Below are 72089 nucleotides of genomic sequence, written 5' to 3'. Positions count from 1 at the left end.
ATCCGCAAGGAGAATCAGTTCGGCTTGAAGCCAAAAGGGCTGACCTTTTCGTATAAATGCCCATATCTAGAGTGGTATGATTTAGTCGTTCTTTCTACAAATTACAGGCTTCCGGAATTCGCTAAGTTCACTAGTCAAGACGGTACAAGCACAATAGAACATGTCAGACGGTATCTTACACAATTGGACAAAGCATCAGTTGAGGATGCCCATCGAGTTCGTTTCTTCTCTTTGTCCCTGTAAGGGCCAGCCTTCACTTGGTTCTCATCACTACCAGTCAACTCCATTGCCAATTGGGCTGACCTAGAGAAAAAGTTCCATACATATTTTTACACTAGAACTGGAGAGAAGAAAATAACCGATTTGACAACCATGAGACAGAGGACTAATGAATCGGGCACTAAGTTTCTTTAGAGATTCCGAGAGACTAAGAATCTGTGTTTCTCATTGAGCTTGGCCGATGATCAATTAGCTGCTTTAACCGTCCAAGGAATGCTACCGATATGGAAAGAGAAACTGCTGGGATAGGAATTTGACAACTTGGGTCAATTGGCTCAACGGGTGGCAGCACTTAATAGCCAATTCTAGAGCATACGCAGAGACACCCAATTCTAGAAGAGTACCTCAATGGCCAAAGCTTACGATCCATATTCAGTCAATGACGGCTATGAAGATGAAGAAGAAGAGGTTGCTGCAGCTGAATAGAATTGGGGCAAGAAGACAGTGATGGTGCCAAATCCTTGGAGAAGAGGAGTTGAGGAGAGTTATGACTTTGATGTTACCAAATCGGACAAGCTCTTTGATTTCTTGCTTGAGAAGGGGCAGATCAAGTTGTCCGATGGTCATGTCATGTTGCCCCCTGATCAGTTGAAGAACAAGAAGTTCTGCAAATTCCATAATGCTACTTCTCATTCCACTAATGAATGCAGAATCTTCATACAGCATATACAGAGATCTATTCAGCAAGGGAGGCTCAAATTCGATATACCTCGGAAGATGAAAGTCGATGATAATCCTTTCCCAGGAGATCAGAACATGATTGATGCTGGTCTGTTCAAAGAAAAAACTAAGGTTCTAACATCGGCCAAATCAAAAGAAGCTAGAATAGTTGATCCCAAGATGCAAATATCGGCTGATGAGTACAGAGAGATTAGAAGATGTCGTGCCAAATAAAAGAGCCGATACGAGCAGGGGAAAACGTCGAAAGTAGAGACATCAAAGCCGTGGGTCACATCTCGAATTCTGTTGAATAAATGGCAGCGGTAGAAGGAAAAGGATTATCAGCGTTGGTTAAAAGATCAAACATATCAGCATCAATTAGAAGAAGAGAAGTATGAAAGGGAACAAATTGAATTACATTGGAATTGTTCCTTCTTTAGACATTGCTAGAATAAAGGTTTGAAGTTGCCTACCAGACATGACTGTCTAGAATGTAGCAATCAATATCTGGGGTATAGGCAATCTTGAACCCACCGCCGGTCTATCTATGCTCAAGATGCGTATCATTATAACAACATAGATCGGCGCTTAAAAAACAAAAGTGTTCATGACCGGTTGGGGAAAAGAATCATTGGACAGAACTGGGCTGATCATGAAGAGGAAGGTGCTGAAAGAATATACACATGGCAGGAAGGCCAGTGGTGCTCAGGAGATTTGACGAGAAGCAAAAAAAGAAGGGTGCAGCGCCTAAGGAATAAAGAGTTGGAACAGGCTCAAGTATCCGGTAAAACTCAAGTAGGGCGTACCAAGCAGATAGCTGATAAGAGGCAACCATCGGCTAATATCCAAATGGCTTTTTGTTGCCATCAGAGTTCAGAGCTCTGGCAAATCAAGAAGTTTATTCGGATTTCGATGAATCAGAGTATGAAGAGATGGTTGCCAAGTTGATAGTCGTGCAGCAAGCGATATTTGACAGACTAGTCAAACATTGACACTTGAAGGCATTGTATATGAAAGGTTTTGTTGATGGAAAGCCGATGAACAAGATATTGGTGGATGGAGGTGCATCTGCCAATCTTATGCCTTATACTACTTTTCGTAAGCTTGGCAAAGGACCAGAAGATCTATTGGAAACCGACATGATGCTCCGAGACTTTAGAGGTAACATGTCTAAGACCTGGGGGGCAATAAATGTCGAACTGACAATCGGGAGTAAAACTCTGCTCACCACATTCTTCCTTATCGATGGGAAAGGATCATACAGTTTACTCCTCGGTCGTGATTGGATTCATGCAAATTGCTGCATACCGTCGACCATGCATCAATGTTTGATTCAATGGCATGGAGATGATGTCGAACTGGTTCATGCTGATGAGTCCGTAAGCATCGCGACAACCGATCCAGTCTTTTCGGACCTAGGAGATTTTGAGTGTTTTCTGGCAAGACATGGGAAGGAGGCTTCATTAAAATCAGCAATGAAAGCCAATAGCCGATGCAAGCGATCGGCTCTGAGAGTTTGTTTTAGTAGAAAAGTCACAGCTTCACGTCGGCTGTTGGATCAAAGGAAAATGAGTATTAAGTCTTGGAGATGGGTTTAGGCCAACGTATGTGAAGGCTGAGTTAAAGTGTAAGTGCGATTCAGAGTTAATGGATTTCTTAAAAGAAGTTCTGTTTCGCTTAATAGGACGCTTGACCTAGGTTTATTACTCGTTTGACCTTTTATATTGAAAATTCTACTGGACGTTATCCTGGCGTCTGAGCAACACTCGGTAGCCGATTCATTCTCGGCTCTAATCGCCGGTACCAGGAGGGTATCGCCTCTAGTTCAAAAAGTAAACATCTTCAAAGATAATGAAAGCCGATACGATATGTATCACCTATAGAGCAAAAAACACAAAGATCCGCAGTCATACACAAAGGCATTACATTGAGGCATGATCATAAAAGAACAGGAGTCTTCATTCATTGGTTTATCCTAAATACAAACTAATCAAAGACCTTGTTCACCACATCTTGGGCAGATGTGATGTCCACTATGGCCTCCGCTGCCATGACAAACTCTTCGAGCAAGTCTTCATGTTCTTTAGGGCCATCGCCCATTGGGAAACTAGTTTCCATGGCATGGAGCTCGTGCCCAGTCTGAACTTGCGCCGCGGTCAGCGCCACTGTCGTGCCATGACGGACGCCGTGGAGGGCGACCTCTTGAACGTGAGCCGGAACATCATGAAGGCGAGCATCGATGAGGGAGCCGTGGGCATTAATGGCATCCACAGTCGCGTTTGCCGCAAGTTGGAGAGACTCCAACTGCATCATTAAGGCTGATGATCATAGAAACGGGGGAACTATCAAGATAAAGACAGTTGAAATTAGAATAAAGATATCCCTGAAGCCCATCTTACCTGACACCGCGGTGTCAGACTCGACCAACCGCGCTCAAATAGCACTGGCCTCCTCCTCGGTCGCATGAAGAGCGGCCTGAGAAACCCCGAGATGAATCTCGAGCTAGTCGTTCTCTTGGGTCACCTCAGAGTAGCGGTTCTGGGCCGCCCTCCACTCCCGGAGGAAGCGCCGGGCATCATCACCATTATATGAATCAGAGGAATCCGACGATGAAGCTGGCGTGGAAGAAGCAGCATCGAAGGGTTCTCCAGCCCTAGGAAGAGGATGAAGTCTGTCGTTCACAACAAACCTAGAAACAAAAGTTCATCCCTATGAATAGAAAGTTATGGACTGTCGCCATAAGCAGAAGACGTCAATCTCACCTCATGCGTCAGAGGCGCTGGCTCACAGGCATGTTCTCCTCTAGGGTCTCCCCCACCGCACGCTTGCCACGGTTATCCTCGCTGGCCATGGAATCGATTGGATCTATAGGAAGGGGAGGAAATTGCTACAGGGACTTAAAGGCGGAGATATGTAGAGGAACAGGAGCGGTTGCCAGTATAGATGTGTTTGAGGCCAGGGCCCTCGGTCGGTATTTGAAGCCATGAAGTGAAGAGGTGGATGCCTCGAGAAAGTGCAAAGGGTAATCGCCATTAATAGAAGGTGGAGCGTCACTTCGCTAATACCAAAGAAAATGCGGCGTTGGGCGATTGAAGGCAGAAGATCAAGGGGCTCTCTTAAGCCATGTTTTTGGGATCAATTGGGTCTCAAATCTAAAATCAGCTATTTTCAATCGGCTCTTCAGCCGAAAAGAGGAAATACAACGAGACAAGTATGGTTATCGTACACAAGGCATGTATGTTAACCTACAAATTAGAAGCCCGGAATATCCTGAATGACTTTTAAAATTGCAAGCCAAATAGCTTTAGCTTCTGCAACCTTGTGCTCGTATTCTTTGGCTGTTCTAGAAACGTTCTCAAGGCTGCCACGGATGGTTCTGCTCTCTTTTACTTTGACCAATAGTTCCTGCTTATTCTATCTGATGACATCGGGTATTTGGGCCATAATGGACTTGCGATGATCTATGGCGGCCTTCACATTGTTCAGCTCCCTCTCAAGTTATGCACGCTTGACTTCTAGTTGGGACAACTCTGGATTGGTCCCGAGGGAAGAATTCTTCAAAGCATCGATCGACTACGTCAGCTCTTTGACTTCTTGCCTGTTGGAGTCCCTTCTGGCCAGTAAGGCTTCATGATTGGATAAGTTCCTTTGGATCATTTTTGCCTTCAAGGCCTGATCTTCGAAACTTGGCAAATACAACAAGACCTTGGAGAGAGCTGGAGATGGATCACCCTTAATGGTCAAGAAGACTTTCTGTATTGATTTAGTGTCTTGGACCAAATCGGCTATGTTCTTCTCAAATATGGGCAGTATATCTTTCAGCCGATTTCTAGTCTCCTCTGACAAAGATTCAGTAGAGGAAGTGGCTGATGATCTGATTTCATCTTCATCAAAATACTCCTCAAGATTGAAAGAACAACTCTGGGCCGGAGGATCGAGTGCCTATAGATAGGGGAAGTCTTGATTAAGACATTTGAATCGACTTATCGCAGAATGAATGGTGAAAAGGTACATTACCTTCTTTGTAGTAGCCTCTATTAGAAGAAGGGGAGTAGCGAACGATACACCAGTAATATCTGGTTGAATCGGCTCAGAAATCTCAATGTCGGTATCTGCAACATCAGAAGGATTTTAATTTATGCTCGCTGCAGAGAAATGGACAAAGCATATAGTTTCCTCACCATCAAGTGTATGCCGAATCGGAGAATCGGCAGTATGGGTATCAACAACAGGGTTGTTCCCAGCGTTAGCAAGATCATTATTGGTAGGTGAACTGCCAGGTTCCTGTTCTTGCATAGGTGTTTCCTCAGAGAGTATCTGGCATGACAAATAGTCGAATAAAGAATGGAAAACTGAGTAAATCGGGAAGTTGAATAAAACTCACGTTTTTTGTTGTTATGGAAGTATCGATTGTTTCAACCGAGACCGGCTCCTTTCATGGATCAGCCGATGGAGGTTCAGCTAGTACTGAGTCGAACGCCTGAGACAGCAGTTCCGCCCCCAGGGCAGGTTGGGACGCAATGCTCGATAGCTGAGAATGAATGAAATCAGTAATTGAATCTCATTTTTGAGAAGAAGATGAACTATTTACCTGAGCAGCTGACGGTCTTGTTCTACGAAGTCTTTTCCCAGTGGTAGTTTTTTGGGTTGCCCCTGGAACCGCCTTGCTATTTGGGGATTGACATGTCATGATCGTGGGAGCAGCATGGGTTCTCATCAATTGTTTTAGGGAAGGTGCAGTTGATCCCATCCTTGAAACTGGACATGGCGGCTGGTAATCTATAGAATGCCCTCTCCTTTCTAGGCTTGGAGGATCAAATTCGATGTCCTAAAAGGGTCATTTTAGAGCAATTGGCAAGAGAATTCACCAAAATGATCTCTCTAAAAAGGGAATGGTAGGTTATCTCACTATCAGAAGTGAATTCCCCGTCCAGAGATATGCACAAAGGGTGGACTGATCCACAAAAGAGATGGGAACGTCAATCTTGCCACCAGGAATCAAAGAGTCTAGAAGAAAAGCTGACCCTGACCCAGTCATGTAAGGAGAAGGAAGGAAGGTCTGATCCCAATCGAAAGACTCTGGAAGCTTCTAGCACATCGCTGATATCTTCTCTCGGCTTCAGAATGTTCTTAAAGAATAGGCAAGGAAGAAGTTGACCAAGACCAAACTGGCGGGCCACAAAAGAAGGGTTGTAAAACTCATAAGTTGGAGGATTGCCTGAGATGGAGGAACCTTTAATCATCTTGCCACGACCGTGATGAAATTCGGCTGGGAGAACACAGGGCCTAATGAAGGAATTGAAGATCGTAGCCGCCATCTCATCTAAACAGCTGAATTCAAATTAGAATGTGAATGGAAAAGTCAATTCATCATCCTCATTATAAGGTAGCCAAATCAGGATGGCCACATCAAACCCTCTGTAAAACTTTTTGAAGTGGTGGCCAACATCGAAGTGAATGGTTATGGCCGATGCAGCCTCACCATAGCTCGTACGCTGTCGAGTTCTTCCTCCTTCGCCTCTATATTCTTCATCAAAAGTAGAGGAAGGAAAGCTCAAGTCTCTGAGATCAGGCCTTACAATCTTGTGCATGTACAAATTGAGCCACAATTGTATCAGCCACCAAGGGCCGCTGATAGCCTGCATCAGTTCATTCTTCAGTAATTGGGCAGTCACCTAGTACATCAGATGATAGGTAGCTCCTAGTAGATATTTTTTGAGAGGGATACCCTTGCCTAATGCTAGGTGCTCCGCCATAAGTTTGTGATTATAAGTCGAACAACAAGACGACCCACAAAAGACAAATTTCTCCAACTATATATTCAGAAAGGCCACGTATTCATGATCGCTGACAGATAATTCGTCTTCAACATGATTCAGAATATAACTTGCCCATCCGGTGCAGTCTGCTATCTTGGCCAATCTTTTGGAGCCAGCACCCAAGTACTCATAAGGTTGTACTGGTCTAGTGATTTTGAGGCCGGTCAACATATACACATCGGCCAGAGTAATGGTCATTGGGCCGTGGCCAAAAACAAAAGCATTCAGAGCATTAGACCAGAAATAAGAAGTAGAGATCAAGAGTGAATCATTCCTCTCCATCTCAAACAACGAAAGTGTTAAGCACTGGTTCAGATCATAAAGCTCCCAGTCTCCGCCCTTTTTCGCGAAAACCCTGCAAAACCAATTTCTCCACCCCTTAGGCGCTTTGGGCCAGTTTCTAAAGGGAGTTTTGTTCTAGGAAGATGAATCTACTGCCGACTGTTTAAAGGGGATCTGGTTGGTTTCTTGGTGGATAAAATCGGATGGATCAGGATCACCCATAGGCCTGAGGAAATAAGCATTGGGGACAACAACTGATGAAATCAAGATCTCATTCCTCATTTCCTAGAAATTGAATAAAGTAAGTTCAAGAGGAGAAGGAATACGGGGTAACTGCCGGCACTTGGAGAGTGGAAATTTGGAAACATACCTCAGGAACGTGGTCGTTGGTCACCATTATGATCGGAGCAGGTTCGGATCCGACAAGGGTAGCTTGAAAGATGGCTTGAGGGAACGGAGGATTTGCTAGGGTTTGAGGCCTTGGCGATGATGGCGTTGGCTGTTGGAGTCGGTTTAGGAAGGAGAAAGCAAACAGGCCATGTGGATTGCAAAAGATACTGTTGGGATGTTATATAGAGCTCGGGCCAGGGAGTCAGGAGTCATGCGTATATCTTGGATAGTGCAGTTGTGACGTGGTAAACCAGTGAACTGGAATTTCGGGATAAAATCATTTTTATCCCAAAATTGGGGGGCATGTGTTTACACCAAAATTTGGGAGAAGAGCGTGGGAACTCACAGGCTTCCAGAATTATGCCAATCAAGGAGTCGATGGTTGATATCTGCTGGATCGAATATGACACTGGATCGATTCTTTCCAAATGGCGTCAGCAAATGACAATGATGGGATATGACTGGCGTCAAAAGGATACATATCGGACTCTACAAAAGGGGAAAGATTAGAGTCCAAGTTATCTTAAGATAGGAATATTTCTTTCATACCAAAAATTGTAACAAATCATGCTCGAGTAGGATTCATGTCTAGACTCCGGGTATAAATACCAAACCCCCGCTATTGTAAGGGACAACTAATCAATCAAATACAAGTCAATTACTTTTTTCGGCTCTAGCCACCCCTTAGGAGTAGGAGTAGAGTAGATCTCGGCAAGTTCTTCGGCAAGTATGACTGCATCGATCCGATCGACCTCCACTGCTTGTTGTAAGTACCATCATGGTTTATACCTCTGTTCGTATGGCTGCATCGATCCGGTCGACCCCCACTGCGGCTCTAGTATAAGCTAGTTATCGACTCTTGCCTAATTCAAGTATGGCCTGTGTGATTCTACCTCACACCCCACTGCTTGAATTAGATCAAGGTCAAGTTATCGGCTCTACCTTTGAATGGCAGTCTTTGGTAGATTCATTAAGTTACCGATATTGCTTATTGCTTTCATTGTTTATCTAATTATTGCAATATCACTCTGCCCGATTGAGATTGATCTAGATCGGCCTTATATCTTATTTAACCCATCGTTTGCTAATCTTAAACTGATCTAATCTACATCTTAAACAACGAGTTATGTTTTATTGGCTATTTTATATCAATCTTAATCGTGCATAGCGTGCGGTTAAGGCATGTTCGATCTTGAGTAGATCTATTAGTTAGCGAGAACCGTTCCATGGCCCGTCATCATGGCCTTTGGGATTCTGCCTCTTACCCCACTGTTGGCACCATGGAGTGGGGATCGTTAGTTGGTAGATCCGTTCCTGAGAAGGCATGACCTTAACTGTGCAATATGCCTGAATCGGCTGTTTAGCCGATATCGAACGCTTTCATGAATAGTTCACATCACGAGATCGTTGAAGTAGAGATAAATTAAAAGATGTGTTAGCCCCATGATCTTGTTATTGTATTACGGCCGTCATGATTCTACCTCATGCCCCACTGATATTAGTAATGAGTTAGGGTCGTTGAGTCTATTGTTGTTTCTATGGCCTGCATGATTCTGCCTCATGCCCCTCTGGTCATAGCGATAGATGAGATCTAACATGTTCATTAGATTTATATTTATTAGATAGTTGAGCGGTGTTGAATTGTTTCTTTACATAAACAGGAGTTCGGTTACTTGTAATCATTGGCTTAGTATAAACCAATCATCATCGATATCTTATTGTCATTGATTAATGTTTGCTTAAATGATATTTATTCTGAATGATAACTGATTCTTCTTCATACGACTCCATGAGCTCTAACTGACTTATTCTCATGAATATACTGGGATCGGCTATTTAGCCGATTTCCTTCCATATCGGCTCTCATAGCCATACTTTCGGAACTGTCTGGCAACACCGGCAAGTTCCGCCCTTAATTACTAATAAACTTTCTCTCCTTGTCAATTATAGGATCAAATTGACTGGCACGCCTTGGGAGGATTGCATAGGATTGACCACCCCTGCGCTAAAGCTAGGCGGATCTGCTCCATCGAGCGGACCCTTCCGGCTTGCTACGTGTGTTCTCGGCACGGGACGAAATTCTGTGTCGATAGCAGATTCTCCCAACGATGCAACTCCCTCCCTGATGTCGTTGACGCAGACGTCGTCAGTGCATTCCTCTTCGAGACAACCTGTGAGTCCTTGATCCACAACCTTAGATGCCTAAAGCCCCATACCACCCATGACCTGATCGACGTCGCCATGAACCACGCCTCCAGCGAGGAGGCGGTTGGAGCGATCTTTAATGGAGGCTGGGACAAAGGCAAGGCCAAGCACGAGGACCAAGACGAGGGCCCCTCCATATAGAGAGGCAAGAAGAACAAAAAGGATCGACACCGACCGACCAACACCGCGTTGGTCGTCGTAGCTGATCGCGCAGGCAAGTAGCCCCAGTAGGGCCTGCCTGACCACTTCGGCGAGCTCATGGAGAGCCCATGCACCAACCATGCCTACTAAAAGGACCTAGGATGCCGCCTAGAGGGGGGGTGAATAGGTGTTTCTAAAAATTTACACCTTTAAATGCGGAAATGATTAGTAAAGAGAGTTTCCAAAATGGAAACTCCAAATTAAGTGTAGTACCACCCCTCACAAGTTTGTCATAGAGTAAACAAGGTATAAAGAATATATATAGAAGTTACAACCCTGCAATACATAGATAAAATAGAGAATAAATATTTTCAGTACTGAGCTCTAATACCAGACGTGTCCGGTATGACTACCGGACGTGTCCGGTATGCACAATTTCTGCAGATCAGCCCCCAACTTGCTCCTTTTGATTTTTATCTTCAAACCAAACTGCAGGCACCTACTAGAGATGACAATATACATAGAGAGCCTGCACAAGAGCTGGAGCAACACAAATATCAAATGAAATGCAAATTGAGACACGATATTTGTTTTACCAAAGTTCGGACTCGTTCGAGTCCTACTCTCCGTTGAGGAGGCTATGGGCAACCCAGCGAAGGTCAGCCCTAGAGGATACCACGAAGGTCACTCTAGCCGGAGTCTTTTCCAACTCATTTTTCTCCTTCCACTAGTTGATTCCGAGGCGACGGAATCGACCGTTACAAACTTTCTGTGGCACACCACAATCTCTTGGGTGCTCTCCGGTGACGCCTAACCGTCTAGGACCGAAGAGTCCAAGAGTAACAAATGCAAATCACGAGATTGACAATATGCACAAGTGCTCAAGTGGTTGGATTGCTCTCTTTTTGAATTTCACTCAACCCACAATTTGATTTGGCAAATTTGATCAATCACTCACTAAGAGAGGGTTGGAAGAGTTGGCAAGGCTAAAAAACATGTGAGTATATCAACAGAATCAGCGGCCTCCAAAGGTGGAGACTTACACTACGCCAATGGTAACTAAGTTACAGTGATGTTGTGAGGCGTCGGAACTCCCGATGAATGCCGGAACTCCCGACCGTCGGAACTCCCGACCGTCGGAACTCCCGACTCACATCAGAACTCTCGACCCTCAGCATATTTGAAAATCATGTAACTGAGTTAAAGTATGTGAGGTGTTGGAACTCCTGACTCATGCCGGAACTTATGACCGTTGGAACTCCTGACTCTCAAGGCATTTGAAAACTAGCCGTTGGCCTCTAGTCGTCCATACCGGACATGTCCGGTATGACCACCACAGTAAACTCTCCAAGTTAGTTAAAACGCGAGACGTCGGAACTCACGACCATTACTGAAACTCTCGATGGTCGGAACTCCCGACTTATGTCAGAACTCCCGATGAACCAACTCGAGAACAACAATTTTACCATTGCTGGGTAAATATCGGACACGTCCGGTATAAATACCAGACACGTCCGGTATTGCCAGGCCAGCAAGAAATCAGTTAGCTCTTTTGTCTCTTAAAAACTCAAAACTCACATGGGTTGACTTGAGCACTTATGAAACATTATCTATCAATATGATGCATCCCTCTTAATAGTACAACATACCTATTAAACTCAAGATTAAAGGAAAAATAAATTTATACCGCTTGACTTGACCTCTTTTGAATTAATGCCGTCTCTTTCAATCTTCATCAAATAAGGGTGCCAACATGTTGATATTGATCTTGTCACTTGAGCATAGCCATCTTGAGCACGTGACTTGATTCCATTCATCAAATATGAATAACTCCAAATGTATCAAGTCACTTCAAACACTTTGTCCAATATAGATTTTATCCTCCACATCAATATGACCATCGTAGCTTGATTAGTACCTCAACTAAATGCAAGTACTTCCTTCTTCACCCTAGTTAGGTTCTTCGGCCACCAAGCCGTCGTTTGCCCCTTCACCCTTGCTTAGTACCTCGAAGCATTTCCTTGCTATCTTCACCATCTCAAGCCATCAAGTCACATCTTATGTTGAATCAACCATTCATTTGTATTGTTATCTTTTTCATTTCAATTTAGCAAGCTTCAAATATGAGACCATTCCATATGCAATCCCTCATGTCTCATTAATTAATTCTTATGAGCTTGCTTTCACATAGAACATGGAAATACCACAATAAATAAGCATTTGTATGAATTTCATTTGCATTGTTGTCTTGTGCTTGAACTAGATTGTTTTATACAACAACGCATCATTTTGGCTTTCATTAAGTACCTGTGAGATAACCTATTATCTGTCCACACTTAGCAAATGGGTTAGACCTTTAATCACGTTGTCATTCAACCATCCAAAAACCACTAAAGGGCTAGATGCACTTTTACCTACCCCGTCAAACAACTCTACAAGGACTACGAGCTCCATAAGCGCTTTCTGCGAGAGGCCGGCGAGCCAAAGGAAGGAAAGGGCAAGGAGGCAGCAGCCAAGAAATGGGATGTGACGGGAAAGGATCCAGATGACTGACGGTCCCCATACGGCGACCGAGGTGACCTGACCGGACGCCTACCGACTGAAGGACGACAACGGCAGCGTTCTCAGCAACACTTGGAACAGCGAACAGCTACGTCATTTCTTCCCCTAAAATTTAGTCTTACCTTTTTTACTTAACATTTGCTCCTATAAAGCACCCCAGCCCGAACACTTTCGGCCCGGGTCGCTTTGGGGCTCCATGGGGGTGCGATACCACCTCTCTTTTTTATGATCATATGGTAAATACATTTTTTACCCAAACAAAAGGGTAGTCCATTCCTATAATTATCTTACGTAACTTTGCTTTAAAATATTCTGACCGAGCGCACCCCGCCTCTACCTACGGTTACGAGCAGTTGAGCCTCACGGGCCACGCTCGGGCTCTTGAGGTTGCAGCCTACGGGACGAACGGGCAGGTGTGAAAAAGAAAGAATAAAAAACAAAATTATGCTAAGGTAAAAATAAGGAACGGACGGGACAAGCTTGCCTGAACAAAGTAATTCCATCACAAAAACAAAATTGATTGTATTCATTAATACACCAAACGTTTACATAGGGGGCTCCCCCACGACATTATCTTTTACATTTGCTAAAGATTTCTACTCTGAAAGCTTCTATTGCGGCTCCCCGGCGGCATCGGCTACCGGCTTGACCGGTGAAGGTAGGGCCTGCTCGCTCTCTGGCTAGACGACGTTTGGCTCGGTTGGAGGTGGGACAACTTTCACCTCTGACCCAAGCTCCACTCCATCTACGGGCTGGGTGACATCCTCCTGGCGTATGCCTTCAACCGCGTTCGCACGGTGGGCATCCATCACCCACTGCGCGGAGACTTGCTCGGCCACCAACTATGCGCATGGCAGCAAGCTCTCCCCCAAGCGAGTGGATGTCCTTCGTGCTCCAGCCATCGGTGTACCCACTGCAGATGGCGACGAAGTCTATGTCTGGATGGTGCGTCGCCACCGAGGTCAGCACCCCTAATGTCCCATAGAGCATCCCCTCTATGATGAGGGCTCGGACCTCACCTGGAACCTCCACCAGCCGGATGGCGGGCGCGCTGGTACTTGGCACTGACCCGAAGACCTCTAAGATGATGAGCTGGCCAACATTGCATATCTGGTCAAGTTCCCCCTCGAGAGCACGTCGCTCTTCAAGGGACTTGGCCAGCGCCTCAGCATTCCGACCAATCGTCGCCTTGGCCATCTCCAGGTCCCGCTCCAACGACTCCACCTTTCTGTCCAGCTCTAGAAGAAGGACGACAAGCTCAGAAGCAGGCTAAAGGAAAAAACCAAGACACCAAAAGCAGAAAGGATACGTACTGAGGCAGGTGTTCTCGAAGATGGAGAGTCCCTCCTCCTGCCAAGTCACCTGCTCGTGCAACCGGGAGTTCAACTCCTCAGTCCCAAGCACCCCACCCTAGAGCGCAAGCACTTCCTGGTCGGCCTCCGACCGGGCCTTCCGCTCCATCTCTAGGATCTCTAGGGTACTTTGGAGCGCCACCTCGATCTCTGCCAGGGACATCTATAGTGCCACCTTGGTCTCTGCCTGGCGGACCTTCGCCACCTCAAGCCCCCACTCGGCGGCGGTCGCCCGCTCCGCCACGAGCAGCTCCACCGCCCGCACCCTGATCACCTCCGTCGCCCAGTCTTGGGACTCACGGCAGGTGGACTCCAGCTCGTGCTCGAGCTTGGCGACCCGGGTGTGCTCCATTTGGAGGAAACGAGACTTGTGGCTCAACATCTCCTCCAGACCCTATAGAACAAGAAGCAAGTATGCTGAGGCAACCAACGAAAGAGCAAGGAGTTAAGGACGAACACAGAAAACTCACCTCTGTGACATGAGGTAGGTCGACCGAGATCGCCTGCTGGATGGACTTGACCTACTCTAGGGCCTCCTCCAGCTTCACCCTAGTTTGGGCAAGATTGGACTCCATTACAAGTCCTCTCCCCCCAAGCATGTCCTAGAGCTGACACTCCTGCTCATCCTAAAGGATGAACCAAACCTTCCTTGGGTCCTCAGGGTAGGGCCACACCAGGTCAGTGGCTCCTAGCCCGCTGGAAGACCCAGTAGACAACTGGACCACTGCCAGCTCCTACGACGGCATCGATGGCTCCACCTTGTCACCTGCCTCACTGTCGGAGGGGATCTCCACCACCTTGATTTCACGGGCCACCGGCAGACGTTCCGGCTCTGGCTAGGCCGCATCTCCCCTCGACACCTCCAACTCCGACCAGGAGGGTGCGCCGTGCGGCCCTCCGCCTGGTGAGCTAGGGAGCCCAGTCTCCCTCTCCTCTTCCGCCATAGCCGGTGGTGAAGGGGCCACAAGGGTCACCTCCAACACAGCCGCCGCCAGGATCGCCACCATCACCTCCATCGTGGCCGTCGTACTAGCGACCGGCTAGGGCACCACCCCTAGAGGGAAAGGACGCACCGCCACCACCCTGCTCTCCCTACCGCTCACCACGGCGCACTATAGGGTGGACCTCCAATCCTCCTGTATGGAAGATGCGGCGACACTCAGTCACACTCCAAAAACTCAACTATGAGACTAGAAGGGAACAAAGTATACATACTGGGACACAAGCGGTAGGGCTCTGAAGCCCCAACCCACCAACAATGGGCCTATCGGAGAAGATCACGTCATCACCCACCTCTATGGGGTCCTCTAACTCGAGCTCTGACCTGATGCCGCTCTTATTTTCCCTGGCCCGCACGCGCTGGGTGATCTCCATCTCCTTCTCATGCTTTCGCTGAGCCTCCTCGGCTTTCTTCTTCTTCCTCTCAACCGCCGCCTCCTTTAGGGTGGCCTACCGGGCCATGCCCTCTAGCCCCTTTGGGAGGTGCGACCGGGACTTGTAAACTCTAAGTCCCTATGAAATAGACGACTCAAAATCAAGGTACAGGAGAGCAAATGGGAAAAAGAACACAGAGTAAGGGAAATGGGAGCATACCAGATTGGATTGCTTCACGACGTTAAGAGCTTCGGGCTTTCCATCAAACGTCTCTTTAGGCCTCAGCTGCAACACCCGGTCAAGATGACTCCAGACCTCGTCATTCATCAGCTCCTCCAGCGACGCATGGTCAGGATCCATCGGGCCACTGTACATCCACATCGGTTGCGTCCTCTCCACCAGCGGAGCAACCCGACGGTGGAAGAAGGTATGGAACACTCGCACCCTGTTAAGGCCGTGTCACACTAGCTTCTAGAGCTCTGCCTCGATAATCTTCAACTTCTTCCTCTACCGACTAGCGGGGCCCCACGACCAGCTCTCCTACCTCTCTGGCCTCCTGCCGATAAAAGGAGGGAACGACGCCTCCGACGGGTTCCTGATGTAGAACCATTTCTCGTGCCACCCCCGATTGGAATTGCACGGGGTGTATGCGGGGTACGAGCCTGACGCACTTGGTTTCTTCTGCAGCACAGAGCCCCCACTGGGCGTGACCCTTAGCGACTTCCCCTCCGATAATGCTCGACCAGAGAACATCCGCCGAAAGAAATCCACACGTGGCTCCATCCTAAGGAAGGCCTCACACACGGTGATGAATTCAGCGATGTGCAGCACCCCAGTCGAATTGAGGTGCTGCAGCTCTAGGCCCCACTCATTGAGGAGCTAATGCAGGAACCAGTGCATAGGGTATCCTAACCCGCGCTCAAGGAAAGCGAGGAAGGAAACAACCTCGCCAGCCTGAGGTTGTGGGAAATCCTCCCTCATAGGAGCCCTCTAGTACGCCACCTCCTTCGGCGGCGGCACCCCCTTCTCGACGAAAGCGGACAGCACCGACTCCCTCACAACGGATGACCTCCAGCTTGACATTTCACTCTGGATTCACGAATGGATCTGTGAGTTTTCTCCTCTCCCTCGCTCTCCCCTCTTTTTCTCTCCTAGGAACCGCCGCAGCGCTCAGACGCTCTTGGCAAGAAAAAGAGGCGGCAGATGAGGAATAGGTGAAGGAATAGGGTGAAATCCCTCTCCCTTCCCCTACTTAAAGAAGGAGGCACAGCAGTTGGGAAAGGCACAACGATTGGGGAAAGGCGAAACGACGAGGACGAAAAACCCTCTCCCTTCCCCCATTCAATCGGATGGGATATGATGGGACATGCCCTAACTGATGGGACACACCCTACCCGACGGAATGGCGCCTGGTTAGATAGGACGTGGCCTAGGTATGGCCCACCACTACCGCACGCCGGGCGTGAGAAAACAAGGCACAACTACACGCAGGTGGCCCTCCGCCTTCCTAGGCGAGACTTGGAAAGGCCCAAACTATGGGATCTCCACCAGGAGAGACCAACAGGCTTCCTGAGTTGATCGGACGGCTCAGGCGAATGACGAGAGGTAGGTAAGGAGCAGAGGGACGCCCCATGTGGGCCATGCCAACTCCGTCATGAATGACGAGCGCGAATCCCGGTCAGACATTTCCAATTGGAGCTCCTCAAACCCCGTCACTTGAGTCATCAAGGTAACATTACCGACCCCCACTATTTCTTTATATGATCATTCAACTGCTATCATTCATACATTTGTACAACGCATTCGTTCACTCCATACATCCGGAGCATTGCATATGTAGGTAAACGCATCACAACGCTCCGTGTTGCATCATGAAGCGCCAGTTGCCTCATTCAACAAGAGCAACGATCGGCCAGGGTTTGAAGGCCAGCCCACGAAGGGCTCGAGGCCACCTCACATCGAATAGAGCTAGAGGAGAAAACATAGATGAGCCCTGAGTGGCCCTCGCCTAGTCTGCCCCGAAGCAGACAAGGTCATCTCAACCTTCTCATTCGATCCTAACCTCTAGCCATACCCATAGAATCTCCATCGAGGAGACGCCAGCGGGCCACCCAGGTCGGTCTCTAGAATGACCCAGGCATCTACCGGGTTGTGAGAAATCGCGACCCCGTCACGAACGATGGACCCGGACTTCACTCGAACGTGCCTATTAGCGAGCTCACCGAGCGCGTCACTCGAGCCATCGAGGCAAGCGACGTTAGCTCAGTCCCTCCGATTGTGAGAAATCACGGACAGGGTAACGCACAAAACTCAACTGACCCCTACCAAGCCCAACGGGGCTCAAGGGCTCAAGACGCCCAAACGCCTGACGCACCCGATGTCTGGATCCGTGACTTTCACTCGCTTGATCCCACGGCGCGCCCGACGCCTAGATCCACGAGTCCGTCTCATCTGATCCCCCGGTGCGCCCGACGCCTTGGTTAGCGACTCTGACTCGCCCGATCCCCGTATCCACGACTCCGATTCGCCCGAACCCTCGGCACGACCGACGCCCCGATAGACAAAACTCTGTCTCGCCCAGTCCCTCGCACGCGACCAAAACACCTGGGACCATGCTTGTGAAAATGATGGTTCAGGAACTAAAAAAGGGAGGCTACGCCCACCAAAGAGCACACACTCACGCCCGCTGACAAAACCCCCCAGGCGATTCTGCCCGAATCGCCCGGGGTTTGGGGGCTACACCCACGGGTGCGCCCGCTGACAAAACAAAAAATCTCCCCGCTAGCAACATGAACCCCCCAGACGATTCTACCCGAATCGCCCGGGGGCAACACCCGCGGGTGCGCTCGCGCGCATCCGCCGTCAAGACAAAAAAACCCAGACGATTCTACCCGAATCGCCCGGGGGCTCGAGGGCTCCTGTTGGGTTCATAAACTTGGGGTCCCTCATGGACCGGCTTCCTAGCAAAGGCTCAGCCTAACAGACGGTGTTGCGAACGACACACAACTCCTAGGCCGATCCAAATACCTAAACGACAGGTCAGAAGGGCGATCCAATCTCCGACCGGAAGGCCTCACTAATGAGGAACAACGCTCACTTCCGACTCTGGCTCGCCTCTCCGACCGGAAGGCCTGGCCAAGGAGGAACAACGCTCACTTCCGACTCTGGCCCGCCTCTCCGACCGAAAGGCCTGGCCAAACACCACTTCCAACTCCGACCCGCGTTTCCGACCGGGGATGCACCGAACCCCTGCTTACAGCTCTTCTTCGACTGGCGTAGTCGGAGCCGACTGGGAACGCCCGCTCGGTAAGGACCAGAAAACGGACGGAGCAAGTAGGATAGGGTACTCAAGTCAACCGTAATACCGTGGACCGTACCCTGCATACCTGCAGGACCGTAACCTACAGGACATGTCAGAAGGGTGCCCTGCAACCTTCCAAGCATGCCAGAGCCCAAACAGTATTATGGGCGTCGATGTTTGCCCTACAGTGTTGTGGGCGCCATCAACTCCCATACCAGACAAACGCAGTAAGGCTCCCCCCACGTGCCTCTAGGCATCAACAGTGTTGTGGGCGTCGTCATGGTAAATGCAGTAAAATCTCCCACATGCGTCTGACAACAACAATGTTATGGGCGCCTACCTTCATCTTATATCCGACGACGTGAGCAACAAGACTTAGTAGCATACGTACTCTCTCTCTCGCTTGTAAGACCGTCCCCTTCATCTATAAAAGGGGATGTGCTCTCTCTCAACATGGAGAGCCCTCAGATCCCTCAGATCCCCAAGTTCACCCACACACAACTGTAGAATCACTAGGTTTAACCCTCGAGCACACGCTCAAACACTTAGCGCACAGCGGAGCTCCCGTCACTCTCGGCCCTTCCGTTTGTAATCCCACAGCAAACTTCGAGCACCTTGGCTCAGGAATAAAGTCACCGACCGATTCAAACTAGACGTAGGGCACGTTGCCTGAACCAGTATAAACCCTGTGTCATTGAGTGCTAGGCCATATCCGATCACAATGCATGGCAAAACTATAAATATTTACGTGTTTGCCACTTTCTGCACCGACAAATATTTATTTAGGGCTATTTCAGATTAAACAATGTAATCTCGTTATGCTAAGCAAAACCAACGAATTCCTGAGCCATGGAGTCGTGGACCAAAACCACACACTATTTGAATGTCCTTGAAATAGAATTTGCCTTAAGCTAGCTAACTTTTGAGATATTTTTGGAGTGCTTTCTGAACAGTATGCATCCCTGCTTTTCCTGCCACCAGTCCGGAAGAGAGATGCAACCTTGTTGCATCAAAAATCACAGGTCAGAAAGCTTCCTGCACCTCGTCCTCCCCCCCCCCCCAATTATATATAAAAAAACTCGACTTACGAGACCTCGACACCAGACCTTGGCTCAGGAATAAAGTCATCGACCGATTCAAACTGAACGTAGGGCACGTTGCCTGAACCAGTATAAACCCTGTGTCATTGAGTGATAGACCATATCCGATCATAATGCACGGCAAAACTATAAATATTTATGTGTTGGTCACTTTCTGCACCGACAAATATTTGTTTAGGGCTATTTCAGATTAAACAATGTAATCTCGTTATGCTAAGCAAAACCAACGAATTCATGAGCCGTGGAGTCGTGGACCAAAACCACACTGGACCTTTCGACCTGTGCTGTGATCGTGGGACTTTATCCACAGCCTAAAATTTGTTTTCACGGAGTCAAACCCAGGACCTGCTCCTTGAACACTATATCCGTCTCCGCCTTTTGCTCCAGACCCCTGTTCACCGATTAGCACATGCTACTTCCTTCCATTCAGCCTATATATTTATTATTACACGAAAGTTTCTATTATTAGAGACAGAGACCAACTGGGATTGTATTTGTCCTGCACAGGAGTACAGGAGCGAGAGGCAAACCGCAAACGCCGGGTTGAAGCAGGCCGGATTGTCCGATCAGTGTCATCAGGCACTAAGCCATAAAGCCATGAATTATGCGCGTAGCGTTCAGAAGGCGGAAGCAAAGCTGATGGAGTCAGTGGCCGAGCCAGAAGTTTTTCGGAGTATGGGCGATTCTTATTGTGCAAAAATATTTATCTAGCAAATTATAATATTTTTCTTTGATATATAGAAAATTTTCTTTTGAAGTTTGCCCAGGAGGCCGGCCGGCCGCCCAGGGTGGCCGGGCGGTGGCTCCGCCACTGGATGGACTGATGGTGACGGCTGTACTACGTTGCAGATTCGAAGCGGCGGCAGCGCCCGCTTTGGATATACGATCGGATTCTCGATGGAACGGGGCGGCGATGGAACGCATTAACTGGACAGCTGGTCACTGATGAGAATCAAATGCATGCAGTGTACTGCAGACTCGAATAATTCTCTTCTTCTCGCACAAAATAAACAAAGATTGTAGTATTAGTGGTGGTGGCACAGCAGAGCAGAGCAACGACGAGAGCTACATCAAATCAAAATTAAAGTCGTTAACGCAACAATCGGCATTGGTCGCGCCTCTACGAGAGCAGAGCAACCCAGGGTTCCTTTAGGATCATACAGGCTTACAGCCACTGGCAAAGTGGCAATGCACTACTAGTGTGCGGTGTACAGTCCGAAGGAGTAGTCATGCATCATGGAGCTCCGATCGAGTCGTCAGTGAACGCACTTGGGCACATACGGCGGCGGTGTCTCGACGCCTGCGACATGGTGGCCGCCGCCGAGCGCGGCGTGCTTGCCGTAACCGTTGTTACCGTTGGCCGTGGGAGCCGAGGTCAGGGGCAGCTCGCTGGCGACGGCCGCGGCGCCGGGCTTGCCGTTGCCGAGGTGGTCCTTGCTCTTGCCCCAGATGAGGCAGTAGAGCCCCACCACTATGATCACCGCGCCAATCACGCTGTAACCACAAGGGCGGGAAAGAAAGGAGTTAGTTAATTAATCAATCGGCAAGTGCTTGACAAGTGAAGTCACTCGATCTATCGATCGATCAGTGAACCTCAGCTACTCGTAGCTGCTTGTAAGTAAACTCGCATCAGGATGCATGTGTATTCACTTCAATCTACATGTGTTGGAGTGAATTAGAATGAAACTTAGTTTAATTCCACTCCAATTCAATTCAACACATGTGGATTGAGATGAATACATACGCATCCACTCAAGGCCTCCAAATAGATTACCTTCCGAGGGTGGTCTCCTCTTTGAGTATGGTGGAGCCCAGGACGGTGGTGATGATCATGCACAGGGGCTGGAACGCCGTCACGAACACCGGGCCGCGCGCCTGCGTCACGATCCCCTGCACGTAGAAGGCCACGCCGGAGCACACGATCCCCTGGAACGCCCCCAGCAGATTAGCAGGTTAGTTTAGCTAGCTAGCTCGTCGTGGAATCGTCGTCGTTACTGTGACGAAAGAAAAGATCACTGGACAGCAGCTAGTTTAGTCAGGTAAGGATTGATTGATTACGGAGTAGACGGCGGTGAAGAGGCGGGTGTCGAAGCCGATGACCCAGGCGCTCATGTCGTGGCGCTCCGCCACCAGCGCCACACCGCCGGTCAGCACGGAGCCCAGGAAGCAGATCAGCGTCGCCAGCGTCAGCTCCGCAGGGTAGCTCTGCAGCGTGTTCGACTACACGGAACGCAATCACATTCGCAGGGATGCTGTTAGCACCTGATCCTTAATTACGCAATGCATCATGGCGTCAGTGCGCGCGCGGCGCGCCACGACGGCGTGCGTGCGCGGGGCCGGCCGTGTCGTGCTCGATTGCTCGTACCTGGAGGATGAAGAAGCCGGACCAGCAAAGGCAGCTGCCAATAATCATGACGGTGCCGTTGAGCCAGGAGGCGCTGCTCTGGTTCTCCACCGCCGCGGCGGCGTGGTGGTGGCCCGCGGACCACGGGAACGGCACCACCTGGCCGTGGTAGAGGATCATCAGCACGGCGCCGGCGACGGTGCAGACTGTGCCGACGACCTTGGCCTGGCTGTGGAGGCTCCGGAGCCTCAGCTTCTCCATCCTCATGACGAGGGCTATCAGGAACGTGATGGCGGGGAGGATGTTGACGAGGGCCGAGGCGAAGGTGGCCGAGGTCAGCTTCGCACCGATGTAGTACATGTTCTGGTCCAGCACAGGCCTGAAACGCATGAATATAATGCACGTTAGCAGAACAGCAGATTTTCCTCTGCACTGTTCACTGCAGGTTGCAAGCATGGCGACCAGGGCACATACTCGAGCACGGCAAGCCCCATGATCTTGAGGAAGATGAGCGGCGTCATCTTGGGCCTCACTCCCCTGCAATTAATGAAACAACATCAACATCTATAAATTAGCAACACGTACGACGACATTACGAGAAACTAATTAAAGAACCTACGGTTATGCATGCACCATGATTACTAGTAGTGGTACCTCTCGAAGATGAGGGCGAAGGGGGCCATGACGATGGTGGCGACGAGGTTGCGGTAGACGACGAGGACGAAGTGGTTCATGCCGCGCTTGAGGGAGGCGACGGAGACGATGTACATCCCGGAGAACCCCACCTGCAGCAGCACCATCGCCAGGTACGGCTTCACGTCGTTCATCAGCTTCCCCACGCCCATGGCTGCTGATGATTACTGCTAGCTAGTACTAGCACGACGTGCGTGGATGAGGACGGAGGCAGCAGTGGCCTCGTAGCTAGAGCTAGCTCACTTGTGCTCCTCTACTCCACGGCGAGGAAGACAGCTCGCTGGGCTGCGGATTTTATAGGCATGCGCGAGCGCGCGGCACACGTCAGGTCAACGTCGTCCCATGCATGCATGGCCCGCGCGACGTCACCAACGCAGTTGCAGGTTGCAGCATACCCCTACACTCTTGACTGTTCCAAGGCCATTTTCCGCAGCACAGCCATCGGGTGCTCTCCACTAGCTAGCTCAAAAAAGAAAAGATAATTACGTGTTCCCCATCGCAGACGATCGAAAGTTCACGTCTCTATATTTGCGTATGTGATGTTAACACGTGAATAGACGAGGTCTTCACGCTAAAATACCCCCATCACACAAGCATGTTTAGGTCATTAGGTGCAACTCGCAGAGGCGCGTGTTGTAACGTCTCCGCGAGTACCGGCATGTATGCACGGTCACAGAAACTAGCTTGTCCGATTTTGACAGGCTCAAACCAAAGAGAGCTCGTCTGGGAGGGACTCCGCTAGGACAATCGCATGCACTTTAGGTTGTCCGATTTATTAGTTACCATCACCCTGTCAATAGAGGTCTCCATCTTCATGAGTTTACAGTTCAAGTGCCAAGTGCTTCTGTTGCTATTTATCTTTGTCAGCTGATCTGAACTTGTAATTTTACAAGTTGAGTGAATGAAATAATGATACATTTTCAATCAATAAAGATCATAATCTAACCACTTGTATGTATTTTCTTTATGTAGGTATAATGACTTGTCATCTGTGAACTGAGAAGTATGTGCAGACTATTCATAGGAAGCATTGTCTTGAAGTTAGTTTCCTTCCCTTCTAGAAGATTATTAGTTACATGCCTGTTGCTTCTTATCTTCTTAGTTCAAGTAGCAAGTAGGTTTACTTCCAGTATGTTAGAGGGACATGTAATGGATTTTGATACTACTTCATGTATATGAATTTGAATTAAATATATATATGTGGTCAGATTTGAATTTGAATTATTTATTTTTTTGCTGAAAAATCCACTGTAGGGGCGGTTCTTGATTGAACCGCCCTTACAAATACACACAGCAGGGGCCGCCCTTACAGAAGTCCGCTACAGGGGCGGCTGAAAACACCAGCCGCCCCTACAGAGGGCACTGCAGGGGCGGTCAGGAAACCGCCCCTACAGAGGCACCCTCTGTAGGAACACCCTGGGAAGGGCGGCTGGCGCAGTCGCCCCTACAGAGGCTCTAGAGCCGCCCCTACAGTTAATTTCTGTAGTAGTGATAAATGACATGTGTTTCGGTATGAAGAGGTTAGGGTTTGGAACTCTAAACAACTTCAAATTTAAAAATGTTCAACTACAAAGTTGTAGATTGTATTAAGCACTATAACTTTGGTATAGGCGATGTCAACATCAAAATTTTAAATTTCAAACTCCGTGAGTTTAAAACAATATTTTTGGACTTTAAACAGTTTCAAATCAAAATCTTCTCAACTACAAAGTTGTACATCGCGTCAAGAGCTACAATTTTAATATAAATTTATCTTCCTCCAATTTTATGTAGAAAAGTTATGAGTTATATTTTGATTCAACTATTTCTAGAGGCAATCGTCTTAAAAATGTCCACATCTGTTGATCGAACTCTAGAGGCGGACCTTAGAACGTTAATACCAATTTTCCTCTGTTAATCAATTTAAAGAGGCTGTCCTAAGGTGATCGTCTTTGTAAATCAATGAGCGAACCTTTGTAAATGATTAACAGAGATGAACGTTTGCCTGGAGGTCATCTGACATTTTACGGTGGAGATCCTTAGATATACACGTCTCTGTTAATCAAAAGATTTGTCTCCTAAAATCCTTTTGAGTAGTGGTGCCTTTAAATTTGCTATCAAAGAGTTGCACCTTCTTCTCTCTCTTTTTTTTTTGTTTTTGTGATTGCCCCATCGAAGCGTTGCACCTACCAATGTTACTTTCCGTCTTTACTTGATGGCACAACAATCATGTTATCAATCTGGAGGTGTGCACTTGGTTGATGGTTGCCGCCAACCACCTAGTGTTCTTCTAATCTATAGGACAAGTATTTGATCTTCTAATCTAGACGACCAATCGGCATCAGCTTTATTTTTTTTCTTGATTCATTTTAAATTGCCTCTTTATTTAGATATTTTGATTTCGAATCTAGTAAAATATTTTGACATTAACTAAATTTCAATTAGCTTTTTCTTTGAGAATTACATAGCAAATTAGCTATTTATTATCAATCATATTTTTATGTACTCTTTGTTTAGATATTTTGCCTCCTAATCCACATGACATCCAAGATAATGTTTTTCCTGATTTAAATCCAATTTTGCTATTAACTAAATTATCTTCATGGATTTTTAGATATTTTGCTTTCTAGTACAAAAGGAATTTTACTGATATATTTCATTATTCTTAGTTTAGATTTAGTTGTTTATTAATTGTGTTTGATCGGACTCTTTATTTATGAATTTTGCTTCCTAATTCGTATATAAACGAAATCACTAATTTATGTATCTTTTAATTTGAGTTTAGCTATATATTAACTGTTTTTTATGTGGACACTTTTATTAAATTTAGACCGTTGGATGATCATTAAAATCAACGGCCTATTACTTCCCCATAACATGGTATTTCTTCACCGCCTCAACAAACGTGATGCCTTTTTGTTTGGATTTTTCTATTAATTAAATTATATGCATGGTTTCTTTGTTTAAATATTTTCCTTTCTATCAAAATGTAAATAGAAATATGAATACTATTCTCTCCATATTTATTCTAGTAGCTATTTACCACTTGTTTTTTTATGTGGATTCTTTATTTACATAATATTCTTCTTTATAGTTTGTGTAGAAAACAAATTACTAATATTGAATTTAGTTATATATTAACAATATTTGGTATGAACTCTTTAGTACAAGTTGTCTTTAAAGCTAGCTTACAATAATTTAATTATTTATCCTTAATTTGTGCAATCAATAAAGAAAAGTTTATGAGTTGCATGATAACATTAAATCATATAGTGAAATAGTTGTGTCATAGTCCTAAACTTTTGCTAATGAGGTAGTTGCTTCATAAAACAGCCACCCTTTTCTCTCACCTCCGTGTCATCACAAATCCTACGTGACATTGTATGAGACGGCCTTTGAGACTGACATGTAGCAATGTATCTACCCTGTATATATATGTACGAACACTCTAACAGGTACCCTACTACCATATACCATACACCGCCGGAAACCAAGATTTTTCTAATGTACGGTGTCGATCTTTTATCGATAATTTCTATTTTTTTCTGTCGGTAATTGCACCCTCAGAGGTATTCTCATTTTTACTAGTGATATACATCTAAGCTAAGATCCATCATCTTGTGCATCTTGAGCTCGATGGAGACGGCTGTATCACTCGTGCACCCAAAGTCCATTATATTCCATTGCAGTACAAGATTCTATGTGATTTAATATTCGAGGAATACTTTGTGTGCATATATAATTAATTAATCGACCATCCACTGATCTACTGCCCTCGGCACTGGGTAAAGCAGCTGGGAGGAACGAAGCTGTCCCTGTCGGCGTTGATTGCCTAGTGTTTCCTGTGCCGGCAACATTATTGGAGGTGCAAGGGTCGTATTAGTGTCAATCTATCAAGCAATGCACTGCAGGACACACAAAAGGTGTTTACCATTGAGAGTATATGTTTGTCGCACTGCCTCAACTTGCTTGGTACTGTCCGACGATAGAATCGTGCATGTAGAATGTAGATTTGAATAATGCGAGTGGGATGAGAGACGCAAAATAGTGTCGGTCATAAATATTTTGCGTGAAAATGCAAAGATATGGCAATAAGCTGATTAGTCTAACAGTTTGTTGTTTTAAACAAAGTTAAACTTGTAAAACTATTAAAATGAAATGTTTTCAAAACTATAATTTATAAGCTTTAGTTATGTGTCAGTCAATCCCTACATTTTTCTCTTAAATCCCAATTTTTTACAATGTAATAATATAAGAATTTATATTTTTATGATATTACAGACCATTTATTTTGTGAATTGTAAATATTTATGAAGTTAGAATTGTAAATTTGCATATTCTTTGCTTATTTTGAATCTATTGATGGTTTTAATGAAGGTCAAATTTTAATTTCATTCCACACTGTAAATATGAAGTTATTCTTTCAATTGTAGGTGATGTGCCCGTCGACAACGAGGAACATATAGTGATTTCATCAATCTTGAGATCTGTTAGTCCAACCAGTTTTTTAGAGATGTTCATAGAGGTAAGTGTGTGTGCGCGCGTGTTCATAGGGTGAATACATGTAGGTGTATGTGAGCATTTGCATTTGTGCTACGTTTCGAAGAAAAGCAACTATGAAATAAAATTTTGGATTGACTATCTGGATATGATGATTAAAATCCTGGGTATGTATTTTTTTTTCTCTAATACACACAAGTGTTACGTGTCATTGTATTGTATTGAGAAGAGAGAATGTATATATTACAAGAATGCCGATTGCTGGCCGTTAGTATGACACTTAGGGTTCGGGGCTACATTGACCTAGGATTCCGGCTGAACCCTTCAAGTCTACACCCGTGCCAAGGCACCCAGCCCGCTTGCACCGGCTTCGATCCAGCGATCAGCATCTGGCGTTGCGTTCCTTCCAAATTTGCCAAGAAACCAATGCGAACAAGGAGTCCAATCCCGAGCGCTGTTCACCGTCGTAGAGGGAACGCAGCCTCCGCCACCAAAGTCCCGGGTATGTTTTCGCAAAAAAGAAGAAGAAGAAGTCCCGGGTATGTAACAAATATCTGTGGATATCCAACATAAGTATCCGTGCTATATCCAGCATCTGAAAATTACCTTTCGGACAGGTGGATGGTTGATACATGCATGTCGTCCCGTTTTCAGCTCTAAATGTGAGTGTACAAACTTCGGTTCATCCTTGAGGTCACTCCTTTTGCACACCTGTCGCCGCCTATTCCTATTACTAACAAAGGTGGAAGAGAGAGAGAGAGAGAGAGTAGTTTGCCCAACTCTTCCTTCCCAAAGATGGAGAGCAAAATATATAGCTACTGTAGGTTACTTAAGGCATAACGCAACCCAAAAGAAGCAATTGTTGTGCATGTATCTCGAATGCAAAGTTGCTGATTACAAGGAAGAAAAAGAAAGTGATAACACGAGCCGCAGGAGGTTGAGGGGAAGATGGATAAGTGTAGATGAAAAAGTTCAGAAATGTTTGCCCAATTACTTCCATTCCTATAATAACTACAAGTGTATAAAAGTTAGTCCAAAAGCTTAGGGCCAGAGTACTAGTAGTGTAAACAAATGTCTGGTGTCTGAAATACTAAAACATCACTAATAAGCTTAGGTGTAGCTAGTGCAAAAGTTAAGCAGCAAAACAAAGACTTGAAAAAAGAAATCTAGTATTAATTTTTTTAGTGGGCAAAAAAAAATATCGTGTACGTGCTAGTTTCTTCCAGACCAAGAAACATAGAACAAACCATTGTTGTCTTTTGTTTGTACGTATCCACAGAACACAATTATTAACAGCCCAAACCTTTCAAATTCAAAATAAAAGAAAAAAGAAACAACCCCAACCTTTCCAGTGTTGCAGACGTGCAGGCCCAGATGCACCGCAGAGGAGTCCATCTGCGCAAAGCAAGCAAACGAAAAGCATGCATATCTCTCGTTCTTCTTTTTTCTGATCCAGCTTTAAGTAGGCATCTAACCAAAGAGGCTGAGCAGTTTGGTCGCTGGGGGCAAAGAGTGGCGTCTTTCTGGGCAAGACCAGACCAGACCGGCCGGGCAATCAACCGAAATCTGCTAGTGCTTGCTGATGAGTCCTCCGTCGGCGGGCCTGGTCCATGGTGCGCTCCTGCGAGGATTTGCATATCAATTCGTCGATCGCCTTCAATTCGTCGTCGATCTCCTCCTGGTCCTGCCCTGGGCTCCTGACTCCTGCATTGCATTTGCATGGGAATCTGAAACCTAGCTTAGCTAGCTCCTCCTCTCTGCCTTCCTACGGGATCGATGCCGATGCGTTTCTCTTAGGCTTGCATCGTTTCTAAGATTGTCATGTCATATAGAATGAAATGAAACTTATGAAACATCCACTCTCAATGTAAAGTTTCATTCCATAGTTTTATAGACATTAAATTCTAAGACCCAAAGAGAGTTAGTAATCGTGCCAAGAGAGTTGCATCCACGTAGAACTCATTTCTTCTCTCTCTTCATTAAAATATTATCATATGCCATCAAAAATGTATATGTGGCAAGTTATTAAATACAAATAAAACTCTTATGAAACTCCCGCTGAGACTGGCCTTCGTGTTCATTGACCTCCAGAAAGCTCTGGTCCTGATTGGCCAGCGCAAAGGGTCGTGCCGCGTTGATTGGTGATGAGGTGTCGCCAACCACGACGCCATTTGCCATTTCGCCCACGAGAAACAGCATGAATGTTCGGACGGAGCATTCGTTCTGTTCGTCTCTTTTATTTTTCAACGAAAAACGGCGTAAATAAAGCTGACGTGATTATATTGATACTATTGATTAAAAAAAAGAAAAAGAGGAGCACAGCTAGTTTATCTGTGTCTCGCAGCTTCGATTCGCTGACCTCGCAAGCACTGACGCACATCATCAGATCAGGTGCGTGTGCATCAGGTGCGGCTGCTGCATGTGCCTGCATTCGCATCGCATGAGTCACTTCGCGTGATAGGCGCCTGGCAGGCATGTCACGGCGAATCATGCAGTGTTCTTGCAGAAACAAATATATGCTGTCGACTGGTTGGGCTGCATGTGCCTGCATTCGCATGACACTACGTCTCTCTAATCACGGTGTGAATCCATGATAGATAGGAAATGATGCCGAAGGGAGTTTGCTATGCATTATGGTTGTGATTCTTGCAGACCTCAACATGTTGGCCCCTGACTGACTGGCAACTTGGCCAGCCGGAAGTACGTGTTGCTATTGCTAGTGCAGACAACCAAGCACTAGTAGGGAAACGATCTTTGATCCACTTCGAAATTTGACTTTAGTCCTGATGTTTTTCACGTCCGAGACTAGAGAAACATTTAGTCCCGGTTGGTAGCTTTAATCGGGACTAAAGGTCCCTGCCGAACGGCTACTGCGGCAGGTTTTTGCTGCAGGGGACCTTTAGTCCCGGTTGGAGCTACCAACCGGGACTAAAGGTTAACTTTTACTCCCGGTTTGTACCTTCAATCGGGAGTAAAAGTCTACTCCCGGCTGGAGGCTTCGTCCGGAACTAAAAAGGGACCTTTAGTCCCGGTTTCTGTCTCCAACCGGAACTAAAGGTCTCCTCCTATATATCCCTTCTTCCTCTCCGAGCCCGAGCCACTTCGAGCTCAGTGTTCTTGCTTCATCGCCGGCCTCTCTTCTTTCCTCATCGTCGGTAATCACAAGATTTCTTCGACTCCTCCATTGATTCTTCGGTTTTAAAGGTTACCAACTTTATACTCTCATGTTTCATCAGTAGCATATCTCATTTTGTGGACTAGATATATGTGGTTTTTTATGGTGGATTTTTTTATTTATAAACCATTTAAGCTCAAAATCACTTTAAAGTTAGCATATTTGGATGAAAGAAGGTTAAAGTAGTTATTCAAAACTAGTATTCAGCTTTCATTTCTAGCATGCATAGCACACTTCATGGTTTAGAGATATAGAGAATTTTAGAGTTTTTTTAATTTTATTTGTTTATAAAATGAGAAATTTATATTATATTAAAAATGAGTATAGAGAGTAGATGGCAACTGCTTTCGGGTCCTCGGCCCCTCATCGAGTTCCAAAGCGACTGAGGCTGGACCTCCCTCTCATTGCATGCGGCAAGTGTGAGGAGAAGATCGTGATGGAGTACCGGGTGAGGAAGGAGTGTCTCAACATGGGCCGTATCTTCTACAAGTGTCCGGATCACAATGTGAGTTATTTTATCGCATTTGATGATTATGGTTAATTTATACTTATTTTCATGATGATTGTGATTAGAGTTCTAATTTTTTGTTTTAATTTTAGTGGGATGGCACTGGATGTTCAGGTTGGTACTGGAAGGAAGAGTATGTTGAACACGTGCAAAACTCTCTTGCACAAGCGGCTACGACGATTGATGAGGCAGTGATCCTGCGGAAGAAGCCCATAGATGTTGAACAAACGCATGATCTGTCTGTTTTAGTTGGGATTGGTCGCGAAATCCTTATGCTGCTGAAGTGCAATTTAGCTTTAGTTTTTTTGTGGTAGTTGGGATTGTCTATATTATAGCGAGACTTTCATAAATTAATACCTTGTGTGGTGGCATGCATGTTGTATAATTAACTAATTATGTTCTAGGTTTTAATATGGTATGTATGTCATGTAATGCAGATGAGTCAGCATTGGATGTACAATGCTGATCGCCGCTCCCAAGAGTTCATTGAGGGCGTGCATTCTTTCTTACGTGTGGCCGAGGCAAACAAACGCGATGGTTTCATGTGCTGCCCATGTGCCATATGTAAGAATTTGAAGGAATATGCTAGCTCAAGAAGTCTTCATTCACACTTGTTGAAGTCGGGTTTCATGCCAAACTATATTTGTTGGACGAAGCACAGAGAAACCGGGGTTGTAATGGAAGAAGGTGAAGAAGAACAATGGGACGATGATGACATTATTGCTGAATATGGTGTCTTCAATGATACTGCAATGGGGGTAGCTGAAGAAGAGGTAGGGGCAGAAAATGAGCCCGCTGATGATCTTGGTCAGGCCATTCGTGACGCACAAAGAGAATGCGAAAGTGAAAAGAAGAAGATCAAGTTCGAGCGCATGCTAGAGGATCACAAGAAATTGCTATACCCAACTTATGATGCGGGGCAGAAAAAGTTGGGTACCACACTGGAATTGCTGCAATGGAAGGCAAAGAATGGTGTATCTAACAAGAGATTTGGGGAGTTACTAAAAATCCAAAAGAAGATGCTTCCGAAGGATAACGAATTGCCCGCCACTACGTACGAAGCAAAACAGGTAGTCTGCCCTTTGGGATTAGAAATCTAGAAGATACATGCATGTCCTAATGACTACATCCTCTACCGTGGCAAGGAGTACGAGAAGTTAGATGCATGCCCGGTATGTCATGCATCATGGTATAAGATCAGGCGAGATGACCCTGGTGATGTTGAGGACGAACGTCCCACGAAGAAAATCCCTGCCAAGATTATATGGTATGCTCCTATAATACCACGCTTGAAACGTCTGTTCAGAAATAAAGACCATGCAAAGTTGTTGCGATGGCACAAAGAAGACCATAAGGTAGATAATATGTTGAGACACTCTGCTGATGGGTCCCAGTGGAGAGCAATCGATAAAGAATTCCCGGAGTTTACAAATGACGCAAGAAACTTAAGGTTTGCTTTAAGTACAGATGGTATGAATCCTTTCGGGGAGCAGAGCAGTAGTCATAGCACTTGGCCTATTACTCTATGTATCTACAACCTTCCTCCCTGGTTATGCATGAAGCGTAACTTTATTATGATGCCAGTGCTCATCCAAGGCCCAAGGCAACATGGCAACGACATCAGTGTGTACCTGAGGCCACTAGTTGAAGAACTTCTACTTTTATAGAACAAACCAGGTGTACGTGTGTGGCATGAGCACAAACAGGAGCACGTTGACCTGCGAGCATTGTTGTTCGTAACAATCAATGATTGGCCTGCTCTAAGTAATCTTTCAGGACAATCAAACAAGGGATATAATGCATGCACGCACTATTTTGATGACATTAAAGGTATATTCTTGAAAAAATATCAAAAGGTCGTGTACCTTGGCCATCGTCAATTTCTTCCTGCGAATCACCCTCTAAGAAAGAAAGGCAAGCATTTTAAAGGTAAGGCAGACCACCAGACCAAATCGAGCAACCAGACTGGTGAGGATGTACTCAATATGGTCAAGGATGTGAAAGTAGTATTTAGAAAGGCACATGGTAGCGAACCTGTTCCGAACGACGCCGATGGTCATGCACCCATGTGGAAGAAGAAGTCTATATTTTGGGAGCTACCCTATTGGCAAGTCCTAGAGGTTCGTAGCGCGATCAACGTGATGCACATGATGAAGAATCTTTGTGTGAACCTGCTAGGCTTCATGGGTATGTATGGGAAGCCTAAGGACACACTTGAAGCACGACAGGACCTGCGGTGTTTGAAAGAATGAGACAACCTGCATCTAGAGAAGACAGATGATGGACACCATTACTTAAGTCCTGCCAGCTACACTCTTAGCAAAGAAGAAAAGGAAAGCATGTTTGAATGCCTAGCAAGCATCAAGGTACCATCTGGATTCTCCTCGAATATAAAGGGTATAATAAATGTGTCAGAGAAGAAATTCCTAAACTTAAAGTCCCATGACTGCCATGTGCTCATGACGCAATTGCTTCCAGTTGCATTAAGAGGAATTCTACCTCCAAATGTACGTCTAGCCACCGTGAAGCTATGTGCATTCCTCAATGCAATTTCTCAAAAGGCAATCGATCCAATGGATCTAGCTAAACTACAAAATAATATGGTTCAATGTCTTGTTAGTTTTGAGTTGGTGTTCCCTCCTTCCTTCTTTAATATCATGACACACCTCCTAGTTCACCTGGTCAAGGAGATTAGCATTCTCGGTCCTGTGTTCCTGCATAACATGTTCCCCTTTGAGAGGTTCATGGGAGTCCTAAAGAAATATGTTCACAACCATGCTCGGTCAGAAGGAAGCATCGCCAAGGGCTATGGAACAGAGGAGGTCATTGAGTTTTGTGTTGACTTTATTCCCGACCTTGACCCGATTGGTGTTCCTGAATCGCGACACGAGGGGAGACTAAGTGGAAAGGGGACACTAAGGAAGAAAACATATATTGGTACGTAGGACAATTATTTTAATAAAGCACACTACACAGTTCTACAAAACTCCTCCTTGGTGGATCCGTATATCGAGACATATAAAGAGTTGCTCCGATCTGAGTTTCTAGGGAAGTCTGAAGCTTGGATTACGCATCAGCACATGGAAACTTTCAGCGACTAGTTGCGAAAAGAATGTTAGGGTGATGAGAGTATTGATGAGCAACTGTATTTGTTGGCTAGGCAGCCATCGTGGCATATCCTCACATACAAAGGGTACGAGATAAATGGGAATACATTTTACACAGTAGCCCAAGATAAAAGGAGCACCAACCAAAACAGTGGTGTCCGCATAGATGCCACTGACCCTAATGGAAATAAGCAAATATATTATGACCGCATAGAGGAGATATGGGAACTAAACAATGCACCTACTTTTAAGGTACCTTTGTTCAAATGCCAATGGGTAAAGGCGACTGGAGGCGGGGTAGCAGTCGACAACCAGTATGGAATGACAACCGTGGACCTCAACAATATTGGGTACAAAGATGAACTGTTCATCCTTGCCAAGGATGTGAATCAGGTGTTCTATGTCAAGGACATGTCTACAAAACCGAAGAGAGGGAAAAACAACAATGACCCAATCAATGAGCCAAAGCGTCACATAGTTCTTTCAGGGAAAAGAAACATTATCGGAATTGAAGACAAGTCAGACATATCAGAAGATTATGAAAAGGATGATCGAATTCCACCCTTCATAGTGAACAAAGACCCAAGCATCCAGCTAAATGATGAGGACACTCCATGGTTACGGCGCGATCATAACCAAGGGATATACGTTAAGAAGTTCACTTCCGTGCCCGCTTGATATATATAGTGATGTTTAATAGTGTGTATTAGAGGTATTATGTAATAATTGTGAATTTAGAGATGTTTATTAGGTGTTTCCTTTTTTCTATGTTCAGATTAAATTTGTGTTTGATGGTGGGATTTCCATGTCGCTTTTGGACAATGAGTGATGAAAAATGAAAAGATTTACGTTAAAATGATATGAAAACAAATTTCCAATAAAAAACAAAAGTTTTAATGATTTAAATTAAACACTACATTTTTGCATTAACGAAATAGTAAATATTAATGACATTATGTTTCAATACTTATAAGAAAAAACAAAAAACTTTAGGTCACACAATTTTTCTGTGTGCAATAAAGCAAAACTAAATCCATATTCTTTTAAAACAATTTTATGCCTTGTATTTAATTACTGTGCAATTAACAAGACTTTAACATTTTATAGAAAGAAATATATAAAAAAACAAATAGAGATTGAAACTAGCGGGAAGCCAAACTGCAGCCCACCTTTACTCCCGTGTGGATCAACCACCCAGGACTAAAGGTGGGCTGCGTTTTCGCGGCCTGCCAAAATCCCCTTTACTCCCGGGCCGTTGAAAGGTCCTTGTGTGGTTTTGATAATTGAGTGACAACCTACGTGGACTAATTGTGTTTATATGAGATACACAGGTGATTAGTCCACAGATACATGTGTGTGAGCAACATATGCTATGAAGGTGAAAATGGCTTGGAGATGTTGCAAAGCTCACACATATGATGATGAAGGAGCTTAAATGCACATGAGACATGACATTGAGTCATGTGATCAAGGTGGAGAAGATCAAGACAAGACTTGGCTTGATGGACTGGTTGCAAGCGTGAAGGGCAAGTCGAAGGCTTTGGAGTGATGGACCACGTGGCGGTGAAGCTTGAACAAGACTTGGCGCCGATGGACGATGGCAACAGTGAAGGGCAAGTGAACTCAAGATCGATGAACCAATATGATCACATGATGATATGAAGTGGATCATATCATTGTTGATCATGTTGGTGCATGTGTTGCATCGACGTTGGAGGAGATGGAATGGAATGCGCAAGGCAAAGGTATAACCTAGGGCATTTCATTTCACCGGTCATAGGTGTATAGAGAAGTTGATGACTGGGTTTAGGATAGATGGCCGTACTATCAAGAGGGGCAAACTTGTTTGCATATCGGTCATCTAGTACCACTTGAGTGATCTAACTTTGCATCATTACTAGGATCGAGTGGCGTGGCAAGTTGAGTGCTAATCCTTTGGAAAATGTTTGTGAAAAGCTAACACACATACACATGGTGGTGCACACTTGATGGTGTTGGCACATTTACAAAGGAGAAGAAGTTAGAGTTGTTGTGAATCAACTTAGAGAAGAGAAAAAGGTTTTTTGGTGTACTCTAAACTATAGGATGGTCCTTAGATTGGAATACTGCTTTGATCCATTGTGATTTGGATCAAGTATGCATGTGGGATGTGTAGCCCTCTGAGTAAGCTTTCCAAAATGTCCAAGATCATCGAAATCATAGTTCAGAGCTAAGAGTTATAGCCGTTTTAGCGCCGAAAGGTCTGTGACCGGACGCTGCGCGAAAAACGACCGGACGCTGGGTTCCAGCGTCCGGTCCTAGCGTCCGGTCAGTGCTTTTAGCGTGTCTAGAAGCGACCGGACGCTGGGAGAGTCGGTCTGTGATGACCGGACGCGTCCGGTCGCTGAAAAACGTCGCTGGAACCTCTCTGTTAGTGACCGGACGCCGGGTTTCAGCGTCCGGTCGTTATGACCCGCGTGTCCGGTCATCCCGAATCTTGCCCAATGAAGGGGTAACGGCTAGTTTAGCCCATGGGGCTATAAATAGAAGTGGTGGCCAGCCTTAGGCTTTTGCTTAGCACCCTCACGCCTATGTGGCTTGTGTAGGAGTGCTTGGATGCCCTCTAACTCACTTGTGCTTGCAAGAGTACGAATCGATTGCGAGTGAGTGTGATTCTAGTGCGTTGCATTGTGAGATTGCATCGAGTGGCACTAGGTGATCGAGTTGTAAGCCGGTGGTGCTTGTTACTCTTGGAGGTTGCCACCTCCTAGACGGCTTGGTGGTGGTCTCCGTCGAAGCCCGCAAGAAGCTTGTGCGGTGTTCCGGAGAAGAGCTTTGTGAGGGGCATTGTGCTCGCCCCGCGGGAGCCATGAAGAGTAACTCTAGTTGAGCGTGTCATTGAGCTACCCTCACTTTCGGGGTAGGTTCTTGCGGTGCCCGACGTGTGGGCTTGGCAGGTGATGCCAATTAGCCACCAAATCACCAAGTGAGCGGTCGACACAACGGGGACGTAGCATGTTGCCAAACACGTGAACCTCGGGAGAAAAATCACCGTGTCAACCTTGTTCCTCCTGTTGGTTTGCATCCTCGTTACACAAGCTTGTAATTACTTTCATATACATTGTGCTTGTGTAGTTGCTTTTGTAATTAGTTAGCTTGTGTAGCTTACTAGTTACCTTCTTGCTTGTGTAGCATAGAAGTAGCTCCCTTGCGTGGCTAATTTGGTTTGTGTAACCTTGTTAGTCACTTTGCTTAGTTTGTGTAGCTAAGTATTTGCGCTCTCTAATTTGGCATGGGTTGCCTTGTTATTGAGCATTGCTAGTGAGCATTAGGTGGCTTTGTGCTTTTGCTTACTAGCATGTGTAGGAGCTTTCTTGTTGCTTAAAGTACTAGTGGCATAGATTTGTGTGACCTTACTCCTAGAATTGGTTAGGTGAGCTCTAGCTAGCCCGGCACCTTTGTTGCTTGATTAGTATCTTTGGAAGTTGCTAGTGAACATAGATAGAGGGGTGTAGTCTTGGCTAGACTGATCATTTTAATTCCGCACTTGTTTCGGTTAGCCGACGTGATTAATTTTAGAAAAGACTATTCATCCCCCTCTAGTCCGCCATCTCGACCTTACAAGTGGTATCAGAGCCCGATCTCTCATTTGTGGTCTTCACCGATCCGAGAGGATGGCGTCTAGTGGGCTAGATGTTTGTGAGACACACATTTTTTATGGCACAAACTTTGCACTTTGGAAAAATCACATGCTTGATCATTTTCGTGCAAAAGGACCTAAATTTTAGTGGGTTGTCACAAGTGGTCTCACCCATGTCTTGGACCATAGAAATCTCACCAAAGCTCAAAGAGTTCTCTATGAATTTGATGCACATACTTGTTGTTTTCTAATGGATGCTTTAAGCTTTGATTTGATGAAACAAGTAAACATCAAGGGAACCGCTCATGAGATATGGGAGTCCATCAAGGAAACCTTCGGTGATTCCTCCACTTGGGATGATGGCAAATTCAAGGAGGATGAGCCCAAGAAGGAGGCGCATGAGTGTGTTGAGCATAACCACAATTTGGTGATTGTGGAAGATTGCTCCACCTCATGGTCAAGTGATGATGATGATGATCGATCAACTACAAGTTCACTTGACAAGGTTGATGATGATGCCACAAGTGTTGCAAGTGATGATGCTACCCATTGCACACTTGATGGTAATGAAGGTTCATGCTCAAGCCATGATGAAGATGCTACTACATGCTCTCCAACCACACCACATTGTCTCATGTTACAAGGTGACACCATGGTATCAAATGATAATGTGGGTGATCATGTTGATTCATATGATGAGCTTGTTAGTAGACTTGCTAGCATGACCATGTCTTTAGAAAATGAGAAAGCTAAAACATTGAAATTAGAAAATGAAAACTCATTTCTTAAGAACTCTTGTGAAGAACATAAAGACTTACTTGATGCTTATAAATCTTCACATGATGAGCTTAAATTGAATCATGAGACACTACTTGCATCTCATGATGAATTGTTAGAACAACATGCTTCTCTCATTAAAATGTTTACCAAGAAACTTAAAAATAATGAGAGTTCATCACATGAGTCAATTGATCAATCATATATTATTGCTAACCCTTGTGATGTAGGCAAGAAGCATGTATCCACCTCTTGTGATGATTTATTAGATATGCCATGCTCTTCACAAATAGATGCTTGTTCTACTTCTATGTCTTGTGAGACTAACCTTTTGAAGGAGAACAATGAGCTCAAAAATGAAGTGAAGAAATTGAGCAATAAGTTAGAGAGGTGCTACAACTCTCAAGTTACATTTGAGCATATGTTGAAGACTCAAAGAAACTATGGTGACAAATGTGGCCTTGGCTTGAAGAAGAAGATGGCAAAGGGTGAAAGAAAGAGAGAAAGAAAGATGAAGAAGCTACAACAAAGAAAGCTCTCTCATACCATGTGCTACCGGTGTCATGAAGCGGGACACCTTGCAAATGGTTGCCCTAACATTGAGAAGCTCAAGAATATGAAAGAAGAAGAGAGGCTAAGGCATGTCAAGTGCTTCAAGTGCCACACTTGGGGTCATCTTACCTCAATGTGCCCAACCAAGTAATTGGTGAAGCAACAAGTGAAGCCTCAACCAAAGCCACAAGTTGAGCAAGAGAAGACACCCCAAATTCAAATCAAGATCAACCATGAAGATGGTGGTGATTTGATGATAAAGAAGAAGAAAACAAGAAGAGGTGGAAAGGCAAGGCATCCAATGCAAACTCAAGATGCCAAGATGATGAGCAAGAATGAAGATGAGAAGAAAGATTATGCTCGCATTAAATGCTTCAAGTGTGGAAGTACGGGACACTTTGCCTCTAAGTGTCCTACCAAGCTTGAGAAGAAGGCTCAAGCAATCCATGAGAGGCAAGGCAATGAGAAGCACCACATGAGCAAAGAAGAGAAGGCTCAAGCAAAGAGAAAGTGCTACTCATGCCGGGAAAGGGGACACATGGCACATTCATGTCCCCTAGGTGACATTTCTAAGCCTATTTAAATTGTTGATAATAATGTGCTTAGAAAGTATGGTAATGGTACCTCTATGGTTGCTATTGCAAAGCATCCCACTACTCATACTAAGGCGTTGCCTAAGTATGTTGCTCCTAACTTGAGAGGACCCAAACTTGTTTGGGTACCATCAAAAAGTGGATGATTGATTGTAGGTACCATCAGCATTGGAGGCTTGGTTCAAATGATATTCATCTTGTTGATCATGTAGTTGAGCCAAGTATTGCTAAGTGATGATCATTATCCCAATGCCATGACAAATTGAATGAAGTCCAAATGTGCTACAACATACAAGTGTAAATTTTAAGTTGTTGGTGATTCATTGGATATATTTGATAACTTGCAAATAATTGAGTTGAAGCTTGCTAGTTGGATGATCATGAGCTAACCAAGGTATATCTCTTGTTGATCATTTCATTTGGGTGCATATGAGTTGATTGAATTGGATAAATATGCAATGTTGCTTGCTATGAGATGATTGAATGGATAATTGATTAGTAGTCAAGTTTGGATTGATTTGTGTTGGATAAGTTCATAAGATGACATTTAGTAAGTGGTTTGAATGGATATATGTCTTATGGAAGTATTCAAATAAGTTAGTTTCAAGTTTGATTCATATTTGATGAAGTATAGCTCAATTGTTGAAATCTGTCCTATATTAAGAATCTGAGCTAGCTGTGATCTTAGCCATGTTTGAGTAATGAAAACTTATTGGATTGGCTTAAAAATTGTTGTACATGCTCTAGACTTATGGTATAAGATGTTGTAGAAATTTCATGAAAATTGGATAAGAAATGCTTTGGTTTTGGAGTGGTTCTTGTTAGCTATAGTGCAACAGTTTTCAGCATGTAGCAGTGGTGGAAGAATTGAAATATGGCAGCAATCTAGAAGTCAAATGAAGCTCAAATTTTTACAGCTGCTATACAACTTATTAAAGAACATCTCCACCAAATTTCGTGGTATTTGGATTTGTACTTTGGGAGATATGCTTATTTCTTTGAAGGGTACAAAATCTGACAGAAAAGTGACAAATGTTCGATTGATCAAGAGTCACTTTGATCGAAAGGTCCTCAAGTTGGAAACATGTTTACAAGTGTTTGAGGTACCTAAGTTTGGTTTTGAGATGATCTAAAAGCATGACAAGCAAAGAGTACAAGGCCATTTGATTGTGAAATGTACTTTGCATATATTTGGTACTCAAATTGGAAGATCAAGATCAAACTTAAGATGAAGTTGAAGGTTAAGTTCTAGTGACTATTGGAAATCATTTGGTAGAAAGAAAAGAACTTAAACAAGAAGCAAGAAAAGGACTTAAAGAAGAAATCAAGGTTACTCATCAAGTTAAGTCCATCACTTGGATCAATCAGTCAAGTCATTTCAAGTGAGTATCAAGAATGATTCTTGGAGAAAGGTCACTTCTCCCTAGTGTAGGGGCTTGCCGCCTATGTGTAGGTAAACCAAGTGTGGTACTTGGAAGGCTAACATAGAAGTGGTGATCCGAGGAACATTTGAGATGCTTAGTTGAAACAATCAAAAGGGTTGATCAAGAAAAGCAAGCAACACCCAAAAGAGAGCTAATCATGATATTTCAAGTGCTATTCTCAAATTGATACTCTTATGCAAGCAAAGATCAAAAGATAAAGCAAGTCAACCACAACAAGAAAGTGCACTTGATCATAAGTGGTATTCATTTCATATGGGTGAAGAATAAAATTCAACATGGTATCTATTGGTCTTCACCAAGCTTATAATTGGACTTCACATTGCTATTGGAGTAATGAATTGGAATCTATATGACTATCCTCTACTCCAACATAGCAAAGGTATCATTGTAATGTGCATGATCATTTCATCCCTTACTAGTATGCGGTTAGTGCATATAGTACATGCTTCATAGGATCATGCATAACAAATGAAATGTTTAAATTCATAGCCTACCACTATTGTTTGAATGATTACTTGATCTAGTGGTTAGTACATGAATTTGTTCATGAGCTAGTGAACCCAAGTACTTGACTTAATTTGGATTGCTAACAAGTGACAAATACAACATTGGCAAGATAACCCTTGCAGGAGGTGTGAAGAAGCTTGTTATTGGTTCAAACCAAACTTGGAAGCTTAGGCAAATCATTTTAGTTCAAGTCAATCATAGAAGCTCATGATAGTGATAAGAGTACAAGCACAAGACAACAATGCAAGTGGATATCTAGTTTGTTTCAAATAGTATATAGACTCAAGTATTTTATCAAGAATCTACAAATAATGTCTAGATCAACTCACAAGTGATATCCTATAAGTGGTACTCATGAAGATAGCAAATGTTCAAGAAATGGTCTTTATTGATAAATCAAACAAGTGGTTCCATACTAGAAGATTCTTTCAAATAGTATTCACTTCCTACAAGTGGTATCTATACATAGTATCAACCATGAAAGACGATGGTTCCATAAGTGATCCTCAACTTTAAGTGATCATCAAATGAAGAATGCATCCCTCACCTATAAGAGCTCAAGTGTATCAAATGGATGACCCATGCTATCACATAGGGAGAGGTGTCCCACAAATTGATCACAAGATCAAAAATCTTATGTGTGGTATCTCAAGAAGCCCTACACAAGATACAAGTGGTACAAGCTACAAGTGGTATTTACAAATGGTATCATTCCAACAATCAAGTGATGTCTATAAAAAATGCAAGATTCAAGCCTCAACCATCTACCCCAAATGCATACCTTTGCATCAATGAGAAGCACACCTTTTATAGAAATTGATGACAAACGGGGAGAGATTGTACAAAGATATGAAAGCTTGATTGAATGGGGGAGAGATTGTACAATGGGAGAGATGAGATATAAAAGAAATAGAGGTTGGACATGGACAAAGAGGGAGCAATATTGAAGCAAAGAGATGGATCAAAATTCTTGGACAAGAGAAGCACACAAGTAGGGGGAGCAAGCTCATGAACTTTGATTGATTGCATTTGATATGTGCATATTCATGTGCTTGCTTGCATTGCATAAGTTTTCAAATTCAAATATGCATGCTTGTGTGGTATATGCTAGTTGTAGAACTTGAACGATGATTTAATAACTAGCACGCATAGGATGATAGCTAGACACTTGGTATGTTTTACAAGTAATGCTAGTACCTTGCTTTTAATATTGATCTCATAAGGTATCTAGTGTTTTTATTGCCAAGTGATATCTAGCTAACCATGGTGCCAAGGATGAACTTAAAGGTGCAACTCTGATTGGTACACGCTTCAAAGGTTTATTCTATATACCTTAGCATCATTTTGTAGTAATTACTCTCCCACAATTTCAATTTATGCATATGTGTAAGCTTCAAACTAAATACTCTAGCACATATGTAGGGGGAGCTAATACTACCATTTCGGGTTTGTGGTACTTGTCCAAAATCATTTACACATGGTAAAATTGCTTAGGCAAGCAACATGAATCCAAAAGAGCTTAATTTCTATATCTTTGTAGAGTTGCCATCAATTACCAAAAAGGGAGAGATTGAAAGGTCTTTGTGTGGTTTTGGTAATTGAGTGACAACCTAGGTGGACTAATTGTGTTTATGTGAGATACACAGGTGATTAGTCCACAGATACATGTGTGTGAGCAACATATGCCATGAAGGTGAAAATGGCTTGGAGATGTTGCAAAGCTCACACATGTGATGATGAAGGAGCTTAAATGCACATGAGACATGACATTGAGTCATGTGATCAAGGTGGAGAAGATCAAGAAAAGACTTGGCTTGATGGACTGGTTGCAAGCGTGAAGGGCAAGTCGAAGGCTTTGGAGTGATGGACCGCGTGGCGGTGAAGCTTGAACAAGACTTGGCACCGATGGACGATGGCAACGGTGAAGGGCAAGTGAAGTCAAGATCGATGAACCAATATGATCACGTGATGATATGAAGTCGATTATATCATTATTGATCGTGTTGGTGCATGTGTTGCATCGACGTTGGAGGAGATGGAATGGAATGTGCAAGGCAAAGGTATAACCTAGGGCATTTCATTTCACCGATCATAGGTGTGTAGAGAAGTTGATGACCGGGTTTAGGATAGATGGCCGTACTATCAAGAGGGGCAAACTTGTTTGCATATCGGTCATCTAGTACCACTTGAGTGATCTAACTTTGCATCATTGCTAGGATCGAGTGGCGTGGCAAGTTGAGTGGCTAATCCTTTGGAAAATGTTTGTGAAAAGCTAACACACATACACATGGTGGTGTACACTTGGTGGTATTGGTACATTTGCAAAGGAGAAGAAGTTAGAGTTGTTGTGAATCAACTTAGAGAAGAGAAAAAAGTTTTTTGGTGTACTCCGAACTATAGGATGGTCCTTGGATTGGAATACTGATTTGATCCATTGTGATTTGGATCAAGTATGCATGTGGGATGTGTAGCCCTCTGAGTAAGCTTTCCAAAATGTCCAAGATCATCGAAATCAGAGTTCGGAGCTAAGAGTTATAGCCGTTTTAGCACCGAAAGGTCTGTGACCGGACGCTGCGCGAAAAACGACCGGACACTGGGTTCCAGCGTCCGGTCCTAGCATCCGGTCAGTGCTTTTAGCGTGTCTAGAAGCGACCGGACGCTGGAAGAGTCCGGTCTGTGATGACCGGACGTGTCCGGTCGCTGAAAAACATCGCTGGAACCTCTCTGTTAGTGACCGGACGCCGGGTTTCAGCGTCCGGTCGTTATGACCTGCACGTCCGGTCATCCTGAATCTTGCCCAGTGAAGGGGTAACGGCTAGTTTAGCCCATGGGGCTATAAATAGAAGTGGTGGCCGGCCTTGGGCTTTCGCTTAGCACTCTCACGCTATGTGGCTTGTGTAGGAGTGCTTGGATGCCCTCTAACTCACTTGTGCTTGCAAGAGTACGATTCGATTGTGAGTGAGTGTGATTCTAGTGCGTTGCATTGTGAGATTGCATCGAGTGGCACTAGGTGATCGAGTTGCAAGGCGATGGTGCTTGTTACTCTTGGAGGTTGCCACCTCCTAGACGGCTTGGTGGTGGTCTCCGTCGAAGCCTGCAAGAAGCTTGTGCGGTGCTCCGGAGAAGAGCTTTGTGAGGGGCATTGTGCTCGCCCCGCGGGAGCCGCGAAGAGCAACTCTAGTTGAGCGTGTCATTGAGCTACCCTCACTTTTGGGGGTAGGTTCTTGCGGTGCCCGACGTGCGGGCTTGGCGAGTGATGCCAATTAGCCACCGAACCACCAAGTGAGCGGTCGACACAACGAGGACGTAGCGTGTTGGCAAACATGTGAACCTCGGGAGAAAAATCACCGTGTCAACCTTGTTTCTCCCGTTGATTTGCATCCTCGTTACACAAGCTTGTAATTACTTTTATATACATTGTGCTTGTGTAGTTGCTTTTGTAATTAGTTAGCTTGTGTAGCTTACTAGTTACCTTCTTGCTTGTGTAGCATAGAAGTAGCTCCCTTGCGTGGCTAATTTGGTTTGTGTAACCTTGTTAGTCACTTTGCTTAGTTTGTGTAGCTAAGTATTTGTGCTCTCTAATTTGGCATTGGTTGCCTTGTTATTGAGCATTGCTAGTGAGCATTAGGTGGCTTTGTGCTTTTGGTTACTAGCATGTGTAGGAGCTCTCTTGTTGCTTAAAGTACCAGTGGCATAGGTTTGTGTGACCTTACTCCTAGAATTGGTTAGGTGGGCTCTAGCTAGCCCGACACCTTTGTTGCTTGATTAGTATCTTTGGAAGGTGCTAGTGAACATAGATAGAGGGGTGTAGTCTTGGCTAGACCGGTCATTTTAATTCCGCACTTGTTTCGGTTAGCCGACGCGATTAATTTTAGAAAAAACTATTCACCCCCCTCTAGTCCGCCATCTCGATCTTACAAGTGGTATCAGAGCCCGGTCTCTCATTTGTGGTCTTCACCGACCCGAGAGGATGGCGTCTAGTGGGCTAGATGTTTGTGAGACACATGTTTTTGATGACACAAACTTTGCACTTTGGAAAAATCACATGCTTGATTATTTTCGTGCAAAAGGACCTAAATTTTGGTGGGCTATCACAAGTGGTCTCACCCATGTCTTGGACCATAGAAATCTCACCAAAGCTCAAAGAGTTCTCTATGAATTTGATGCACATGCTTGTTGTTTTCTAATGGATGCTTTAAGCTTTGATTTGATAAAACAAGTAAACATCAAGGGAACCGCTCGTGAGATATGGGAGTCCATCAAGGAAACCTTCGGTGATTCCTCCACTTGGGATGATGGCAAATTCAAGGAGGATGAGCCCAAGAAGGAGGCGCATGAGTGTGTTGAGCATAACCACAATTTGGTGATTGTGGAAGATTGCTCTACCTCATGGTCAAGTGATGATGATGATGATCGATCAACTACAAGTTCACTTGACAAGGTTGATGATGATGCCACAAGTGTTGCAAGTGATGATGCTACCCATTGCACACTTGATGGTAATGAAGGTTCATGCTCAAGCCATGATGAAGATGCTACTACATGCTCTCCAACCACACCACATTGTCTCATGTCACAAGGTGACACCATGGTATCAAATGATAATGTGGGTGATCATGTTGATTCATATGATGAGCTTGTTAGTAAACTTGCTAGCATGACCATGTCTTTAGAAAATGAGAAAGCTGAAGGACCTTGCCCAAGTGCTCGCTGAAGGACCATCTGCTCCGAAAGTGAATACTTAGATGAAATTTGAATATGGAAAGAGTCTATACAACCCTGAGGCCTTAGGTGAACTAGGTATACAAATGTACCTGCTAAATAAGTGGTACATGGCGGCGTGTGAACGGGGAGAGAACTTTGTTTCTGTTAGAGTCAGAAACCAACATTACTTCCGTGGCGATGACGTTATATATATCGAGTTTTTAGAATTACACCAACTATGCCACCTGGACTCTCTCGATAAAAGTCTCATTAGCTGCTATTGTCTGTAAGTGTAATTATTTTCTACTATTAATGTGTATATATAAAGCTACATGTATATATATAAATTATATATCCTCACACTATATTTTTATATATGCAGATATGAGATGACAGAACTCAGAAAGTGTAAGGATAATGATGTTGGTTTCGTTGATCCAAATGTCGTATTCAAACACCCTAATCCCCCGCCTCAATGGAAAGCTGAACTCGAGAAAAATCTCATGAGGTTCTTAGTGAACCAACAAAATAAGGGCATACTCTTCCCCTACAACTTCAAGTGAGTGTTAAATAATTAATGTCGATCATATGGACATTTGTTCAATTATTTGCTTACTAGCTAAGCTATCTCCCATATATATATGTTGACTCTAGTTAATATCGATCATATTTGTGTATAAAAACATATGCAACAATCACTGGATATTGATGGTCATCGATATGGTCAATAGTCGGTTCAGCATCTTAGACTCGTTAAGAAAAGAGCAAACAGAGTACCAAGACATGATAAATATTATCCAAGGATAATTTGGTCTCTCTAGCAACTATATATATCCCGATCTCTTAACTACAACAATTATTAAAGGTCAAATTAAAATTTTATTTTATTGGGCGCAGTGTTTGGAAAAATTTCATTGAGGAACACCACATGAAACATTGCAAAGCGCCACTGGATGTAATCGCACACAAAGTAAGTACTAGCTATATATATATATATATAATTCAATTAACACCATGCATGCTTTCAATTCATCAGATCTTTTTTTCTCGTAAAAGTGGGTTCTGAGGTAAGAACAGGGGAACAACTACTGCGGATACTATGTTTGCGAGTTTATCATTGCGTACGCAAAAAGAACTCCTGAAGAGACCCTTAAAGTACGTTATATAAATATATTCATATATTCATAATTTCTTTTATTGCTCATATATATAATTAATCATGTGACCAACACACACACACACACATATATATATATATATATATATATATATATATATATATATATATATATATATATATATATATTAATACTTTTCTTTTAACTTTTATTGAAGACTCTATGGTTGAAGAAAAAAGTCATACGACGTGACCAACTGAAAGCAGTTCAAGAGACCATAGCAGGATTTCTTAATGATCAGGTCTGAAACCCCACCGACGAGTTCTACAATGACGTGAATGAAACATGGAAGTCAAACCAGATGGAGTGAATTTGTTATCCTAAGGATATGATAGAATATACAATACAAGCTTTATTTGTAATAATATATGTACATGCATGTAATATATACATTAGTTTCATACTTTAGTTTGTACAAAATGTTCGAACATTATAAGCGTATAGAATATGTATATTATTAGCAGCGTAGAATGCGTATTCGAAAACCTATTCGAAAACTAAAACGAATCATCAATTGAAAATAGAAACAAAAAATAAAGAAAAAAAAAGAAAACCTTTAGTCCCGGTTGACCACGTGGGCCTGCCCTTTAGTCTCGGTTGGACCTTTAGTCCCGGGCGACAAACCGGGACTAAAGGGGTTTTCCAACTGGGAGTAAAGTCTGTTTCTGTACCAGTGAAGCATACATACTTCTCTGGAATCAGCCTGGTAATGATGCATATTATATGCACATCAAGTAGTGCGTATCTTTGGCTGACGAAGTAGGATTATGGTCTTGTGGAGGAAGATCACGCCTTATGGATAATCCTGGAAAGTGGAAACTGGGGAGATCAAATAGCTCGGATAAACTCAAACTTCAGAGTTCCCGGTATGATCCCTGGACGTGATTCCTTCTGTAGCCGTTTCTTGGTGAATGCTAACAAAATTCCTCTGATGCAAACAGGTGCAAGAATATGTTCCGGAACATAGATATCATCGAGAGAAATTTGGATCTCATCAGTTTGTGTGTTTTCTTCAGTCGTTGAACATAATATGACAAATTAGTGGTTTCAGTTTGACAGAGCAACAGATTCAGATAAGTATACAAGGATCCAGTCTGTGCCAGGACAGCTGGGAGGTTGTCTAACCTCTTTGTCCAATTTGTTAAGTCCTAGGATTCCCTCAACTTCTGTCCTATCTTACCAAATTGGACGGTAGGCCCTGGATAAATTAAACTACTACATCACCAGCCCATTACTCAGCAAGTGAGTAGTGACACAGTGAGTCAGTGACTGGCACTAGCTAGTCATCGATGATTTTTTTAAGCAAAAAATACTGGTCGATGATTTGATGGTTCAGCTACAAATATGCTACTAGTAATTCCAAAAATAGTTCACATTAACATTTGGTCATAACATGCTGACCCAATCGCGACGTTCTTCCCGTGCGTCTTCTCTGCATCCAGGCATAAGAGGCATAGACAGTGAGTGTAAGCACACTGTCCACTGAGCCATGATCTTGCATTGCAACCATATGGACCGGATCAATCGGCCTGGCTTGTCAACATTTTCACACACACACAAAAAGAAAAATCATAGCAGCCAGCCAGAGATTTCAGACGACAGCCTACGCTTTGAGGCACAGCTACTGTCAACATGCATGGTCATCAGTGCAGAGTGTGTAGAAGTGACTGCTGACAGGTGTAGACACTCACAAAGGTCTACTAGTTGATACACTGATGGCAAACAATGCATGACTGTCTCGTCTCTCATAAGTACGCTCACACAAACGGAGGGCCTAGTGGATACACCAATGGCAAACAAGACGTGGTTGTGTGTGTGCCTTTCTTTGGCCATGATCGTGAATTCACACACTTGAGTGTACAATGTAGGCCACTGAGACCATCCTAATCGAAAACGAGAGAGTGGGGAGAGACGTCTCCTTCTGACAGCGCCCTTGAGCAGGGGGTGGGGATTGTGGGCTTGTGGCCGGGTGGGCGAGCTCGCCAACTAACCAAAACTTTGCTGCTGCCACTAAACCGATGAGTGCCCCCAACTCATTCGTCCTAATCACGAATCTAACATCTAACATTTATGAAGTTGCAATTCGATCATTGTGGGGTTTATTCTGGCAGCAATGCATGAAACCTATCAATCCAGCCAGTCACTGCAGATTGAAGGATAATATTGTATTAGAGGAAGACCACAGCGCACCCTTACCTGATACGAGTCTTGATTTACAATTCAACAGAACTCCAGTGTGCTACATACATCGATTCACTTTGAAATTACAAATATCTACGTACGTATGGTGCAAATTATTTCACATGGAATTCTGGCCTCATTTTTCTGTTCTTTTTTGTCAGAAAATTGTTCAAGACATCATGCAGGTCCTGGTGGTACACACTCACTCGGGTATGCCGGGTATTTGACCGGCAAGTGTACAATATAATATAGGTGTTATACATATGTATTTACAAAAAAAAGAGAAAATACTCACCTGATCACGCCATCACGGAAGCAGCAAGTTAGAAGGCCCAGGAAGCGGCTCACGCAGCAAGTACGTACACGCATACACGATAGTTCACTATTGGCTTTTGGTATTCTATAATCTGGAAGAATTGGAACATAGGATTCTCAAACATCTGGGTTCTAAGGCATATATTGCAGCTCGACAGAGATACATTGGCTTAAAAAATTCCAAGGTTGCAATTAATTATAATATTGAGAAGTGTTGAAAGGGTATTTTCTGCAATGGTTTTAATAAAAACAAAGTTAAGAAATAAGATAGGAGATAGACTTTTGGATAAGTCTAGTCACTTTCATCGAGCGAGATATTTTCTTTGAAGTTGATTAAAGTGATATAATCAAGACATTTATGTCCCTTCGAAAGCGTAAAAAAAAATAGTCAGAAAAATAGCATTGTAAGTCTCTGGTTCTCTTTTATGCCCATATTTCAATTATCGATATGACTTTTGAACTATTTATACTATATTTAGTGGATGGTTTGAACTTAATCCATGAATTTAAACCTTATTATGTTACTTAGTGCATATGTACCAAATTACGTTGTCAATTTTATAATTATTACCGAATTGGTAAAATAGATTTACCGAATTATATATGAATTTTTTTGACGGCATACCCTAAGCTAAAATCCTAGATTCGCCACTGCTCACTCGAAGAATTCTCCACTGGCATAATGCGCAACCAGAGAAGAATGTACACATCTGTGCACGAAAACGGATCCCCCCAGGCCAGGCCCCAGCACAAGGAAGCCGGCATCTGAAAGCTTCGCATGGCGACTGCTATTGACAAACCCTAGCCAGTAGCTAGCCACAGGGTAGCAAGCGGCTGAATACTCACAAAGCACATTGCCAAACTATTCAAAAGGTAAACACCTGTTACTTTTTATATAAGGTAAACACCTATGACCTGTTCTTTGATTGTGAGTTGTGACTTTGCCAGGGCAGCTGGTACACTGCTTCATACTAATCTACTGACATCTGATGAGGATGAAAGAGTGCAGAAATGCATATATCAAATTATCCAACCTGCGGTTCCAGATCTTCTATTCTTCTCTACACAACACACTAACAAAGATTATGGTACATTTGGAAGGCAAGGAATGTGGACTTTCAGTCAGATGCCATGAAACCATGGCCGATGTACATGGAACAAACTCCTTTTTTTACAGATGATGAACAGGCGCCAAAACAAATGAAACAATCTGGTGATGATGAGCGAACAAGTGGAAACAAACCGTCAAGACTGAACCCATAAGGAGCTGTTTGGCTGATGGTTTCTGCATGATTACAGGTCAACTACCATAATTGGAAGAATCGCAGGACTGTTACAGCTCCAAGACACAACTACATGTCTGACAGTCAACAACCAGAGAATGCCACCAACAATCCTGGCTCAAAGGCTCTACTAAATGAGTTCACACAGCTCAATGAAGGAATCCAACATGTGCAGAAAATAGTAGACACAATTAAAGACAGCACACAGATTAGCTACTCAGGCTAGGAACTCCAACAGTTCTCAGGAATGCATATTTCCCTTCTCAAACGTAAGCCATGCAAACAGATGCCCAATTAAAGAGGCATTAGTGCATTACATCATGTAAAGTGTAGAATGGAATCATCTGGACCTCATTGATGTAAGCTGCCATTAAAATAATGCAAGTCACCTATCACAAAAACAATTTACAAATTTTTATTTATCACTATTTTATCATTCTTCTTAAAATGACATCTTGTTCTTATTATTTGAAAAGCAAAAAAAAAATCATGTATTATGATAACATAGGTATAAGCTAATCTTACTAGTTTCAAACATATCATGGTAAAACTTGACCATGTATTGTGATATCAAAACAAAAGGAACACCAAGTGCAGCATCAAATTAAAGATCAAATGTAGCACTAAGATGAATATAACCAACATTTCCAATCCAAAACAAAGTGTATGATAGTCCCTCTCTGTTCTGTACAAGCTCCACTTTTATGTGTCACCACAGCTCGGTTGATGTGGTTACAACCGCAACTTTAACACTGGGTGTGACTTTAGAGCATGAGAATAGATGCTGCTGCTATTCAAAACTTGTAACATTGGGTTACTTTACATTCAGTAGTAAGGTCATTCTATCATGATTGACATCCCACATGCCTCAACTCATGACATTCAATTTGCAAAAGGACAGATCACACCCAAAGACATTTCATCAATTGTCATTTAATTACATGCTTACACTCAAGTTTCCAGTCCCATGCAGTGGATTACCTGAAAGATATTTGGTTCACCTGCAGTAGGTACGAGAAACTGGGAAATAACATTTTTTTTTCATCTTATAAGCAAAGAGAGCAAAAAAATAGTGGGATTATTACTCTGCAAGTGATTATTACTGAGAAACATCGCAAAATAGATTGCTGCTGAACATATAAGAAATATTTACTTGAACAGAAACCAACATCCATGTCAGAATGCTTCATCATTGATTGCCAGAAGACCCAGTACCAGTGGTTTAAGTCATAACTGTTAACATGCTTGCTCAACTTTACACAGGTACACATTAACCTTGCAATGCAACAATATAATATGCTACTCTATAATTGTAATCAAATCAGCATGCAAATTGAATATGACATGCTAGATGTCCTGAAAGGTAACTTATTGAAATATATGGGGGCTGTTGACTTGTTGGTATGAGAAACCTCAATGGATTGGTACATCAAAGCATCATTCTATAAATTTTACTCAGATGACACAAATCCTTGTTTTTATACTAAGTACTCTATGCTTATGAGTATGACAAATGACTTAATGAAGCAATAGTGGACCAACACGTCCCATTTCACCAACCAAACACCCAATAGACACATCAAATAAAGCACAAAACAGAGATATTATGTGAACATATTACTAAAAGATGTTGAAACTGGAAAATGAACCTTATCATGGCTAGTTTTCAGTACAAGCAACAAATTACAAATGTTGATGTGGATTAGATATTTAAATCCAACCCCAAAAGTGAAACCCATCAAATGCAGGTTCCAATGGAACTACTCAAAAAACATACGAGTAATCAACTTGGTGCAAACATATAGCAATATTTGCAGTATGTCTATTAATTATATCCTTGAACACACTTATACAGCTGCATGTTCTGCTTAGCCTTTCAGGTAAATTCTTTCTTTCTTTCTTTTTTGTTGTTGCTGCCACCATCAGAGCACTAATGACTCTTGGTGCCCACATCCATCGGATCAACCCTTGTCGTTGCACGTCCAGCATCCATGGGAGCAAAGGCTGCCTCCTCTCCAGATAATAGCACACCTCCAGCATCCATCGGAGCAATTGGTACCTCCTCTCTTGACACTACCAAACATCCAGCATCTGCAGGGCCATTGTCTATCCCCTCAACCAAGTACACCTTGAGCTTCTGCTTTCTTCCCTGACACAAGATCCCCATCCTTTTCAGGCCCATCTTCTGTCAAGTCCCTAGACACCTCAACTGCAGTTTCCACAGACCCAGTTTAAAAAGGCCTGGCCTTTCTTGGCCTGCCACGCCCTCGCTTCTTCACCAATGCATCACCTTGGGTTTCTGCAGTTTCAGCTTCCAATAGCTTCTTTCTAGGTCGCCCACGACCTCTCTTCTCCATCAAAGGAGTACCAAAGGATTGCAAAATCCTAGCTTCAACTTCATTTTGCATAGGCCCACCTTGGTCTACAGCTTGTGCAGGCAGAGCTTCATGTTGATCCTCAGTCATCTGTGCAACTTTCAAGTCCCCAGTTTCCAATGTCTTCTCCTTTCTTGGCCTCCCACGGCCTCTCTTCACTGTGGATGCAGGAACCCCTGCTTCTGCAGTTTCGGTTTCCAGCGGCCTCTTTCTAGGACGCCCGCGACCTCTCTTCTCTGTAAAAGAAGTACCCAAGGATTGCAAATCCCCAACTTCAACTTCATTTTGCACAGCCCCAGCTTGGTCTGCAGCTTGTGCAGTCAGAGCTTCCTGTTGACCCTCAGTCATCTTCTTCTCTGTCAAAGAAGTACCCAAGGATTGCAAAATCCTAGCTTCAACTTCATTTTCCATAGGCCCAGTTTGGTCTACAGCTTGTGCAGGCAGAGCTTCATGTCGACCCTCAGTCATCTGTGCAACTTTCAAGTCCCCAGTTTCTGAAGTCTTCTCCTTTCTTGGCCTCCCACGGCCTCTCTTCACAGCTGATGCAGCAACACCTACTTCTGAAGTTTTGGTTTCCAACGGCCTCTTTCTAGGACGCCCGCGGCCTCTCTTCTCTGTCAAAGATGTACCCAAGGATTGCAAATCCCTAGCTTCAACTTCATTTTGCACAGGCCCAGCTTGGTCTGCAGCTTGTGCACTCAGAGCTTCCTGTTGACCCTCAGTCATCTTCTTCTCTGTCAAAGAAGTACCCAAGGATTGCAGATCCTTGGCTTCAACTTCATTTTGGACCGCCCCAGCTTGGTCTGCAGCTTGCGCAGTCAGAGCTTCATGTTGACAATCAGTCAAGTGTGCGGCTTTCAAGTGGCTATTTTCCAATGACTTCTCCTTTCTGGGCCTCCCACGCCCTCTCTTAGTCAATGAAGCATCCGCGGACTGCACAGATTCAGGTTGCATCTTCTCTTTCCCACCAACCACACTGTTACTACAGGCAGATATGTTCATGGAGGAACCACGCAAAGCACAAACATCAACAGCAACCCTGAGCGGCCGGACAGGCTTACTCTTACCACTGTGGGGCACGGTAGCAGGTGGCGGTGAGAGAGGAGTGGTATTCCTCTGTGGTTGTCCGCCAGCAGGTCCCTGCTCAACTCCCACCAACGGCGCCACAGCGGGGTAGGCATTCTTGCGCGGGCGTCCGCGCCCCCGCTTGACCCCAGACGGAAGTGGTGGAGCAATAGATCCCAGCAGCTGTGAAAAGGAGGAACGCACAGGGACAAGGGCGCTCTTCCGAGGGCGTCCACGGCCCCTCTTGACCCCTGATGGAGGCGGTGGATCAATCGCTCCCGGCAGTGGCGAAGAAGAGGAAGGCGGAGGGACAAGGGCGTCCTTCCGCGGGCGTCCACGCCCCCTCTTGACCCCAGATGGAGGCGGCGGAGCACTTGCTCCCGGCAGCGGCGAAGGAGAGGAAGCCACCGGGTCTAGGGCGTTCTTGCGCGGGCGTCCACGCCCTCGCTTGGGGCCCTGAAACGCCGGAATCAAAGCGGAAGGGGCTAAATCTGGGTCCTTGCGAGGCCGCCCCCGACCACGCTTCTGCCCCGGAGCAGGCTGCTGAGTGGCGGTGGAGACGAAGTAGTTGCGAGAGACGAGGCGAAGTTGGCCATGGGACCTGAGGCTGCGGAGATGGACGGAGAGGAGGGCGTCGTGGCGAGAGTGGAGGCCGGAGAAGTGGTCGGCGATGTAGTTGGCGATGGCGGTGCGGCTCGACCCGCCCGGGTCCCGCAGCTCCGTCAGCGCCTGCATGATCATCTGCGCGCGCATCCGATCCAAACCATCGATCGAGATGCAGCAGCAAGATTCAGTGTTCACTCCAACGAACCGAGGAGGGAGACGGAGAGCGGCTACGATGGAACAGGGAAAAAGGAAGCTTACCTCCTTGTATGTCGGATGGAGACGGCCGGCGGAGGGTGCCGGTGCCGCCGACGAAGGCGATGCGACGGCAACCACCATTTCACCTTGCATCCGCTAGGCTGCTGTGTTTCTTCTCTCGCTTTTCCCCTACTACTCTACTGGGGATTGGGGAAACGGGGGAATTGGGGATCTCCAGTCCTGACTGCGTGACGGCGTAGGGATAGGAGGAGAGCGGTGCCACGCGGGTGATGCGAGCAGCCGAAGCCGCCGATGCCGACAAGGGGCGTGATTGGTCTACGGCACCAGACCAGGCTCGTCGGATGCAGGAGCTACACCATTGGTTGGTTGGACTGCACTTTGAGTCGGGCTAATGGGCCGCCTAGCCTGGCTCTTGTTTCTAGCGGGCCTGTCCAGCGCTCGGCAAAAGTTTGACTCGGCAAGTGGAAGTTTGTCCGAAGATTGTTTGGTTTGGGCCTAAGTTTGACACGCCTAATCTTAGCCAACTTATAGTTTTACAGAAGGTGTGACGAGTAAAAAAAAAAATATATATATATATATATACTTGTGGAGTTTAGCAATAATTGAGTCCATGACATGGGAAACAGGTGCTAAAAAGTGTGGTGTGCCATATCACGATAATGAACCAAACATACATCTTAGAAATTGTGGCAAGTCTAACTTACAGCTTGGCAAGCTATGGCCATCAAGCAAACAAACCAATTCTTTCCCCACGCTATAATAGCCACCATGCTATTCCAAGGATGACCTCATTCTTCATGGATCGATCCACTTAACCCCTCTCTTTTGTCTTCTCTCCCGGTGTCGAAGACAAGAGGGAAGCCCACCTCATCATCGTGTGGACCCTGTATAGTTGTAGACATCGTTCGCCTAAACAACCATTTAGCTTATTTACACACGTTTAAACGCTGCCCGGTATTCCGTTTTCCACTTAATCGACCATTTATCTCGTTTAAGTGGTCGGTTTGCTTGTTTAAATGGTCATTTAGCCCGAATAATGGCTAAACATCATGTGACTAACCGTTTACAGTTTAGGATAAAACTGGTTATAGATGTATGTCTACTAGCTTATATTTCCCAACAGCTCCTGGCCTCCTAGGTTATCGTGTATGGTTGGTTTTCTCTTGCACTTCTCCAATGGCAGTGGCGACGGTGTCGGTACCACCTCTGACGATGGTCCCAGAAGGCTCATTCTGCTCTACCTTGATGTGTCCGGGATGGAGCTCATAGGTTCCACCTCGATTGGGTTTTGCTTCCTGGGTATTGCTAGGCAGAGATGGTGGTGACGCTATTGGGACCTATGTTTCTCGGGCTCTTTCTCCATCCTGGCGTCAGCTTGGGTAGTGTTTATTGGAGGCTATTGGGATTTTGGTCCTTGGGATTGAGTTCATCAGAGTTCATGGCATCGGTAATGCTTAGACGCGGCGTCTGGACGGACAACGCGGCTTCCCAGACAACATAAATTTCCCCACTCGCCACCGTGTCGTACGCTCGCTCCTGCCCGCGTCGCGCACCACTGCCGCCATCCCCCACCGTGCCCCCACGTCCGTGGCACCCCCATCTCGTGTCACGCCGCGTCCCCCGCCATGTCATGCTCTATTTCCCGTCACACCCCCATCCACCATCGTGCCCCACTCTGCCTCGCCCGTCATGGCCACGGCGTGCACCGTGCCACTAGGAGAAGGTCACCGCCGGTCGGGACATTGTCTACCGCGGTCAGCCGAAGACACCACAACAAGAAGCCATGGCACCACCGACCCGAGTTTTGTTGCCGCAACCATAGTGAAAGCATCTAGGCCCCTAATTGGGTTTCGGTGATTAATGACAATACAAGATTACTATGACTAACGTGTGTTTTGCAGAGGCAATTAAGTTAGGTCATGGTAATGGAGATCGATTGGGCAATCAAGGTGGTCATGCCCCTACGATGGAAATCATTTCGGTTTTCAAAGGATGGACGACAAGGTTAAGGATGACTAGTTCTAAGTGTCGATTGGAGTTGGAGAGACACTTAGAGTAGTTTAGGACTTTGTTTTTCCTTTGGCCGTACTATCAAGGGGGGTATGGACGGGTAGCTTGACCTAGATGAGTCTAGTGAGTTAGGTGTGGTGCACACTTATTAGAACTAGCACTAGGTAGCTCCTACATATGCCTAAGATCCTTTGGAGCAAACTTCATTCACATATGATAGAGAGTTGGAAGTGAATGGAGGGTTAAATGCTGACCGGACGCTGGCTGCAGGGTCCGGTCAATTCATTTGATCAAGGAGATTGCGTCTGGCATGACCGGACGCTGAGTGGTCAAGTGACCGAACGCTGAGGTCCAGCATCCGGTCAACTCCAGTAAGGTTCCAGAAGAGAAAATCTGCGACCGGACGCGTCCGGTCAGTACTGACCGGACCCTGGGGGTTCAGCGTCCGGTCGAGTACAGTAAGGTTCCAGTGAGGGTTTAATGCGACCAAACGTGTCCGGTCAGTGATGATCGGACGCTGCCAGCGTCCGGTCAACACTTAAACACTGGTGTGCGGGTTGAACTGACCGGAGCGTCCGGTCACCCCGCAGAGGCACATAACGGTTCATTTTTCAGCCCTTGTTATAAATAGAAGCTCCACTCGTGTGTGGAGTCACTTTTGCTCATTCCAACAGCTGAGAAACACGTTTGTGAGTGCCAAGAAGAGCAAGGTCCTAGTGAGGTGATTGAGATTTGAGAATCCAAGAGAGTAGCCTCATTAGTGAATCAAGAGTAGCAAAGTGTGCATCCACCGTTCTCATTAGGCTTCGTGTGGTCAAGTGAGAGTTCATGCTTGTTACTCTTGGTGATCGCCATCACCTAGATGGCTTGGTGGTGATTGGGAGCTTGGTGATCACCCGGCGGAGCTTGTGGGTGACCCAACTTAAGTTGTGAGCGGTTGTGGGTGATTCACCATGATGGAGTGTCAAAGAATCAACCCGTAGAGAGCACTTGATCCTTGCGCGGATCAAGGGGGAGCTACACCCTTGCACGGGTGCTCCAACGAGGACTAGTGGGGAGTGGTGACTCTCCGATACCTCGGCAAAACATCGCCGCGTTCCTCTCTCTCTATTTACTTTGAGCATTTACTTTGAGCAATTTCAATACTTGTTTTTACATTCATAGAATTGCCATGCTAGAGTAAGTTTGGAACATAGGTTGCAAGTCCTTTGTGCATTAGATTAATATAAACACTTTTCTAGGCACAAGGGGTTAATTGGGCTAACCATAGGATTTAATTATTGCAAGAAAATTTAGAATTAGCCCAATTCACCCCCCCCCTCTTGGGCATCTTGATCCTTTCAATTGGTATTAGAGCCTCGTGCTCACGTTTTTAAGCTTAATCACTTTGAGAAAGATGTCTCACGGGGATGGACCTCCTCCTATCTTTGAGGGAGATGACTTTTTATATTGGAAAATCCACATGGAGGCGTACGTAGAAGCTCTAGACGTTGGTATACTTAGAGCCGCCTCACAAGGCTTCCCAAAACCTCGGGATGCTACTAACTTATAAGGCGATGAGGTTAATTATGAAAAATGGAATGCAAAGGCTCGAAACACCATCTTTAGAGGCCTTTGCAAAGATGTGTTCAACCACGTAAGGAACCACAAAGACGCCCATGCACTATAGTCGGACATTTGTACGCTCCATGAGGGAACCAAGAGTGAGCGTGAGGAACGCTATCATCTTGTAATTAAAAAGCTAAATTCATTTGAGATGCTTCCCAAAGAATATGCTAATGAGATGTATTCACGTTTGAATGTTCTTGTAGAGGAAGTCAATGGGCTTGGACTTACTCAAATGTCACCATCAAACATTGTGAGAAAGATCTTGAGTGTCCTCCCCATTGACAAATATGGGCATATTGTGACCGTGCTACATCAAGGTGATCTTTCCGCCGCTACACCGATACAAATCTTGGGAAAGATCAATGCTCATGAAATGTACATGCACATCACGCCACAAGATGGCCCATCCTCTACCAAGAAGAAAGACAAAGACTTAGCATTCAAAGCTAGCCAAGAGAAGGGCAAGGCAAGACTTGAGTATGAAAGCTCAAGTGAAGATGAAGTTGATGATGAAAGCCTTGCTCTCATGGTGAAGAAGACCGCCAAGATGCTAAAGAAGCTCAACAAGAGTGGCATCAAGTTCGATGGCAAGAATAAGAAGTTCTTCACAAGCTCAAGAAGAAAGCTAATCTTTGAGATAGATTGCTACAATTGTGGCGAACTTGGCCATCTAGCTCATCAATGCACAAAGCCCAAGAAAGACAAGTTCAAGAACAAGAACAAGGGCAAGAAAGATGACTCAAGCAATGAAGATAAAGCTGAGAAGAAAAAGAACAAGCCATATAAGAAAAGAGATGGCAAGAAAGACTTCCACAAGAAGAAGAAGAGTGGAAAGGCTTACATCATCGGTGATTGGCTCATGGACATTGATTCATCTAGTGGATCATCCGATGATGAAAGTGATAATGAGAAGATGGTCGCCATTACTATTGACTTATCATCTTCACCGCCACCATCGCTATCATCCTCTACACACCTATGCCTTATGGCCAAGGGTGAACGCAAGGTATCAAATGATGATGTTAGTAGTGATGATGAACATGCTAGTGATGATAGTGATAGTGATAGTGATGATGAAACACCTTCCTATGATGATCTTGTTAAAATATTAAAACAATACACTAAGATCATTAGAAAGGGTAGAGCTAAAAATGAAAAGCTAGATGCTAAAAATGATTCACTTTTAGCAAAATGCGATACATTGGAAAAGGCTAATATTGAGCTTAAAGAAACAAATGATGCTATATCATCCAAACTCAAGGAGCTCAAATCTTCTAAGAAAGAGCTTAAAGATAAACATGATAAACTTGAGTGGGTGCACAATGAGCTCATCGCTAGCCACAACAAGCTAAAAGATGAATATACAACTCTAAAGATCAATTATGATACTCTTGTTATTGCTCAAGAATTTTTACCAAATGAGCCACATGATGCTACTAACCATGTTGTTAAGATTGATATAGCTACATCATGTGATGATTTAATTGATGAGAGCATTGAGCAAGGATCTAGTGGCAAAGGCAAGAAAGTGGTTGAGTGCAATGACTATGATGAATATGTCAAGCTCAAGAATGCAAATGAAAAGCTCATGAAAGATCTTGAAGAGATGAAAAGCCACAACACCATTGGGCTAGAAACTCTTGATCATGATGAAGAGTTGATCCTTGAAAATGAGAAGCTCAAAGAAGAGAATAAGAAGCTCAAGGAAGAGAAGAACAATGATGTCCTCAAGGAAGAGAACAAGAAGCTCAAGATGGAGAAAGAGCATCTCAAGATGGGATTGAGCAAGTTTGCAAGAGGCAAGCATCTCCAAAGTGAGCTACTCATGAACACTGTCATGAAGATGGATAGAAGTGGCATTGGATATGTGGTGAGTGTAGAGAAGAAGAAGGCTCAAGTTCAACAACAATAATTAAAGCCAAAGGCAAAACCAAAGAGATGTTTTGAGTGTGGACAAGAAGGCCACTTTGCTCATGAGTGCCAAACTCCACCACCACAACCCTTGCCCAAGCATGCTAGACCCTTTGCCTTCAATGCTCACTACATGCTTAGAAATGATTCTAGTGGAAAGATGAAAGTCATGTTCTTAGGACCCCCTAACAAGAATAGGCCTAAGAAGATTTGGGTGGCTAAGTCACTTGTTGAGAAGGTGAAGGGCCCTCAATAAGTTTAGGTTCCTAAAGCTTGAATCTCTTGTGTGTAGGTGAACTACAAGACCGGTGAAAGTCATTGGGTTATTGATAGTGGTTGCACTCAACATATGACCGGTGATCCTCGTATGTTCACCTCACTAGATGAAGAGGTAGATAGACAAGAGAGAATAACATTTGGAGATAACTCAAAGGGCAAGGTTAAAGGATTGGGCAAAGTGGCAATATCAAATGATCATTCCATCTCCAATGTGCTATGTTGCTTCATTGAGTTTCAACTTGCTATCCATTAAACAATTGTGTGATCTTAGCTTCCAATGCTTGTTCACCAAGAAGGAGGTTGTTGTATCCAAGGTAGATGATAATCAAGTGATATTCAATGGATTTAGATACAACAACTTATATCTAGTGGACTTCACCTCCGAAGATGCAAATTTGAAGACTTGCCTATTCACCAAAACAACACTTGGGTGGCTATGGCATAGAAGACTTGCTCATGTTGGGATGAGCTCACTCAAGAAGCTTATGAAGAATGATTTGGTAAGAGGGTTGAAGGATGTGAAGTTTGAAAAGGACAAGCTTTGTAGTGCATGTTAAGCCGGCAAGTAAGTTGCAAATACTCATCCAACCAAAGCTTTCATGTCAACCATAAGAGTGCTAGAACTCCTTCACATGGATTTATTTGGACCAACAACATATAAGAGTTTGGGAGGAAATCTTTATTGTCTTGTGATTGTTGATGACTATTCAAGGTATACATGGGTATTCTTTCTTCATGACAAATCCGAAGTTGCATCTTGCTTCAAGAAGTTTGCCAAGAGAGCTCAAAATGAATTTGAAGTGAAGCTCCAAAAGATTAGAAGTGACAATGGGAAAGAATTTGACAACACAAACATAGAAGCCTATTGTGATGAAGTTGGAATCAAACATGAGGTCTCCACAACTTATACTCCTCAACAAAATGGTGTAGTTGAGAGGAAGAACCAGACATTGATCACTCTTGCAAGAACAATGCTTGATGAGTACAACACCCCCGAAGCTCTATGGTTGGAAGCAATCAACACCGCATGATATACATCCAACCGCCTATTCCTTCAAAAGTTCCTTGGCAAGACACCTTATGAGTTGCTTAATGGGAAGAAGCCGAATGTCTCCTTCTTTAAGGTGTTTGGTTGCAAATGCTACATCTACAAAAAGAGGCAACACCTAGGGAAGTTCCAAAGACGTTGTGATATTGGTTTTCTTGTTGGTTACTCATCAAAGTCCAAAGCATATAGAGTATTTAATCATGCCACCGGCTTGGTTGAAGAAACATATGATGTGGAATTTGATAAATCTAACGGCTCCCAAGGAGCACATGAGAATCTTGATGATGTAGGTGATGAACCATTGAGGGAGGCTATGAAGAATATTCCGGTGGGAGACATCAAGCCAAAAGATGATGAAGATGATGTATGAGTCATTGATCAACCTTCTTCATCAAGTGGGCCACAAGATGGTGAAAAAGATGGGAGAGTAGAAAATGAAGATACTCATGTCTCCCATGAGCAAATGGTGGTACAAGCACAAGATGTTGATGCCCCACAACCTCCTCCTCAAGTGGTCAATAGAAGAAATACACCTCTCCTACAAGATCTCATCATAGGGAGTCCATCAAAGGGTGTAATAACTCGATCTCAAAAACTTGCTTCATTTATTGCTCATCACTCTTTTGTCTCTTACTATGAGCCTACCAAGATAGAAGAAGCTCTTAAAGATCCGGATTGGATCAATGCCATGCATGAAGAGTTGAACAACTTCACTCGCAATGAAGTTTGGACTCTTGAAGAGCGACCAAAAGGTGCAAGAGTCATTGGAACAAAGTGGGTGTTCCGCAACAAGCAAGATAATCAAGGTGTTGTTGTGAGGAATAAGGCAAGACTAGTTGCAAAGGGGTTCTCCCAAGTTGAAGGTTTGGATTTTGGAGAGACCTTTGCACCGGTTATAAGATTAGAAGCCATCCGTTGATCAACCTCCCGGGTTTGAAGACCCTAGATATCCTAATCATGTTTATAGGTTGCCCAAGGCACTATATGGGCTTAAGCAAGCCCTAAGAGCTTGGTATGAGCGCCTTTGGGACTTCCTCATTGAGAAGGGCTTCACCATTGGGAAGGTCGACACCACACTATTCACCAAGAAGCTTGATGGGAATATCTTTATTTGTCAAGTATATGTTGATGATATCATCTTTGGATCATCAAATGAAGACTCATGCAAAGAATTTGGTGAATTGATGTCAAAGGAGTTCGAGATGTCAAAGATTGGTGAGCTTACATTCTTTCTTGGTTTTCAAGTCAAGCAAATGAAAGAAGGCATCTTCATCTCTCAAGAGAAATACACAAAAGATCTTCTCAAGAGATTCAAGATGGATGAATGTAAGCCAATCAAGACACCAATGTCTACCAATGGACATCTCGACCTAGATGAGGGAGGTAACCTGGTTGATCAAACTCTCTACCGTTCCATGATTGGTAGCTTGTTATATTTAACCGCATCTAGGCCTGACATCATATTTAATGTGTGTATGTGTGCTAGATTTCAAGCTAATCCTAAGGAAACACATTTAATTGTTGTAAAAAGAATCTTTAGGTATCTTAAGCACACACCAAGCATTGGCCTATGGTATCCCAAAGGAGCTTTATTTGAATTAGTTAGCTATTCTGATTCGGATTATGCCAGTTGCAAAGTTGATAGAAAAAAGCACATCCGGAGGGTGCCATTTGCTTGGTAGATCACTTGTGTCTTGGTCCTCCAAGAAACAAAATAGTGTGGCTTTGTCCACCGCTGAAGCGGAATACATTGCCGCGGGTGCTTGTTGTGCACAAATATTATACATGAAACAAACTTTGCTAGACTATGGTGTAGTTCTAGAAAAGGTACCTCTTTTGTGCGACAATGAAAGTGCGGTAAAACTTGCAAATAATCTGGTTCAACACTCTCGCACCAAGCACATAGATATCCGCCATCACTTTCTAAGAGATCAAGTTGCTAAAAATAATATATCACTAGAAGGCGTAAGAACCGAAGATCAATTAACGGATATCTTCACTAAACTGCTAGATGAGGCTACATTTTGTAGATTGCGGAATGAGCTCAATGTACTTGATTTTAGTAACTTCACTAAAAGATACACTTGTGTTGTCCCTTGCATTCATTGTAATATACAACATGTTTAGCGCTTTATAATGCATATAGGGCTTGTCTAACATGGTTAAGATAACCGCTGAAAAGCGTGTGAAGAAGCTTAACCTTGGATCAAACTTGACAAGCAACTAGATTTACTTACAAGTATTGCATATGCATGAATGTTATTTTGTCGTTTTGTTCCATTTGCTCTCTTATTGCCTATTTTCTTAAAAAGAATTATAGCCTAAGGCAAAAAATTTTGAAAAATATGAGGGTTTAAGAGAGGTCACTCACATCAATCCCAATTGGTGTTTATTTGTATCTTATTTGAGTTGGGACTTGATTGGGAACAGACAGCACAGAGGAACATTGAAGATTTACTAGAAAAGAGTGACCGGACGCTGCACCGGACTCTAAAGTCCAACGTCCGGTCAGTTCACAGGAGGTGAACTCGCTGCGAAGGAGTGACCGGACTCTGCCTTTCTGCGTCTAGTCAGAAGACGTCTCAGCATTCGGTCGTGTGAAGAAGACAAAGGTTAAGTTGACCGAACTCTGGCTGCGTCCGGTTGGTGTCCACCGGACACATTCGGTCGTGATTCTAGAGGAATTGGACCTCTCTGGAATCGATCGGACGCTGGGTGAGAGCGTCCAGTCGCTACCACCGGAGCGTTCGGTCAGTAGAAATCGTGCGTGACTCAGATTTCTTTCCCCATTTCCTTTTCTGACTCGTGGGGCCACCCTATTTAATCTAAATCGCTGGCGGTCTGACCTAATTCGTTTTTGCTCGCATCGACATCAACGCCCGAGCCCTTTGTCACGCCGCCATGTTCACCTCTACCCTAGCCGCCGTAGCCATGACAGCATGCGCCGAGCTCCTCGCACCGCCGCGCCCAAGCATCACCGCCGCACTCGCCCCATGCCAGCACGCCCTCGTGCCTCCACTCCTTGCGCTGCCACATCGTGCTCCTGCACAGTGCCCTATCCAGAGCCGCTGCCTTGCCTGCTGCTCAAATCTCTCTCACGCCGCCAAGCACCCCAGTCCTAGCTCTAGCCGTGCAGCCAAGCTCCACCACAGCAGCATTGCCATTGCACTTGCCCTAATCGCCGAGCTTGTGTCCTTCATCCTCTCGGCCGTCGATTCACCGCTTGCGTCACCAATCTTTGTCGAGTCAGAACCCTAACCCTAGCCAAGTCGGTGGTTCCCCATGGGTCGCTTCTCCTCTTCTCAGATCGCCGGTTCGTCAGGTAGCAAGCCACTCGCTTCTATTTCATACCTACATTGCTTGCTCTCATATGGTTTTGCATCTATTAGATATATCGTATTTATTTGTATATCTAGCTATTCTATCGTGCAGTGAGTCGGTGTCGTTGAGGTGATAGGTGCTGTTGTTAGTTAACTCAGAGCCAAGCTCGCGAGTACGGATCGAGACCAAGCCTCGAAAGTGTTAGTGGATAGTTGATCTTTTTAGCGGTAGTGGTTCTAGTCAGATCAGATGGCTTGCACCAAGAATGTTGGTGGTGGTCCAGGAGATGATGATCAGAGGCCTCTGCCTCGCCTGCCTATAGGTCCTAAAGGCAAGGAGACGAAGAAGGTTGCATCAAAGAAGCGCAAGTACCCTGATGCAGAGACAGCCAGAGCAGCTGCAGTCACTGAGGCCGTAGAGTGTGCTAAGAGAGGAGGTGCCCACAGTGTAGTTGTCATTGCAGATCAGCCGCTTTCACTGAAAGCAAGGGCTGGAATTGAGCTAGTTGAGTGCCTTCATGGTGGTGCACCTGGGACTATCACGGTTGTAGGAAGGTGTCATGCTATTGATGAGAGTCAGCCATATGGAGAGTCACAACAGGTGCCACAGCAGACTCAGGAGCCTCAGCCAGCTCAGGAGACATAGGAGGGACAGTCATCGCAGCAGTCTCAGGAGGGTGAGCAAGTCTAGTAGGCCAAGGAGACAGAGCTGGCACCCCAGCCATAGCTACGCCGCTCTGGTCGTTCCCATGTTCCAGTCTCACCAAGGCCACCGACACAGCAGAGGGGATCTCGTCCACCGCCTAGACCATAGGGTCCGCCTCCAGTGACCCACCTTGACTTGAGGACCGCCATAGCCAAGCAGGTTCAGTAGCTTCACTTCGTGGAGTTTGATGTGTGGTTTCCACCCAGGAGGGATGAGAGAGCAGCAGAGGGTTTCTACACGCCACTACGGGAGGATTTCTATAATGCCTATCTAAACAGTGGAGCAGTCTTCAGATCTTAGAGAGTCTACAGCATAGAGGCTATAGTCGCAGCAGCTGGAGAGCACATTCACCCCTACCTTGCATATCTGCCAGGGCTGACAGATCTGATTGGTCGGACATGATTGTTTGTACCATCTTGGGTTCGGCAGTTCTATGCTTCGCTCTACATTGACCCGCATCATAACTTTATACACTTTGCATTCAGAGGCAGAGACTATAGGATGATGAGTCAGAGAGCTAGGGAGATATTAAGGTTACAGGAGCAGCCTGTCAAGTTACATGAGGTATGTTATGGACAGCAAGAGCCTCCTAGGCGCCCTCATGGTGGTATGGTGCCCCCTATAGATCTTGTGCGCCATTGCTTTAAGGAGCCCTTTGGTGAGGGGTCGAGGAGGAACCCTAGTGACCTTACTCCTATAGCTAGAGTGCTAGAGGCTATCATAAGGAGGACACTACTTCCTAGGATGGGATACAGAGAGGGTTTGACTTGCCTCCAGCTTTGGCTCCTCAATGCCCTGATGCAGCAGACAGTGTTTGATATTTGGGACCTCCTTCTATCAGAGATGGAGGATACTATAGCTGAGGGCTTCAAGGGTCGTAGGTAGCTTCCATATGCACATTAGATCACATTCCTTATTCTCAAGGCTATGCAAGTTAGGACACCAGAGATGGTTGCAGAGTACAGAGGTGCCACCACAGAGTTTCCAGCTTATAACATGGCACAGAGGATCAGGCATAGCACACCATAGGCACCCACTCAGCCTCGCCGTCGTCCAGATGTACCAGAGTCCACAGCTCAGCAGGACGAGATTATTAGAGGCATAGCCGCAACTGAGGAGGAGCAGCTTGAGGCTCAAGAGGAGAGGAGCGAGTATAGTGACAGTTTGGATGACGACTACCTGCCTATTCCTCATATGCCTCCACGTAGACATGATGTAGAGGCCGACAGTTCTAGCTCCGCTCCACCTACACCGCAGACGGACCCCGCTTTGATTGCTATCCTTGAGCGGATGTAGCAGGATCAGGCTAGATAGGCTTAGGAGACCGCTGCCAACTTTGCACAGTTTCAGGCTCGTCAGGATAATTTCCAGCGATAGCAGCAGGTCCTCTAGCAGCAGCAGCAGTAGATGCATCAGCAGCAGTTACTCATGCAGCAATAGCTTTTGGGATTCATGCAGCATGTAGTGACAGCCATTGGGGCCCCACAGCCACAGCCTTCGCCCTAGATTGGTCAGCCTACTACCACTATGACGACTCCAGCAGTATAGCCTAGTGGGCTTCAGAGTCAGGGACTGCCTCTAGCTCCGTTTGCTTCCCCCACAGTACAGGTGTCCTAGTGGTTATCCTCGCCAGTGGTAGCCCTGCATTTCACACCATTACAGACAGGCTTCACACCGGATCAGTCACCCTCGCTATTTGTGCCTGACATGTCAGTCTCCAGGAGTCTTGGAGCATCTTTTAGCGAGTTGACAGGGATGCCCACACCGCCACATATGCATGACGTCGGTCCTTCTACAGTAGCTCCCGTCGTCATGACTACTCAGAGGCTCCCTTCTTCTGTCGCATCTTCAGATCCTACGACAGACGTACTAGCAGCATCATAGGCTGTACCTACCCCAGCTCAGGCCTAGACCGCTTCGGCGATGCTTCCAGCCATAGAGGGTCAGTCAGTACAGAGCTCAGGTCAGATGATGATGGCGCCTAGTTCCAGCTTGCCCCTCGTACCTCAGCGCCCGGCTCATCCGCTACAGCCCCGCCGACTGACCGTTAGGTTTTGGTGTTTGACGCCAAAGGGGGAGAGGGTTCGAGTATGTAGACTCAAGGGGAGCGGCTTTTAGGGGGAGCCTAGTTAGCTATTAGTCTATTATATACATTTGGAGTTTTATTTGTGTGATACACTATTACTATTAAGCATTCGTGTATTTACTTTCATGCATACTATTATATATATGTGATAGTGATATCTACGTGATTGTGATATATGACATGTGTGCTCTCTACTTTGAATTCCTTTATATGTCATATCACTTGTGTTATGCTCATTTGCTTTTGCTTCCGCGCTTCACTCCAATGCAAATGAGCTTTATTACTTGTACTCATGCCTATTTCATATCTTTTGAGTACATCGTGTTGGCTTGGGTCATATAAGCTTGCCTAACTATTTTGTTCTTATTGACAAAAGCTTATATGAACCAAGCATGTCAAAAACCTCACTCTTTCACATACTCGAGGTGGTATTGTCATCAATCACCAAAAAGGGGGAGATTGAAAGCATCTAGGCCCCTAATTGGGTTTCGGTGATTAATGACAATACAAGATTACTATGACTAACGTGTGTTTTGCAGAGACAATTAAGTTAGGTCATGGTAATGGAGATCGATTGGGCAATCAAGGTGGTCATGCCCCTATGATGGAAATCATTTCGGTTTTCAAAGGATGGACGACAAGGTTAAGGATGACTAGTTCTAAGTGCCGATTGGAGTTGGAGAGACACTTAGAGTAGTTTAGGACTTTGTTTTTCCTTTGGCCGTACTATTAAGGGGGTATGGACGGGTAGCTTGACCTAGATGAGTCTAGTGAGTTAGGTGTGGTGCACACTTGTTAGAACTAGCACTAGGTAGCTCCTACATATGCCTAAGATCCTTTGGAGAAAACTTCATTCACATATGATAGAGAGTTGGAAGTGAATGGAGGGTTAAATGCTGACCAGACGCTGGCTGCAGGGTCTGGTCAGTTCATTTGATCAAGGAGATTGCGTTTGGCGTGACCGAACGCTGAGTGGTCAAGTGACCGAACGCTGAGGTCCAGCATCCGGTCAACTCCAGTAAGGTTCCAGAAGAGAAAATCTACGACCGGACGCGTCCGGTTAGTACTGACCGGACCCTGGGGGTTCAGCGTCCGGTCGAGTACAATAAGGTTCCAGTGAGGGTTTAATGCGACCAAATGCGTCCGGTCAACACTTAAACACTGGTGTGCGGGTTGAACTGACTGGAGCATCCGGTCAACATGACCTGAGCGTCCGGTCACCCCACAGAGGCACATAACGGTTTGTTTTTCAGCCCTTGTTATAAATAGAAGCTCCACTCGTGTGTGGAGTCACTTTTGCTCATTCCAACAGCTGAGAAACACGTTTGTGAGTGCCAAGAAGAGCAAGGTCCTAGTGAGGTGATTGAGATTTGAGAATCCTAGAGAGTAGCCTCATTAGTGAATCAAGAGTAGCAAAGTGTGCATCCACCGTTCTCATTAGGCTTCGCGTGGTCAAGTGAGAGTTCGTGCTTGTTACTCTTGGTGATCGCCATCACCTAGATGGCTTGGTGGTGATTGGGAGCTTGGTGATCACCCGGCGGAGCTTGTGGGTGACCCAACTCAAGTTGTGAGCGGTTGTGGGTGATTCACCGTGATGGAGTGTCGAAGAATCAACCCGTAGAGAGCACTTGATCCTTGCGTAGATCAAGGGGGAGCTACACCCTTGCGTGGGTGCTCCAACGAGGACTAGTGGGGAGTGGCGACTCTCTGATACCTTGGCAAAACATCATTGCGTTCCTTCTCCTCTCTTTACTTTGAGCATTTACTTTTAAACAATTCAATTCTTGTCTTTACATTCTTAGAATTGCCATGCTAGAGTAGGATTGGAACTTAGGATGCAAAACATCGCCGCGTTCCTCTCTCTCTATTTACTTTGAGCATTTACTTTGAGCAATTTCAATACTTGTTTTTACATTCATAGAATTGCCATGCTAGAGTAAGTTTGGAACATAGGTTGCAAGTCCTTTGTGCGTTAGATTAATAGAAACACTTTTCTAGGCACAAGGGGTTAATTGGGCTAACAATAGGATTTAATTATTGCAAGAAAATTTAGAATTAGCCCAATTCACCCCCCCCCCTCTTGGGCATCTTGATCCTTTCACATAGTTTCTCACCAGGAAGGTCGTGGCCGCCACGACGCGTGACCTTAGCAAGGAGATGTTGTGCTGAAAGCGCATCTTGTGTAACACCTCTAGTGTTACGAGCTCACTTAGCACCAAGATTTAGACCTAAGAGGATTTACCAAACGATTTTCTTGGATTTTAAAATTTAACTTATGTTTAAAAGTGTCATTTTTCAAAATATATTGAACAATGGGTTAATTAGTTCCTAGATGTTTTGTTTCTATGAGTCAGAATGACGTATGGACTAGTGTATGAACGTGTAGTGGTTGGAATTAATTAGGTTTAGGCATATTAAAAATTTCGGCAAAGGCGCTAAAGGTTGTTGGTTCTAGCTAAGTTATTATTCTCTCTAAGTCAGAAAAGAATTGTAGACAATGCAATTCTGGCATTTAAATTCCAACAAAATTGGTTAGGCAATATATCTATGTTTTTGTACGACTGGTTGCGTCGAGATTGTGTACTTGAACACGATGTAGGTTTTGGTAGGTCTAGAAGGCATGATGCTCTCGTAAAATTTCCCAGTTACGCTTTGAACATGTTAACCATGATAGTGGTTCTCTGTCCATGAATCGACGTTCTGCGTGACCAGTCTATCTTGGCGCCTCTCTTTCCTTCTCGCTGGTCATCTTCTGGTTGTATGGGTTGCTTCGTTGGGGAGATAGTAGTGTCAACTCTAGGGTAGTGCATGTTGGTTGGAACTTGGCGAGCTAATCCACGGTTTTTGTGTCTCTTTTAAATTCGTGCGCATCACTACTCATTGTCGTATGGCTCGGCCTATGGTTGTCGTGTGCATTGCCTGCCTACCGTCTGGCCAACATGGTGCTCCACCCACCGCACGACCGCATAACCACAAAGGAGTTGGCTGCCTTCGCGTCCCGCCAAGTTTGAGTCGTCCCGTCTATGCACTAGTTTAAGGAACAATGGGGCCACGTTGTTTCCTCGCATGTACTCGGCCTCGCCTTCACTAGCAAAGCACTCCACACCTTCGTCCCCTCGCCATGGTCCCACTTAGCTCCGGTTAGGCCAATGTCGCTTTTCACGCTACCCGCATCTTGAACTGGCCCACTGCGTAGGGGCGTTAGAAAGGGGAGCACATGGTTCTACCCCTAAACACGTTGTGTCCTCTCACTTCCCTGTGTGCACGCAGGTGCGCCACTACCGACCATGCTACGCCGTCCCGCCCTGTCCCCCCTCGTCGCGCTTATGTAGATGATGGCGAGCCACAAATGGCTCTTCACTCTCTCTCTCTCGCACCTGCTCTTCCTTGCCACCGTCTGCTCCCCCTCTCTCTACCGAGCAACCGCTGGGGTCACATGCTGCCATGCCGCGCCTCCCACCCACCGTCGCCTGGCCACCACGCGCGAGCGCGCCCATGTCCCTTGGCCCCGTGTTGAACCCGCTGCTCTAGGTGACCTCCTGCTGGTGCCTGCGGCCACTCCCATCGTCGGCCGTCGCATGCGCAAGTGCGCCTGGGTCCCGCATCGCATCTCCATCATCGTTGTGCCACGTGCAAGTGGCTAGGGCACTGCGCCCTGCCCTAGCATGAGCGGGGCCTAGCCGGGGGTGCGCCATATCCGCTGGTGCCGAGGAGCCTACCCTCGTCGGCCGCCATGCCCCGAAGCCACCCCGATGCGTCATGGCCGCCCATCGCCACCTCCCCTGTTGTGGTCGTGTGTGGCCATTATGCCGAGCTCTGCCTCGGTCCACGCCGTGGCCAGGGCGAGCCTAGTCGTGGACCGCTCACCCCCCCCCCCCCCCCGCGCGCCGCTCCGTCTCTGCCGTCGCGCCCCGCCGCGATAGCACTGGCCGAT

General features: G+C 45.1%; 2 protein-coding genes across 2 annotated transcripts; both read right to left on the bottom strand.

The window, feature by feature from the left end:
• Nucleotides 1-20514: 20514 nt before the first annotated feature.
• Nucleotides 20515-22761, bottom strand: LOC136521515 (WAT1-related protein At1g44800-like). Its single transcript, XM_066515266.1, has 6 exons — nucleotides 22464-22761; nucleotides 22284-22346; nucleotides 21831-22188; nucleotides 21524-21685; nucleotides 21240-21391; nucleotides 20515-20959 (listed from the first exon to the last, which is right to left on the bottom strand). Exons 1-6 carry the CDS (start codon nucleotides 22652-22654, stop codon nucleotides 20722-20724), a joined length of 1164 nt encoding a protein of 387 aa, XP_066371363.1. The 5' UTR covers nucleotides 22655-22761; the 3' UTR covers nucleotides 20515-20721.
• Nucleotides 22762-53017: 30256 nt separating this feature from the next.
• LOC136519772 (uncharacterized) lies at nucleotides 53018-55509 on the bottom strand. The gene is made up of 2 exons (XM_066513140.1): nucleotides 55230-55509; nucleotides 53018-55106 (listed from the first exon to the last, which is right to left on the bottom strand). Exons 1-2 carry the CDS (start codon nucleotides 55317-55319, stop codon nucleotides 53157-53159), a joined length of 2040 nt encoding a protein of 679 aa, XP_066369237.1. The 5' UTR covers nucleotides 55320-55509; the 3' UTR covers nucleotides 53018-53156.
• Nucleotides 55510-72089: the final 16580 nt, after the last annotated feature.

The sequence above is a fragment of the Miscanthus floridulus genome, chromosome 18 (assembly GCF_019320115.1).
Source record: "Miscanthus floridulus cultivar M001 chromosome 18, ASM1932011v1, whole genome shotgun sequence".
In the NCBI taxonomy this organism is placed as follows: Eukaryota; Viridiplantae; Streptophyta; class Magnoliopsida; order Poales; family Poaceae; genus Miscanthus; species Miscanthus floridulus.
The sequence above is the reverse complement of the archived record's forward strand: the minus strand, read 5'-3'. Positions and strand labels throughout refer to the sequence as shown.

Coding starts and splice junctions, on each gene's coding strand:
- LOC136521515 (XM_066515266.1), bottom strand. CDS start 22,654: ATGGGCGTGGGGAAGCTGATGAACGACGTGAAGCCGTACCTGGCGATG. Junction 21,686..21,830: donor CCGGCTTCTTCATCCTCCAG/GTACGAGCAATC, acceptor CGTTCCGTGTAG/TCGAACACGCTGCAGAGCTA. Junction 20,960..21,239: donor GAGGAGACCACCCTCGGAAG/GTAATCTATTTG, acceptor TTGTGGTTACAG/CGTGATTGGCGCGGTGATCA.
- LOC136519772 (XM_066513140.1), bottom strand. CDS start 55,319: ATGCAAGGTGAAATGGTGGTTGCCGTCGCATCGCCTTCGTCGGCGGCA. Junction 55,107..55,229: donor TCCATCCGACATACAAGGAG/GTAAGCTTCCTT, acceptor ATGCGCGCGCAG/ATGATCATGCAGGCGCTGAC.